The following is a 72,089-nucleotide window of genomic DNA, read 5'->3' as shown; positions in this document are numbered from 1 at the left end:
TTGACTTGAGCCCAAGTCACGATTTGCAAGTCCCCACCTCTGATTCTTCTTATTAACAGACTTGCCTTTCCACAGATCTGACCACTAACTCACTTGTCTCCATGGAGATGTTTTAGCTTTGCTCAGAATGCTCCACAGTTTTGCCATTAAACTTAACTGTCTCACTTTTATTCAATTACAGGTGTTTTTATTGCTAAAAAAAATACCCTCTCCACAGATCTGACTTGGCCCGGTGATACCACATCTTTAGGGAAGATATATAAGTTCCATTTAATTTATTTTTCAACAGGACAATGCAGAGTCAGAGTCAGAGATGCTACAAGTTTGTTATAGTGTGGAACATTCCACCGAGACAAACAAGTGGCTTTAACCCCAGAAAAGTTACACAGTGCCCCTTTAATCTTTTATCTTGAGTCTTAGATTAAAATGACAGTCCTTGTTGGGCCGCCCCATCATTTTTCAGCTAATAAAAAGCTTTAGAAAGAAATACAATTTAACCTTAGCTTTTACTTGGCCTCTGGGTTACTATTCCATAAATCAATAGAATGACATTGTAACAGTGCATACAGTGGCATAGATCTGAAATCACACTGACAGCCTCCAGTCTTTTCTATTGGATTTTCCTCCAGTCTTTTCTATTGGATTTCACTGCTCCCTGAGACACTGAGCGGACTTCATCATGTGTCTGATGTATGGTTGGACTCACACAGATAAATGGTGCTGCTGGCATCGGGCAGTGCTCTCGTTCATATGAAGAGATCTATCAAGGGAGTTTGTAAACCACTGGATATCGTGAGGCTCAAGTAAGATGATTAGAATGTGAAAGGAGTCAAAGAAAACATGTGAAGAGGTTACAGAGAAAGACGCCGTGTCAGAAATATGTCTAGTAAACAAACTGCATTTATTATTATTTTTAGTTTTTGCATATTTGACTTTTTTTGTATCATTCTATTCTCCTTACCTTCCTGCAATTTAAAAGACTTTTACAGCAAAAAATTTAATAAATAAATAAATAAATACACCCCGTAAGTAGCGATGTAACGATATCCAAGTCTCTCGATATGATATTTTCACAATATGCATCTCACGGTACGATATTTATTGCGATATTTTGTTGTGAAAATGCTACTTTTCTGTCATAATCCAAATAATTAAGATTTAAAAGTGCTTAATGACAGTTGTTTCATTGTGTAGAATGGACTAAAACAGAGCAAAGGATCATGGTCTATGTAGTTCTGTCTGTTTTTTTTTAGCTGTTGCTGCACCATAACAATGAATTTAAGCAAAGAAACTTGTAATTCAATATATTGTGATGGTCCACGATAATATTGTGAGACTTTTGACGATACAATATCATGATATTTCAGTAATTGTTACATCCCTACCCCTAAGGCAACTTCTTGATTGTTCTATTACACTGACAACCTTGACTTATGCTAGGAGAATAACAAAATGACAATATGTTAATGTATAAGACATGTAAGACACTCTGCACAAGTAATTGCATCATCTTTACCTTGAGCAGTAAGCGTTAGGTCACTGTGCATGTCTGTACTGTAATTCTAAAAGGGAACGGTAACTTAAAGCAGACCTATTACGCCAAAATCAACTTCTCAGAGCTTTTAACCATGTTATAGTTGTTCTCATTTATCCTGTTGAAGTTGTATTTGGACAGATTTTTGCATGTTTAACCACTTATTTTCAATATGCCATATTGCCGATCAACCCTCGTTTTCACTGCCACACCCATACACCCACTGCTCTGTACTTACTTCATTCTCCAATTTCATTTTCTTAATCTGCGATACACGTAGGATTCGGCAGCATCACATTGTTATTGTGGTACAAATGAAAATAATCCATGACTCTTTAGCATAATCTGCCTGCCTGCCTGGCACCACCTACTGCCGCCGGTCATTTTCATTTCTCTCCACTAGGTCGAGGACTAGGTCAGGATACACTAGAAGTTGTGATGCCATGTCCCTTTTTGTGGTACAGCACAACAGTACACAAAGCGGTCAAGATGGACATGGATGAAGCCAAACATTTCACAAATTACACAACAATTCCTGAGATCGAGGATTTAAAGCCAGAACAAAGAAAATGTTTAGTGAATTTTACCAAGGAGAAAGATGCCCTTCTTCCTACGGGATTTGGGAAAAGCTTAATATACTAGTTAGCCCCCTTAGCGGTGCATTACATACATCACGATCAAATAGCAGTGACTGGTTAAATTTTAAAAAAGTATCCGCCTACTGTCGAGCGAATGAATTTTAATGCTGCGAGGTCAGACAGTTTCCACGAAGTGAAACCAGCTGATGAATCAGGCTAGTGTTCTGCAGCAATCCATCGGAGATGCTGACTCTTTGTCTTTGAGATGACGTCAACATCAGCTCCCACTGGGCACTGCAGTTTTCTAACAGTGGGCCTGTTTCTTTAATTAAGTCATTTTAGATGAATACTGCAATTTAAAATGTCCAAATTATAACATAATGATCCATGGGTGGCTCATGGGTGTCATAGATTGGCAGACACAAGCACTAAATATCTTCTGGACATTGTTGAATAGAGATGTTCATATGTATCACTTTTTCCAGTTCAGAAAACCTCCTGGAGTGAGTTGTAGAACATGGAACCCACCAGGTTTCATCATCAAAGTCACTTATGACATTCTGCCTTCACCAGCAAACCTCCATCTCAGGCTTAGAGAGGACCCAGGATGTTTTCTGTACTCACTCCCAGACTCAAACACTTCCTGGTGAGCTGCAAGACCTCCAGGACTCGAGGCAGACGCACCTGGAGCTGTGATGTCTGGTTTCATCCTCAAAAGGACAGCCAAATGCCACATCACTTAAAGCCACAGCACAGGATTTTTATAGTCTTAAAAATGTGAGGGAAAAAAAGTCTGCAGTGGTCCAGAGTTCTTCCTCACTTCCCTTTATGCATTCCAAGCATCCTCATTATTCACTGTGATGAGTTTATAAGCACCTTTCACAACTCTCGGAGACTAATGCAGAGTTTGGCTGCGATGGTCAAGCCAACAACAACTAGAATGCTAACACACACTTCCAGATTATCGGACAATGAGAAACTTCACAATTAAATGCAGACAGCACGCAGCAGACATATTTTGACCTTAAGAGATGCTTAAAATATTGGGAAAAATTGGGTGCAGGAACTTTAATTCTGAAGGTCATTGTGTTGTTGCCTCATAAAAATATGCCTAGACTTGTGTTTTGTTTCATTCACACATGTTTAACTCACAAACCCTGTATATTTAAGCTGAGTTTTTCTTTCAAACTGAAAAAAAAACTCTGCTCCACATTGTGATGTCATGTGGTAATATAGGAAGTGCTCCACCGTGTTTTTAAACTGTACTAGAATATTTATTTATTTTTATTTTCTGCCCTGGAATTGCTAATCTTTACTGAACTGAGGTAAAAGGAGCTGTTAACTTGAAAATGACCACTACATGACATCACAAGGTGGAACAGAGCATTTTGAGCTTTGGTAGACAGACTAAAAATAAAGGAGTACTTAAACATGTGTGATTGAAACAAAACACAACTGTGGGATGAGGGGGCTTTTTTTACTCTCACACATCTGGAATACTGTTCTGAGAAAGTTGGACTGCAGATGGCGCTGTCGTCCTGCCTCCACCGGTAGGAAGACAGTGCCAAACCTTGTTTAAATCAGCTGACCGGACATGTCACAGCAACATCACATGACCACTCTGAGGAAGACGCAAGTGAGCAGTCGAAACTGTCAAGTATGAAAACAAACTCTTGGTCTGAAAAAAGAACCTAATAACATAAAATATCGGAAGACCAAATGAACCTCATAGGACTAAAACACAACTCCGGGTGTGTTTTTGATGAGGTAAAAACACTATTGACTCTTGTGACTTGAAGCTCACAAGAGTCAATTTAGTGTAATATAGGACATTTTAATGATGTGCCAAAGGCTTTCGAGAGCTTCAAACATATTAGGCAGAATTAAACACCTAATTCCTCCTTTCATGGTGTAAAAATCAGGTAGCCCTGTTTTAACACGCAACCAAATCTTCAAAATACAACAGCCTTCATTTAAGAGAGTGGAAAACAGTTGATCAGCTGAACCCCAGTCATTGTCTCAGGTCTGATAGACGCAGCTAAAAAATGCGAGCTGTTGTGAAATCTTGTCATGGAGCTTTCACTGGTGAGCTCACTGTTTCCTGGGAAGAAGTCATCAATGAAGCATGAGTGAAAGAAGCTGAGGAGAATCTGTGCTGGTGCATCCTGGGGAAGTTTGGCTGCAGGGGTTTTGTTGTTAAAGGGACAGTCCGGAATTTTGGACATAAGACCTCATTTCCTAGTGAGCCAGAGTGTTGGAGACGTGTGGAGACACTTTTTTAAATATTCCGTCCAGTCCTTGTATTTGCAGAGGTCGCTGGTGCTAGGCATAGTTAGCCTGCCATTAAAAACTTCTTACCCACTCCACAAAACACCTGAAGCAAAACTATTATAATGCCAGACTGTCAATGTAAATGTCTGTGTCGATAGAATAATTTTAGTAAAACCAACCTTGCATTTGAAGGATTTATATACAGATTTGCTTCGGGTAGCGATGGGCGAATGGAGCCTCGTGAAGCATTGACACCTCAGTTGTAATATGGTCTCAAATGGTTCGACGTGTCTGAGGCCTTGGAGAAACACTGACCTCTAGTGGACAAATTTAACCATTGGCACGCAGATGTCTCAGCATCAATTAAGTATTAAAGGGCCGTTCACACCAAAGCGTCAAAAAACGCCTTGACGCCTCTATTTGGACACCTTTGCATTTGACTTTAGACGCCCCCGACGCGCATCTTTGACGTCGTGGACGAACGGGACAAAAATACTTGACCCGCGTCCGTTGCCCTGGAAACAAGAGCCCAGTCCCGCTCTTTTCCCGAAACAATGTCACACCAGACTGAGAGAGTATTTTTATGACATAAAACATCAACGGAGGAGATCGGGTCAACGACTGGGGCGTATATATATTTATACTCCGCTAATGACACTGGATCAGTCCCGGTCTAGTCCTGGTCTAATACCGGTCTGGTCCTGGTCTAATCACGGTCTAGTCCCGGTCTAGTCCTGGTCTAATCACGGTCTAGTCCCGGTCTAGTCCTGGTCTAATACCGGTCTGGTCCTGGTCTAATCACGGTCTAATCACGGTCTAGTCCCGGTCTAGTCCTTGTTTAGTCTCGGTCTAGTCTCGGTCTAGTCCTTGTTTAGTCCCGGTCTAGTCCTGGTTTGGTCCTGGCCCGGTCCTGGTTTAGTCCTGGTCCGTTCCTGGTGTATTCCTCGCGATCGACTCGGTGATTGTGGCGTATATATTTATTCTCCGCTCATGTTTGTGGCTCTCGCTCTGGTTCTCGGGTCCTGCTTCCTGATAATAAAGGGCCGTTCACACCAAAACGCCTTGACGCCTCTATTTGGACGCCTTTGCATTTGAGTTTAGACGCCCCCGCCGCGCGTCTTTGACGCCGTGGAAGAACGGGACAAAAATACTTGACGCGCGTCCACTGCCCTGGAAACAAGAGCCCGGTTCCGGTCTTTTCCCGAAACAATGTTAAAGACTATACTTGTGTGCAGAGCATACACTGTGCCTAACAACAACAATAATAATGATGATTTAAAATAATATGTAAAGAGCAACATAAATAGCATGCTGTAAATAAGAAAATAGGTGACCTTGTTAGGTGGAATTACATCAAAGAGATCCAACATGGATTGCTTTTTTCCACTTGTAGATGCCATTGAAAATGAAACAAATGCCAAAAGTCACCAAAATCACCACTGACGTCACACAATACTCCTCATCACCCAACATTTTTAAGAAATATTGGTGCATCTTTTATACTGTAGCAGTTTAGCGCTTGTCAAACCACAGAAGTGCGCTGAACACTCTGAAGCACTCTGAACCAATCGCAGACCGGAACATTCGCTGAACCAGTGAAACGCTTCGATACACTGAAGCAATTGACACGCAGAGTGAAGCAGTAGGGGGAGGGACCGACACTTCGACACTTTGGTCACGTGAGCGGCTGCTGCGAGACAAGCTCCGAGGCAGTGCTTCGGAGCAATTTGTTTCAGAAAGAACGAGACGTGCTCCGGAGCTCCTTCTCATTTGCCCATCACTAGCTTCGGGTGTTTTGTGGAGTGGGTAAGACTGTTTTTAGTGGCAGGATAACTATGGCCATAGACATGCACTAGCCTAGCACCAGTGACCTCTGCAAATACAAGGACTGGATGGAATATTTTAAAAAGTGTCTCCACACACGTCTCCAACACTTCGGTGAACTAGGAAATGAGGTCCTATGTCCAAAATTCCAGACTATCCCTTTAAGGTCAAGATCAGATTTTTGGGGTATCAGAGGACAGGCCCATGGAAAGACAATCAAAGAGCTTGTCACAGCAGCAATGAGATTACCTGGCCAGCCAGAACCACACACTTTAACACAAACTTCACAAAGACGAGTGGGTCTGGACTCCTATCCTGTCTCCCTGATTTCAGAGGGTGTGATTGACAGGATTAACCAATCAGAGAGACACATGCTCAGTCACCCCAAACAAACAAAAAAGCAACATAAGGACCGAGAAACAACACAGATTTTCTCAGAATCAACAATCAAAGCACCAAACTATCCTTATCTCAGGTAAAAGAAGTGATACATTTTGTTCTGAATGTTAGGAGAATTTTAGAGAGGAGATGTCTTCTGCATTTGAGAGACAAGTGTTAGAAATTAGCAGCTGTGGTTGGAAAGTCTCAAGTTTGGATGGAGTTAAAATTACTTGAATTAAGAACATGTTATACTGAAGTAAAATTATCTACCAATGGAACAAGTCTTTTTGTGGTTGAAATAGGATCAAGTGCATCTAGTTACACTGAAGATAAGAAAAACAACTCTGTATTTAAAGTAAGAAACTATTGTATGTTGTTTAAATTAAGAAGAAAAAACTTATTAGTCATTTATTTTATTTGTCAAGTTAAAACAAATCAAGTTACTTCTTTTTTTTTTTTAGTAATTTGAACGGTCTTAGATATTGCTTTTTGCAGTCTTTGGTCCAATTCCAGGCTCTTCTGGATTCTAACACAATGATGCAGAAGGGACTGGCTGGTCAGACGAGCAGAGAAGGAGTAAATGGCTTTAGCTGAGAGTGAAAGAGAAAGGATGAAGAGTAAAGTGACCACTTTGTCCTGATGCAGGACAGGCACAGGTCTGGTTCAGTGAAGGAGGTTCTGTGATAAGGGGCCAAAACACCTGATAATGCTGACACACATGAAGATGTAACCTCACTGACGGGTCCAAAACAAGGGGCCATATTATCTAGGACTGAAACACATAGTTCGTCTCTTAAAGGTCCCATATTACACAAAATTGACTCTTGTGAGCTTTTAGGGTGCTTTTTGGCCCAATTGGAGGAGGTAGGCCAAGGCACGGCATGGTTGCTCACGTACGTGCACACATAACTTTACTATACGAGCCCTGTCAGGTGCACTGATGTTACTCATACGAGGAAAACAGTGAATAAAAGCTGCTCCAAAACACACTGCAAACCCGCGCTCACCTTCAGTAACGACTATGACAGAAGTTTAGCTGCCTCTCATCTCCTCACTCCTCCACGCTGTTTATATATCCATAAACTCATGCAGGAGCACGTATCATAAAAGGGCTCACATCAGCCTCTGTATTTAATAGAATCTCTGCTACTGGACTATTTTTCTTCTCTAAAAGTGATAGCACATGTAAACAAACCGTGATGACACCTCAACAAAAACTAACTTGGAGTTGTGTTTTGTTTCATTTACACATGTTTGAGTAATAATTCACACATGTTTGAGTGATAATTTGACATGAGTCTACATTTCCAATCCTCAAAATGCCTTCAATCACCTTGCGATGTCATGAAGCAGTAGTTTTCAAGTTAAGAGCTACCTTTTACCTTTTGTTAAGCAGAGATCAGCAATTCTAGGGCTGAAATGATCCAAATGATTCCAGTGAAAATGTATTTAATTATTAGTATTAAAATAAGCAAAAATATATTGTAGCATATCCCTCTGAATGAAGACTGACACTTAAACTGGCAATTTTTAGATGTGATGGCAATAAATCATTCAATCTGTCATAAGAGCTGAAAGGAACACAAAATACAATGTGTAAATACACATACGCAAAACTCGACGCAAGTTTATCTTATCATTTGCATTCAAGAGTTAAACAAAGGCATAGAAAAACAAAACAAACAAAAAAAATAAATAATAAAAATAAAATATAAATATATATATATATATATATATATATATATATATATATCCTCTATATAACATCTCTTGCCATTCTCGATGTTAACATTTTTATGCTAACCAAAAATAGACCCTTCAAAAAGCACTAAATGTAAAATTATTGGTTAATAGAGAGCAATAAAAAAATGTCAAAAGAGGTTTTAACAAAGGCAAATGATACTCTGGGTTATTTACATATATGATTATGTTTTAAATTACATCCATTTGTATAATATTGTGTTTTGTCATTTGGGAGAAACATCATCTGGTTCCACACTGTGTCTGCTTTTATTGATTCAAAAAATCTACCAAATTCTCCAGAGAAACAGGGATATTTTATGAGGATTTTCACAAACAATCTAAATGAGCTCAGCCCATGTGTCTAAGCATTAACAAAGCAATCAATTGAGGTCACACACGCTGACAAACACCTCCTCAGTGTGTGGGAGGAGGCTCCATGAACTGCTTATGAAACGGCGTCACGATGGCCACGCTGACGCCTATTCTCTGTCTATCTCCCAACAGCTCGCTACAGGAATAATATTATTGTTTAGCTGTGTTTTGTTTCACAGTACTGAACTACTGCATAATAATGTCTTAAACCGACATGGTATGTATTTCAACCATTTTTATTGTTGAGGTCTGTGGTGCTGTGTTTATATATGCAATAATTTTGTATTTATGTATTTATTTGGGGCAAGTAAAGATTTACATTCTTATACAATGGAACATACTGGAGTAAAATTTAAAAAGTAAAATTATAATAAAAATGAAAATAACCACAACAAAAAAATAACAAATTTAAAAAAGCTTTAAAGGGTGTATATTATGTTATTTTCATATCTGTTGTAATGTAGTTTCTTCATGAAAGCATAAATGGAGTTTTTTTTGTTTGTTTATTTTTTGTTTGTTTTTTTACATTCGAACATTTAACATAGAAATCTGACATTTTTAGTTCTTCTCACAAACTGAAAACACTCTGTTCCACCTTGTGATGTCATGTGGTAATACAGGAAGTGTTCCCCTGTGTTTTTAAACTCCATACACCTTCACTAGAATCATTTGGATAATTTCGACCCAAAAATTACATCTACTGAACAAAAGGTAAAAAGTAGCTGTTAACTTGAAAACATCATAAGGTGGAACAGAGCATTTTGAGCTTTGGAGAAGTAGACAGTAGACTAATATTAAAGGATTACTCAAACATGCTTGAATGAAACAAAACAGAACTCCAGGTATGTTTTTGACCACTATAACTTGGCTAAACCCTCACAATAGTCAACTTCACATAATACCTATGACATTTAAGTAATACCAGACTGACATGCTTCGACTTTAATACAATGACAAAATCAACAGCTCAACTCATGGCAACAGCTATAAAGAATCTGTGTATCATTCATTCATTCATTTTTCAAAATAAAACCAAAAATAAGCTAATGGAAAAACAATTATTTTTTTCATTATTTGTGTCCAAAACCAAAATGAAAAAATTTATAATTTTTTTTTTTTTTTTTTTTTCAGTTTTCAATTTTGTGTTTAAATGAATAATGGAAAAAATTGATAATCGCCGTTTCCAGTTTATGTGACTTAAACTGCGATGCCGGACTGAATCAGGATTGAACCAGGACTGAACCAGGACTAAACCAGGACTAAACCACGACTGAACCAGGAATAAACCAGGACAACACCAGGAGTACACCAGTAGTGTTGGGACAGGCCGGGACCAGGATCAGGACTGAGACTGGTAGTCCTGGTTTAGTCTTGTTTTAGTCCTGTTTTAATCCTGGATCACTGTTTTAGTCCTCTTTTAGTCCTGGTTCAGTCCTGGTTCATTCTTGGTTCAGCCTTGGTTTACTTCTGGTTTAGTCCTGTTTTAGTTCCAGTTCAATCTTGTTTTAGTCCTGTTTTAGTCCTGGTTCAGTCTTGTATTAGTCCTGTGTTAGTCCTGTTTTAGTTCCAGTTCAGTCTTGTTTTAGTCCTGTTTTAATCTTGGTTCAATCCTGTTTTAGTCCTGTTTTAGTCCTGGTTCAGTCTTGTTATAGTCCTGTTTTAGTCCTGGTTTAGTCCTGGTTCAGTCTTGTTATAGTCCTGATTTAGTCCTGGTTCAGTCTTGTTATAGTCCTGTTTTAGTCCTGTTTTAGTCCTGGTTTTAGTCCTGGTTTAGTCCTGGTTCAGTCTTGTTATAGTCCTGTTTTAGTCCTGTTTTAGTCCTGTTTAGTCCTGTTTTAGTCCTGGTTCAGTCTTGTTATAGTCCTGTTTTAGTCCTGGTTTAGTCCTGGTTCAGTCTTGTTATAGTCCTGTTTTAGTCCTGGTTTAGTCCTGGTTCAGTCTTGTTCTAGTCCTGTATTAGTCCTGGTTCAGTCCTGTTTTAGTCCTGTTTTAGTCCTGGTTTAGTCTTGTTTTAGTCCTGTTTTAGTCCTGGTTCAGTCTTATTTTAGTCCTGTTTTAGTCCTGTTTTAATCCTGTTTTAGTCCTGGTTCAGTCCTGGTTCAGTCCTGGTTCAGTCTTGGTTTAGTCTTGGTTCAGTTTTGTTTTAGTCCTGGTTCAGTCCTGGTTCAATCTGGCATCACAGTTTAAATCACGGAAATGGGAAACGGCCAAATCCATGTCGAATCCATCCGTTTTTTTCCATGATTCATTTAAACACAAAATTGAAAACAGAAAACACAAATCATTATCCGTTTTTTCATTTTGGTTTTGGAGGCAAATAATGAAGAAAACTGTTTTGTTTTCTTATTTTTGGTTTTATATTAAAAAACAAATGAACAAATGATACACGGATTATAAAGAGTTGCCTCCTCCCTTTTAATAGTATGTCCTCACTCGTACACTAATAGTCTGAAACCCTTTCGTCATCGCATGTCCTTGTGTTGTCCTGGAAAGCAACATTTAGAAAAAGCTACAAAATTATTTACAGCGATCAGTAAATACATCAGAAGATTTAGCCCTGTAGTTTTTTTGTGGAGGTGAGTGGTGCCGTATACAACATGGGGTGACAGAGCTGATGGAAAGGAAAACAGCATCCTATAAATAACTGCAGCCTATTCAGCGAGCCTTGTAAAAATGATGATGGAATACATTTGAACCCTGAATGCCTAGTAAAATACTGACAGATATATGCGCGTCGCTAACTGACAATAATTGGCCCGTCCTAAGCCTGTGCAGCCTTGTGAAGATGGGATGGAGGTTGTCTATAGGACGAGGGGAGGAGAGGCAATGACAACATGGAGGGATTGCACTGGATTACGTAATGGTGAGTTTATATTCCAGTAAAAGTGAAGTAAGAATAAATTGTGTCGGGGTCAAATGTGGTTCAACAAGGATCAGAACACGCGCTTTTTTATTAAATTAATCGTCTTGTTGTTGTCAGTCATCGTCGTTGGATTGAATCATGACAGTTTGCAGTCACATCACGCTGGGGGTGCTGTGGCTCTATGGTGGAATGTTCAGCAGTTACTGGTGGCGACGCAGTGACAATGACAAACACTGTTTATCGCTTCCTTGTCTCCGTGGAGATAGACAAGTTTAATACCGTGGAACATTCAATTCGATGTATTTTGGTAGCGCCAAAAATCACAACAGAAGTCAACCTCCCAGGGCTCCAGAAAAATGTTGATTTGACAGAAAGTTACAAGAATCAAACAATTAAACAGTCCAGGCAAGGAAGTGACAAAGTGAAAAGTTACACAGTGCACCTTTAGTGGGCTGATCTGATTTTCCCATGCAAAATTCACCTGGTGTAGACATATTGTATCAGCAATTTTTGAAGTCAAAATATGTTCACTACATGTTGTCTGCATCTAGTTAGAAAGCACTAATAATCCAGAAGTGTGCATTAGAATACTAGTTGTTATCTTAAAGGGACAGTCAGGAATTTTGGACATAGGACCTCATTTCCTAGTTAGCCAGAGTGCTGAAAACGTGTGGAGACACTTTTTTTTTAATATTCCATCCAGTCCTTGTATTTGCAGAGGTCGCTGGTGCTAGGCTAGTGCATGTCAATGGCCATAGTTAGCCTGCCACTAAAAAATGTCTTACCCACTGCACAAAGCACGTGAAGCAAAAAACTTATTACACCAGACTGTCGATGTAAATGTCTGTGTTGATAGAATAATTTTAGAAGTAAAACCAACCTTGCATTTGAAGGATTTATGTCTGAGCAGCAGCAGTGAATTGTACTTTCTCATAGAAAGTTTAGCAGCGGCAAGGTTAGTTTTATTTCAAATATTATTCTATCAACACAGACATTTACATCGACAGTCTGGTGTAATTGGTTTTTTGCTTCACGTGCTTTGTGGAGTGGGTAAGACGGTTTTTAGTGACAGGGTAACTATGGCCATTGACATGCACTAGCCTAGCACCAGCGACCTCTGCAAATACAAGGACTGGACGGAATATTTAAAACAGTGTCTCCTCACGTCTCCAACATTCTGGCTCACTAGGAAATGAGATCCTATGTCCAAAATTCCAGACTGTCCCTTTAACTGTGCGGGCAAAACTCCGCTTTTGTCTCTGAGAGCTGAGAAAAGTACTTACAAACCCATTGCAGCGAATAATTAGGAAGCTCAGAATGCTTCAAGTAACTGAGGAATAACTTTGGACCACCGCAAACTTTTTAAAATGTTAGTTATAGTTAGAGAAATCAGTTTCAGCTCCTTTAACAAACTACAAATTGTTTAGCGAAAAACCTCAAAGTACATTTATTCACTAGTATATAGTTCAAATTACATAAATCCAATCCAAAGACCAGTCTGTATTTGTAAGTGTGTACAGCCTGTGGTCTATATGCTGTCCACGGTGCATCACATGGACAACTGTTCTCTCCCTCCTGTATTGTACATGGTCAGGTTGAGAGGTGAATAAGACACACTGCACCCTGCTCCGTGGGGCTGTGTGTGTGTGTGTGTGTGTGGTGTGTCTGTGGTATGTGTGTGTGTGTGTGTGTGTGTGTGGGTACTGTCAGCCTTGCACTGCACTGAGCGACCTTGTTTAATTCAGCTACACATACATCGCCCTGGCTCTGGAGTACACTAGCTGTCCATAGACTACCATGTATTACACACACACACACATTCACGCTCACTCGGGCCAGAGGACACATTTTGTCATTGGTGCTTATCATGGATATAAACCACTGACAATGAATGGTCTGCTTATGCCGGTCGAGCGGACAGAAGCTCACAATACCACACTACGATAATGTCCTTGTGCTCGTGCATGGACCTACTGCGTACAGCATACATCATTGTGCACGAAGCAGTCTGTGGACCATCAGAAAATCAATACATATGATTATTTGCACATACATCGGTACAAAGATAAAGCTAAAATCTGTATGAACAGTGCTAGCCATGGCCATGTCTCATGCTCTTGCAGAATTATGTGCAGTGCGAGATCATAATGTAAACAACCACTGCACAATATTGAAGATATCTGCTATAACATGCTTACATAATGCTCACATAACCATCGTCACTTACTGGATATAATACTTCGGAAACCTTATATATCTTATAATTATCAGACTCCATTTTCAATTGAAGTTCCTAGATTACGCAAAATTCACGCTTGTGAGTTTTAAAGGGACAGTCCAGAATTTTGGACATAGGACCTCATTTCCTAGTTGGCCAGAGTGTTGGAGATGTGTGAAGACACTTTTTTAAATATTCCATCCAGTCCTTGTATTTGCAGAGGTCACTGGTGCTAGGTTAGTGCATGTCAATGGCCATCGTTAGCCTGCCACTGAAAACAGTCTGGAGGTAAAACAATTATAATGCCAGACTGTTTATGTGAATGTCTGTGTCGATAGAATAATTTTAGTAGTAAAACCAACCTTGTATTTGAAGGATTTATATTCTTCCTGATAGAAAGCTTGGCAGCGGCGGACTGATATCACCTAGCACCTATCTTAAGGCCAAACTAAATTCTGCTGCTGCTGAGAAAATAGTCCCTCAACATGCGACAATTCATGTGATGAAAGGTTTTATTTCAAACTTTATTCTATCCATACAAACATTTACATCGATAGTCTAGTGTAATAATAGATTTGCTTCAGGTGTTTTGTGGAGTAGGTGTTTTTAGTGTCAGGATAACTATGGCCATTGACATGCACTAGCCTAGCACCAACGACCTCTGCAAATACAAGGACTGAATGGAATATTTTAAAAAAGTGTCTCCACACATCTCCAACACTCTGACTCTGTAGGAAATGAGGTCCTATGTCCAAAATTCCAAACTGTACCTTTAAGCCATATTATAGTGTTGTTATCTCATCAAAAACATACCTGGAGTTGAGTTTTGTTTCATTCACACATGTTTGAATAATCCTGGTTTATTCGTCTGTCTACATCTCCAAAGCTCAAAATGCTCTGTTCCACCTTGTGATGTCAGGAACCAGTAGTTTTCAAGTTAACAGCTACCTTTTATATTTCGTTATATAGAGACTGGACATTTCAAGTTTGAAATTATCTTAATGATTCTAAAAACACAGTGAAGCACTTCTTATATTACCACATGACATTGCAAGGTGGAACAAAGTGTTTTCCATTGGAGAGAAGAACTCAGCCTAAATATGAATGATTTGTGTGTTAAACATGTGTGAATGATTAAAAAAAAAAAAAAACAGATGAGGAAACAACATTATAACATTATAACAAAAAATAGCTTAATATAGTTCCTTTAATATGCAATTTTGATCGCAATACTTGTAATTGAGTACATTTTAAACCATGTAACTGCACTTTAACATGAAGCTACATGCAGGTGTGAGGAAAAACAGTAGTATGCCCTAACTAATTAATAGTAAATGTGATAATGAGATACGAAGCGTTGTATATGTGAATGAAGCCGGGGGGGTGAAACATCTTGAAAAGCACCCTTCGTGGGAGCAGCCAATCAAAACAGTGGGTCCCTCCGGTGATCAGCCCAGTCAACCAATCACGTGCCTCAATCGGAGCCTTGGCAACAACCTCCTCGCACAGCGGTGTGAAGAGAGAAAGAGAGAGAGAGAGAAAGATGTGCACCGCGCCTCTGTCTGTGCATATGTGCGGAGAGCCCATGTGTAAACTCCCGTACTAGGACGAAGGGAGCCTGCAGTGTCCCGGTGTTGCGTTCAGGTACTGTGGGTTAATTGGATGTTGTGGATACTAATGTTAAAGAGATGCCAACCAATGACTCTGGAGGTTCACTGGTCTTCAACAACTCATACAGGTTAAATGAAATGTAAAAATGTTAAGATTGTGTATTTTTCTCACATTCTCACACTTTTCCTAAGCATCTTTTCTATGAAATATATCAGACACATATTATAGCGCACTTCATAGAGATAGAAATACATGAAAAGGACAAAATATTAAAGGGCCCATATTATGCAATTTTCTGATCTATGTTGTAGTGTTGTTTCCTCATCACAAACATACCTGGTGGTGTTTTGTTTCATTCACACGTTTAACACAGAAATCCTGGCGTATTAAAGGGACAGTCAGCATTTTTTTACATAGAACCTCATTTCCTAGTGAGTCAGAGTGTTGAAGACGTACAGACATCATACAGTCCTTGTATTTATGGTGCTAGGCTAGTGCATGTCAATGGCCATAGTTATCCTGCCACTAAAAACAGTCTTACCCACTCCACAAAACACCCGAAGCAAAACAATTATAACACCAGACTGTTGATGTGAATGTCTGTGTTGATAGAATGATTTTAGAAGTAAAAACAACCTTGCATTTGAAGGATTTATATCTGAGCAGCAGCAGCGATAGAAAGCTTCGTAGCGCCGATTATTAGACTGATATCACCTAGTACATATCTTACAGGCAAAGTAAAATTCCGCTGCTGCTGAGAAAATAGTCCCTAACAACAACATGCAACAATTCATGCGATGCAAGGTTATTTTTATTTCAAACATTATTCTATCAACACAGACATTTACATCGACAGTCTGGCATAATAATAGATTTGCTTCGGGTGCATTGTGGAGTGGGTAAGACTGTTTTTAGTGACAGGATATCTATGGCTATTGACATGCACTAGCCTAACACAATCGACCTCTGCAAATAAAAGAACTTCTTGGAATATTTTAAAAAGTGTTTCCACACGTCTCTAACATTCTGGCTAAATAGGAAATAAGGTCCTATGTCCAAAACTCCAGACTGTCCCTTTACGGGTTTGAGTTCTTCTCTCAAACAGAAAACACTGTTCCACCATGTGATGTCAAGCGGTAACATAGGAAGAGTCAAATCAAAAAGTTCAAATGAATTCAGTTAAGAAAATGTGTTAATTTCAGTTGATCTACCAAGACGTTTTGCGTTTATTATGCTATGTTCTGATCTGTTATAAAGTTGTTTTTCTCATCAAAGACATACCTGGAGTTATTTTGTTTCATTTACAAATCCTACATATTTATGCTGAATTCTTCCCTCAAACAGAAAACACTCTCTTCCACCTTGTGATGTCATGCAGTAATGCAACAAGAGCTCCACTGTGTTTTTAAACTCCAAATAGCTTCACTAAAATCATGATGATAGGATGGTTTCAGCCTGGGAAATGCCAAACTCTACTCAAAAAAAAGGTAAGGTTTAGGTTTTTAACTTTAAAACTACCGCCTCATGACATCATAAGTTGAACAGAACATTTTGAGCTTTGGAGATGTAAAGACATTAATAATAAATACATTACTCAAACATGTGTGATTAAAACAAAACACAACGCCGGTTATATTTTTGATGCAGTAACAACATTCTAACATGGCAAAAACCTCACAAGAGTCAATTTTTGCGTAATATAGGACCTTTAAACATTTTCCATCCGCACACAAGACAAAAAATGCTTGACAATCCAGGTCATATAATGTCATTGGGTTACATCAGGTCCCATTGAGTATTTGCAGAGCTTGTAACCCGTGATGGGCAGATTAATTGATGACTTCATAAATTCAGGATTGCGTTCTCCTCCTCTGAGCCAACGCAGGCAGGTGTGCTTGTGCATAAGTAGGATTGAAAATTCATTGGGGCTGGTTCAGGCTGACATTGATTGTACCGAGCCAGAGAAAACCCAGGTCTCAAAAAAACAAGGCTCTTCAGTATACAGTAAAAAGATGATGAAACAGCCAGGAAACAAGGGCAAGAGTTCTACTACCAAGATCAATGTCGCCAGTCAGCAGAGACAGCTCAAATAATTATGTATAGTTGGATCAAGTCAGCCATACTGATTACCCTATGGGGCAGTGTTTCCATGTTCAAAGGTAGAAAGTAAAATCTATACTTAAAGGTCCATCAGTTAAGAATGAAAAACAATAAAATGTGAAAAGAGTTTGTTATATAATTTTTCCGTTTTAATGTCAAACTAAAGAACAGATTTCAACCTCTATTTCCAATATTTAATTTAAAGTTTATTTCAAATAACACCAATCAAAAATAAGTCATCATGCCTATTTCAATTTTGATATTTTATTCTCTTTGGTTTATTTGCCCAGGAAGTTATGCTGCTAGAAGGACTTAATTGAAAATTCGTTGCAGTTTTATTGACAAACATGCCCTCTTCTTTTATAGCATCGTGTTTAATTTCACGTCTTAGAAAGTAATTGTTGAACTCCATGACGAGAAACAGGAAGCAGCAATAAACTCTCCTTTGTTCAGTTGACACCACAAAACTAGTAGTAAAATAGTTTTTATTATAGATCCATGGTTGACTCTGAGTTCACACGTGGGACACTAAGCCGTATGTATGTTTTTAGTTTGACACGAAAATGGGAAAATTAAATAACAAACTGTTTTCCCATTTTATTGTTTTTCATTCTTAATTGAAATTCAAAAGAACAAATGGTACACAGAACTTAAAGGTCCTATATTACACAAAATTGACTCTTGTGAGCTTTAAGTCATGTTATAATGTTACCCCCTCCAAAACATACCTGGAGTTGTGCTTTGTTTCATTCACACATGTTTGAGTGACCCATTATTATCTCAGAACTTTCACCAGTCCAGTTCTGTGGCGGTGCTACTGTCATTGCTGCGCTGTCACTGCACTGCCATCTCATTGTCGCGCTCTGTGGTCTGTGCTGTTAGATGTGAAGGGGCAGATGTGCATTTGGTTTGCTTTCATAATACATTTTGGGGTTTAATGATCCAATATTATGCAAAACTGACTCTTGTGAGCTTTTATTCATGTTATAATGCTGTTACCTCATCAAAAACATACCTGGAGTTGTGTTTTGTTTCAGTCACACATGTTTGACTAACCCTTTATTATTATTTTGTACATGTCCAAAGCTCAAAATGCTCTGTTCCACCTTGTGATGTCATGAAGCAGTAACTGTACCTTTTGTTCAGCAGAGATGAGCAGTTCTCAGGCTGAAATGATCCAAATGACTCTAGTGAACATGTATGAAGCACTTCCTGTATTACCACATGACATCACAAGGTGGAACAGAGTGTTTTTTCTTTGAGGGAAGAACTCAGCCTAAATAATTATGATTTGTGAATGAAAGAAAATAACTCCAGGTATGTCTTCGATGGGAAAAACAACATAACATAGATAAGAGGATAGAATAATACGTGCAAAACTTCTTGGTCCATTGGCAGATCAATGGAAATGAACTGAAATAAAGATAACATTTTCTTAACTGAATTAATTTTAACTTAACCAGATTTGACTTTCTGCAGAGTATTGCATGCTGTGTTATAAGCCATTATACAAGGACCATAAAATCAGCATTTACTTTAAACCATTTTAGACTTGAGTGAGCAGCTGCTGAGGGGTGAACAAAGCGACGCCGTGGCAGCTGAGGCGCAGAGTTCAGCTTTATGTCATATCCATCCTCTGCATGTAAAAATATACTTGTACTTTAATATGGCTTATAGGTTAGAATTAACTATTAAAAGATCTGATAAAATTATTATGGTGAATAAGTACACAAAAATATTCAGTGATTTTCGTCATTCAACCCAACCACGGTGAGAGGTTTTGGACCTTGTTTTGAAAATCCTTATATTTATATTCATATTTATCAACATTGAATCAGCAGAACACAAGTTATAGGACTAATCGGAGTGTGAGACAAAAATTATGGGTACTTAATAATAATGCATCAGTTTTATATAGTGCTTTTTTGGACACTCAAAGACGCTTTACAGAGCATTATTCTTTCATTCCATATCCGGTGGTGGTAAGCTACTGTTGTAGCCACAGCTGCCCTGGAGCAGACTGACAGCTGCCAATCTGCGCCATCAGCCCCTCTGACCACCACCATCACTCACGCACACACCACGTTCATTGTAGGCAAAGTGGGTGAAGTGTCTTGCTTAAGGAGACAACAACAATTTTTATGACTGGCGCCCCCCTGTGGCACCTGATATTCCCAGCGGTCTCCCACCCAAGTATTAACCAAGCCTGGCCTTGCTTAGCTTCTGAGATCTGACAGGATCAGGCTTTGACAATTTGGTATGGCCACAGTTTCCACAGGCGTTATTCATTTAAAAAGTAGAGTTCTGAACATTAAAATATTTACAAAAAGAACTGCAGAAAAATGTGTTAGTAAACAGTGTAGATGCTAACAAGAATCGCCAGTACCCAAGTTAATGATACTGTTCTACATGCATCTCTATAGGCTGAAAGTTGAGCAGTTACAATGGAGATGCACACACATTTGCAAAAAAAAAAAAAAAAAAAAAAACTCAAGAAACAATGCAAAATGGATTTTAAAAACACATTTTCAGGAGCCTGTGGTCAATACGAGTGGTCATGGTCCTGTTTGGGTGTTTGAATTTCAACAAAAAGGTGAAAGTGACTCACTGAAAAACTGTTGTTAGTTTGTGAATGTAATTTTATATGAGAGAGACGGTTGTAGTTCCAACCAAAATCATCTCTTTCTGCTCAGATTGTCTTAAAACAAAGATCAAATTACGTCTAACTTGAGTAACAGATCTTAAGACAGAGTAGAGCTTCAATTAGCATCACACCCCCCCAGAGTTTACTCACAACAAAAAGTTTATATACCACTGCGTGATCTGTTCTTAAGTGGCCTCACACATTTCCATAGACGGAGCTGCCAAAGGAAACCTGCTATCTGCTCCTGTCGACAGCACAAGTCTGAGTCCTGCTCTTCGCGACAGATAAAACCAGACAGGTCCCTCACACGTGCAGACAGCTGTGAGAGGCAACGAACAAGGTAAGGTAAGGTTATTATATTGATTTATATGCATACCTATTAGGCATGCAAACAGCTCTTATTATTACTGGTAAAGGTCCTATATTATGTGAAACTGACTATATAACATGAGCATTTAGCCATGTTATATGTTGTTACATTGTTTAGATTTTAATGTGCAGTACTTGATAATGTTGTTACCTCATCATTCACACATTTTGTTTCATTCACACTCGTTTGAGTAACCCTTTATCATTAGTCTGTCTACATCTCCAAAGCTCAAAATGCTCTTTTCCAACTTGTGATGCCATAAAATAAAGTTAATTAATCCCAGGGCTGCAATAATCCAAACGATTCTAGTGAAGGTGTATGTAGAGCAGTAGAGCAATACCTTTATTACCACATGACATCACAAGGTGTAACAGAGTGCTAAGCATGTGTGAAGAAAACAAAACACAACTCCAGGTATGAGCTTAATGAGGAAACAACATTATAACAGATCAGATCAGAAAATAGCATAATATTGGCCCTTTAGAAAGAGGTGGGAGACAATGATAAGGTGCTTGGTGTTTATGGGTGGACGGCAATTTTTCTGGTTGTTTCCATAGTTTTTTTTTGTTTGTTTGTTTGTTTTTGGCCAAGAATGTTTCGCAGTATGGCATTAAACATACCTTTCTCTACGGATGCAGGGAAATAATGCCACCAGGCCAAAATGCATTTCATGTCAGGAGAGTAAGAATAAGAATGTTTTTGAATGTATTTTTGTTTCAGAATACACTGGATGGTTTGCAAGAACCCCGGAAGTGCAAGTCCTCAAAGAGCCACACATTCTGAGTTGGCAACGATTTCCAAGATCGAGGATTTAAACTCGGATCAAAGAGAATGTTTGGTCAATTTCATCAAGGGGAAAGACGTTATTGCCCATCTTCCTAGGGGATTTGAGAAAAGCTTAATATACATGTTAGCCCCATTAGCGATGCATTACATATGTCACGACCAAATAGCAGCGATTGGTAAATAAAAAAAAGCAACCTGCCTACCGTCGAGTGAATGAATCCTAACACTGTGAGGTCATACAGTTTCCACGAAGTGAAACCAGCTGATGAATCAAGCTACAATAAAACACCAGCAATTGAAAAAAGCAAGATAGAGGTTTGAAGATGTAAAATTGTAACTTCAATATTTAATGGGTTTCAGACTAAGGAAAAAGTGAAGACTGTTGCCATAGAAAATAACAATCCTAAGAATAGGAAACTGAAACCCGTGATTTATTTCTCTCAGGTTTTTGTCTCAAGATCGCCATGACTTTTAACCTCCTTTAAGGCCATCGTCCGGGCAACAGTTGGCAGGGGTGACGGGAGTTCATGCCCATAAATGTCTTGGATCACGCGGTGGCAGAGACAAGGGCAGATATTCGGAGATCAGTCGGCCATAGAGAAAAGAATAGGACTGAGAAAGGAGTGGGAGAGCTTTTTGAACTGCAGTCTACACACATGCACTGCTCCCGTGTGTGTAACTGTGTGTGTAACCGTGTGTGTAACCGTGTGTGTAACCATGTGTGTAACCGTGTGTGTATGTGTGTGATTGTACAGTATATGAGTCACAGTGAGGGGGCCTGTACATCTGCGCCCAGCACGACAAATGTGGACTACTCTTGACTCGGTTTCAAGTCGACAACCACAATCCATATGGTCCCAGGTTCAGGGAGTACTCTTTTCAGCTTTCTCAATCACAGTACACAGAGAAAACCTAAAATACTACTTTCACAATACAATCATTTGACGTTTTTTTTTGTGGTTGTGTATTGTACCATAATCTATAGAGGTACGTAGCCTATAACAGGTTGCAATGGTAGTGATACTAATACTTAGCCGTATAGCAGTATTAGTAGCCTAAGTTTATTTTAAATATGTATCTTTAACATATAATAAAAATTAAATGTCCTATATTATGGAAGCTTTAATGCATGTTAGAATGCTGCTGTCAAAAACTGGATTTGTGTTTTGTTTCATTCACACATGTTTGAGTAACCCCCTATTACTGTTACATAGTCAAATCCCAAAATGCTCTGTTGCACCTTGTGATGTCATGAAGCAGTCATTTTTAAGTTAACATCTCCCTTTTACCTTTAGTTTAATAGAGATCGTCAGTTCCAGGGCTGAAATGATCTAAATCAGACAAGTCAAACTCAGGCCCAGGAACCAAATTTGGCCCACGATTTAATTATGTTTGGCCCGTGAGATCATATCAAATATGTATTAGAGCTGGCCCGCCGGCTACAGACAGGCTTATAGGGACATTATTTATTTAAAATTTGTTATTATTTTATATTGTGCCTGTTCTGGATTCAATGTTGAAGCAAAACTATTGTTAATTTTTTATTTTAATAAGAAAAGGTTTAACACGACATATCTCAAAAGAAGAGAAAACATGTAGATGTAAATATTTAGTTTGGCCCATGACTTAGTCCCAGTTTTAAATTTTAGTCCTCTATAATTCTGAGTTTGACACCCCTGATCTAAATGATTAGTGGAGATCTATGGAGTTTAAAAACACAGTGGAGCACTTCCTGTATTTCAGCATCATAAGGTGGAATGGACTGTTTTCTATTTGACAGCCTAAATATGCAAGATTTGTGTGTTAAACAAGTGTGAATGAAACGAAACACAACTCCAGGTATGTTTGTGATGAGGAAGATCTGAAAATTGTGTAACATTGTGTGCAACAGTGAAACAATGAAAAATCTATATTTACATACATACGTCCAAAACAGCAAAGTACAAATTCATCTCTAAGTATGAACAGATGTATGATGACCATATAAGCTCCTACCCTCTCTGTAACACACGTAATAAACAATCAATAAATAACTTCTTATATTGAGTGTAGAAGCAGCTCAACCTCTGACTGAAAATCAATTATATTAGTAGAAAAATCCTTAGTACTGCTAGCCAAGAATCTAAAGCTGGTTATTTGGAGATGGGTCTCATGCGCTGCATTTTTCTATAGCGCTTTTCCACCTTCAAGGCACTCAAAGCGCTTTACAACAAGGAACCACTCACCCATTCTCACACACACATTCACACACCAGTGTACGCAGACACTGTGGGCGAGGTGGGGTAAGTGTCTTGCCCAAGGACACAACAGCAGCATTCATCTGTGGGAGCTGGAATCACACCAGCCAACCTGTGGGTCAGTGGGTCTGACCGCTCAACCTGTGATGTTTATGTTGAGAGCGGGATTCGAACCGCCGACCTTGGGCTACTGAGCTACTGCCGCCCTCTGCCCCAGTGGTACTGAAAGATGGGTCATACTCAGGGGACTCACAAAAACATATACAACAATAAATAGTACTGTTTTAATATTGTACATCACGTCAACTCCCTGTAGCTCATTTTTATGTATTTTCTTTCCTTAAAGGTGCATTGAAAGGATGTAACGATATCCAAATCTCTCTGTACAATATTATCACGATATAAATCTCACGGTACGATATTTATTGTGATATTTTAGAGAGGCTGATATAATTGTAGATAGGATGCTTTTTTGCTTTTAAAATACCCTGACAAGATTTTGGTGTGAATTTTTAATGTCGTAATCTCAAGAATTCAATTAAAAAACATATAACTTCATGTTGTCTGTGCTGAAATGAATCATGGGATATGTAGTTCCTGATGTTTATTAGCTATTTCTACTATAAAACCATGCATTTAAGCAAAGAAACTTGTAATTCAATATACTGTGAGAGCCCACGGTATTATTGTGAGACTTTTGACGATACAATATCACAATATTTCGGTTATTGTTACAGCTCTAGTGCATTCTGTAACTTTTTCTGGTGGAGAGCGCGTCAAATGCATTTTTTCGCAGAGATGTTATTGCTTTGTTTGGAATGTTTCACAGTATGGCATTAAATCTAGACCAAACCAGATCAAGTTACTGGTCAGATCTGTAGAGAGGCAACCCCACTCACACTCAAAATGCATGCTTTTGTGAGTATTTTTCAGCTATAAAACCACCAGAAATTTAATAAACATAAGGTAGATCTGTTTAATATCATACTGTGGAACATTCCAGGCAGATCAATGACATATCCATGGTAAAAAGCAGGTGATGGACCCTCAACCAAAAAGTTACATAATTTTTTTACATAATTCTTTTAACAGTCATCATAATTTCCTCTCACAGTCAATTGAATACAGTACATTATTGCATTACTTCACATTTCTTATATCTCATAATTTCATTTTGTTAATATTTTTGAATAAATGTTGCCTGTATGTTTCACCTTTTTTTTTTTTCATTTCATTGACAGACTGTTCCATAATCTTATTCCACACACTGAAGCACAAGCATATTTTAAAATACATACATCCGCTCTGGGATTTTAGGTCAAGGATACCCCTGTAAATCTGTCCATTGCTGCTCACATGAGAAAATATACGGGCTATTTTTATGTAATGGAAAACTGCTGCTATATAAAGACAGTCAGGTTTGAAGTAACAATAACATTTGAGAGTGTGATGTAACCCACTCTGCAGAAGTCTGACATAATCACATCAGTTCTGACAGATCTGCCCGGTGTCACGAGAGAGCCGCAGAGTGGTGAACAACTGCCCCCTCCTGGTGACAGAGAGAACTACAGACATAGACGCAAATCATTATTAGGAGATTAGATGCAAAAACTATGTTGGCATGTTAGTAGTAAAGGAAGTAGTACTTAATTTTGTTACTTAAGTTAAACTACAGATACTGGAGTAAAAAAAGATACTCAAGTAAAGGTAAATATATGACAAAAAAAATCAGTTTAAGTACTTATTTAAAAATATGCTTAAAGAGTAAAAAGAAAAGGTATTTCATACATATTTTGAGGTCTTGTAAGGCTTTATATTTAGTGATTTTGATAAAGATTTGTGCTGAGTTCTGTTGAGCAGAAACAGATGATTTTCCTAGCTATTTTTATTTGTATATTTTTGTTGCTCAAACTGCGAACATGTTTTTCAAAAAAGGAAAAAAAAATACCCCTTTAGCCTTTTCAGCAGGTCCCAGACAATAATAAATATATTTTTACTTAGTATTTTTACTTGTAGTGAAGTAGAGCATACAGATACGTTCTTAGTTTTACATTTGAAAGGAAAGATTTCATGCATACCATATATAGGCCTAACTAAGAATGTATTAGTTGGTACAAAACACTAATGTAAACAGATGGTTATTGTTTAATTGGCTAATCTTTGCCACAGAACTTTTGTGGAATGCAATGCTCCAATGCTAATTATTTTACCTAAATTATTCAACTTGTAAAAAGCATTGTAGTTAATATTAGAAAAAGAAATTACATATGAATTATTTCCAAAAAAGATGGCTACTGCAGCAGCTACGGCAGAATATTATCAAGAAAGACAAAGAAAGACAAAGAACAAAAAGATCAAAAATAAGGATATGCACTGGATGGAGTCTTCTAATGTACAAGAGGATTTGTTCAGCTGCTTTAAATACACAAACAAAGAGGCAGAGGAAGGAAACAAAACAAATGGAAACGGAAGTTACTGCGAATACAGTTGTCCAAAACGTTGGAGGATTAAATCTAGGATTCAACAAGAAGAAAGACCAAAAAGAGCGAAAATGATAGGGGTAGATGGGATGGAGTCTCCCAATGTACCACAGGATTGGTTCACCTGCTTAAACGAAGAGCCAGAGGAGACAACGCAGGCACAAGCTGAAGTTTCCCCAAACAGCATGGTCCAAGAATCCAGGATCCAACTATTACCACCACAAGAAGAAAGAAAAAGAACACAAATAAGAAGACAGATGGGAATGAGTTTTCATACGAGGTCCAGTACCAACCAGAACAATTTGACCGATACTCTGATTACGAAGATGGCTTTCTGCAACGGAGAAAGGTGCGGACTAGGATCAAGAACATGACAACAGTGTCCTCCAGGTATTCAGAGGACTATGGAGACAACTGCAGGAGGAAGAGGAACAACAAGAGGCATTACGCCAAAACAGCTCCATCCAGTCTGATCTGCTGAAATGCAAATAAACAAATAAGCATCATATGAGATTCATGTTGAGTTATTGAAGTGTTTAACAGAAAGCAAAACAATCTATTTTTCATTATTTATACTGAGTAAACTTAACGAGTAGTCTGGCCACAGCCAAATCACTGTTTTATATCACTGTTTATATCACTGCTCTGTGGCCATCACCATGACACAGCAATGGGTAAACAAATGCTCAACTGCTGTGAGTAAAATGGAGGGACTCGCTTCAGACATTTAAGACATTTAAACAGGCTTTTCACGTTCACAGATGAGACATTTGAGTTTCTAGCCGTGGTAAAAGCACATTAAATAAATCCTCATTTGTTAAACACAGGTGCAGTTATTCTGTTTTAGTGCTACTTCCTTTATTTTTGTACTTTTCTTTTCAACCTTTTAACCCCAAACTGCAACTTAATTGGTGTTGAACTATGATGAATATTTACCACATGTACTAGCCCATAAAACCAAGTAGAAAAACAAGAAAACCTGTCATATCCACTTTAAGCATATTCTTTTAGTAGCACTCTACCTTGAAATGCTCATCGAAATATTAATGGACATATACTTGTGTCTGTATTTTCTGAAAGTGTGAATGTGATGATGAGAGATTCAACCATATTTTAAAAGTCACAAACCTCCGCGACCCAAGTCAATAGACATTACTAAATTGCAAAATAAAGGTGGATTTGACCATTACTGAACATTAATGAGGATGTTTATAATTTTTTTTCTTAACTGTATTATTATTATTATTATTATTATTATTATTATTATTATTTATTTTATTTATTTTATTTTAAATTATATATATATTATATATATATATATTTATATATTATTATATATTATATATTATATATATTATATATATATATTTTTTTTTCAGCGTCTGTTAAGGGTGGGTGTGGGGAGGGTAAATCGAGGTTTGGGAATGGGGAGGAGTGGGTTTAAATGTGGCGTTTGTGTATTTGTACATCTTGTGGCATTATTGTGTGGCCGTAAGACCACAATATAGTGAAAAAAAACTAAAACTAAATAAAATATATATGACAAAAGTCACAAATCTCCACGACCCAAGTCATTAGACATTATTCCTAAATTGCGAAATAAAGTTGGATTTGATCATTATTGAACATTAATGAGGATATTTTGACTGAGTGATCGTGCCTCTCTGAACAATTAGTATTAATAGTCAACAAAATTATTACAAAAAGATTAGAAATTATACAAATATGTCTTAACATTTCAATATTTCTAGTGAGATAGGTGGAGCAGTCTGTGTTTTTGTAGCGAGTTCCAGTCCAGGGTGCAGGAGGAGAGCGCAGCAGTAGATCAGGCACAGCATTCAGTCTGTTTCTGTGCTCTGGCTTCATTTTTGTGAGCACAGAAAATCCAAATTCACACATACATGCAGTAGTGAAAGGAATAAGCATAGAAATACTGGCTCTACTGAGGACAGGATGTTCTGACCAAATGCTGATCCAGAATGATGATAAAGCCACAGATCCATGTATATAACTCTATATTGCAGACCGACATTCAGATCGTGACAAGGCGACCCAAAAAACAGCTCTTGCGACCCAGTCTTTGGGAAACAATGTACTACTACTTCAAATGGATGCTGGAGTCTTGGTGGGTATTGCACAAACTTACAAAGTACAAACATTAAACAGAGCCAAGTTTCTCAGCGGGCCTGGACAGAGATAAGATGCAGACACAGGCTGAGCTAATGTCCAAACATATATAGAATGTTTAGAAATATTGCAATAGAAAAAAGTTTGATATGTTACAAACAAAACTAACTAAAAAATACAAGACATGTTTTTTTAAGGAAATAACATTATAACATAGATCACAAAATAGCAATAAAATAGTAATATGGGATCTTTAAGTCTAAATGAATAAAACAAATAACAGATGACAACATTTATTCAGTCAAAAAATAACTTCAAACCATGTGGAGAGGAATATGGTTACCTATATACCACAAAAAGCAAATATTTGACTCATTATAGTAGCCTAAAGACATGACTTATGATCTGTGCTGGAGGCTATCCATTGTTCTTGTGTCTACAATAACTAGTCACGCCATAAAATCTGTGAAAACCTTCTTTCAAAAGGTCAGCCATGTTTTGGAAATCAAGTTATCCATGGGGGCTCCTTCTCCTGTCATTAGAGTATAGGGGCCACAGCACTGCCTCCTGGTCATGTATGTCACATTACACTGAAAGCAGAATATCACCAAGTGACCAGTGATTTATGAGTCAATATTCTGCTCAGATTCTCCACCTGGGACAACAACTCCTCAACCCCCAGTCCTGGACATAAACTATGGACAATGAACGATCTCAGCACTGTCTGGTTGGCTCATGCTCTTAATAATCCTGTTTGTTTTTCAAGGTTAATGTTCCTTGAAATTCAAAACTCATATATTTGATCATGCTTTTTTGTCCAAGACTTTTAACCTTCATTCACCTTTGGCCTGACAGAAGAAAACCAGAGAGCACAGATGAGACTGAACAAAGGCCAAGGCTACGTTTACTCTTAGCCAGGTATGTGGAAAAACAAATATTTCCCTCCCTCCATTTTCCAAAATAACATCGTGCCACAGCATCGTTTTCAAAAAAGTTTTCATTTACATCAACCCGCATAAATACAGCATCGAGCGCCATCGTAACTACACCATGCCTCTGGGTGGCACATGTATTAGAGTCAAACCTGTAGCATTTATTTCATTATAGTTGTAAGTATTACTCACAAATACCTTGAAAAACGTGCATTACTGAGCTGGCTCGCCTTTCCACAGATCTGTTAAAGCCCTCATTTGTCTCTGGTCATGGATATGATACATCAGCTGTGTGTGAAAAAGCAAACACATGACAAGTGTTTGTACCAGAAGAAATGCAACTGCTGCTCTGAATGCTCCATGATCATCATCACAGCAAAAGGTAAACACTGGTCGCACTTTTAGCATGTCAACTCCTAAAACTCTGTTTATCTCACGTCAAACTGAAGTTTTCCAGAATCTCCACTCTAGCCAGAGTTTTTAGAAAGATTAGTTTTCAGAGGTGAATATTCCATTTGCATGTAAAACATGGGTACAAACAAAGGGAATGTCTCAGTTTTTAAAAATACCTGTGTACGTGTAAACAGTGTCCAAGTGATGGGCCAAGTGAGGATGGAGGGGGAACAAGTTTCACATCTGCCATCTACGGGGGGGGGGGGGGGGGACACCATTCTATCATAACATAGAAGGTGCTCAGTGGATCTTTGTCCGGTCAAGATCTAAATGTTGATCGAAAGGATCACTGATCGAAACGTTGTCATTCATTAAAAGCAGTTTGGGAGTAAGTGTGCAGGCTTTGTCTCACTTTCCAAAGGAACAACATTCCCATGGAAACAACCAGTGTGACACTCTACTCCAGGCCAAGTAAGACTCAGATTCATGGAGATGCAGGCCTAATCAGACTAAGTACACATGTTTTTCTGATTATAATTTTTTTCAGTGCACAACCAAAATAAAAAATACATTCTTTAATTTCGGTCTTTGCCAAAAAGCTACCTACTATGGCTTTAATGGTTCTGTAATTAATTACTGAACTTGAAAATGTCTTAGAGGGGTGACAGTAGGTTTGCAGCCGGCCCGGAAAATATCTGAACCAGGATAACCAGGACATGTGGAGCCTAACTGCAGTATTTGAGCCACAACAAGCCCCTGTGTGTCTGTGGACCTCATTTGGTGACAAAGTACTGCTAATGTCCCCTTTCATTTTTCACTGTCAAAGCTTAAGAACACGCCCTGCTCTGTTGGGACGAGTGGAGGCCCTGTGTAAGCTAAGGAGGAGAGAGAGAGCGGGTGGGTGGCTCTGTTCTGTCACCATAGATGCTTGTTTGAGAAATGGGCTGATCTATAGGATGTGCCACACTAACAGCTGTCTGGATGCTACGAGCTAAAGAGGGGAATAAACATTAGCCTGGTTAGCGATTGAAGAGCATCTTTGGAGCGTCTGTGCCCGCTAGCGTCGCACATGCTAAACACTATGTCTCTGGGCTCTCTCTGCTGCCAGTGTGCTGCTCAATGAATGGAAAATGAAGAGGCAATAGAGATGCCTCATAAGTTAGAATACAGCAATAAGCAGCTGGAGCTAATCACACACAAGACATGCAAGGAACCAAATAATGTGCAGAGTTAAAGGTCTTATATTACACGAAACTGACTCTTGTGAGCTTTAAGCCAACTTATAATGTTGTTACCTCATCGGAAACATGCCTGGAGTTGTGTTTTGTTTCATTCACACATGTCTGAGTAACCTGTTATTACTAGTCTGTCTACATCCCCAGAGCTCAAAATGCTCTGTTCAACCTTGTGATTTCATGAAGAGGTCATTTTCAAGGTAACAGCTACTTTTTTTAATTCAATAGAGATGGGCAATCCCAGGGCTGAAATGGTCAATGTCATGTATTACTACATCATATCACAAGGTGGAACAGAGTGTTTTCTGTTTGAGAGACTCAACTCAACCTAAATATGCTGAGTTTGTGTGTTAAACATGTGTGAATGAAACAAAACACAACTCTAGGTATGCTTGTGGTGAGGAAACAACATATAGCATAGATTAGAACAGAGGAGGCACTACCATTAGACAAAAGTAGGTCACAGCCTAGGACCCCCGGACCTGGAGGGGCCCTCAACCAATTGCCCTCAGTGCCACAAATGACCTCAGAGCAATTTGTTTCTCTTAAAATGACATAAAATGAGAGTAGTTTATTTTTAAACAAGAAAACACCATCAAAACAATATCTGATTATGAAATCAATTTTAACTGTAAAAGCATTCTTCCCATTCCATATGTAATGGATGTAAACAAAAATGTTATTGTACTAGAAAAAAAATAAAACCTTTCATCTCTGGTTTTCTAGTAGGCAACCAAACTAATAAGACAATTTTCCAATCCACCCTAATTCAAATAATGATGTGTGTGTCTCAAGAACAATGGGGAAAAACAGACAATAAATATTAAAATATACAAACAAAAAACCAAACAACAAAACGGTGCATTATAGTGAGGGGCCCAAACTCAAGTTCGCCGAGAGACCCCAAATTGTTAACTCCTCCACTGGATTAGAAAACAGGATAAAAGCAAGAAGAGGTTTCATTTCTGTTCTACTTTGGGAGTTACCAAAGTCACTGATGTGCCTTAAAGATGCACTGTGTAACTTTTCTGGAGGAGGGTCCGCTATCTGCTTGTCTCCATGGAAATGTTATTTTTTTGCCTGTAAAGCTCCACAGTATGGCATTAATGTTTTCAGTCTCTGTGGTGAAAAGTATGTGATTCCACCAGGCCAAGTTACAAGTCAGATTGGTGGAGACCAGTAAGAATGCATGACTTTTAAAATCATTTTATTGATTCATTGACTGATTAGTTTGTTTGTTGTAGTTTTAGGCAATAGCAACACCTGCAATTGACTGAAAGGCAGAGTAATGTTATATTTCAAGGTCAAGGTTCTTTATTTGTCATTCAAACATGCGAGAGAAACACATGAGAGAACGAAATGTGCTCCCCAAGGCCCAGTGATCCAGAAAGAGATAAAAAACAATAATAAAAAAGCAATGTTAAAAAGTAAATACATCAAAAAAACAAGATTTAGCAGTTCCAATGAACAAGTACAAGTAAAAAATGTGGCAAGATAGAGAGGCAGCCCAAGCAGGAAGTCACTGTTCAAAAGTCTGACAAAGAAGCTGAACTTCAGCCAAGATGTTCTGGCTTTCATGCTCCTTTCTGGGCAATAACATAATTTAAAAGGTAGTATGTACTGTATGCATACTAACAAAGCCACATTTGCTATGGACAATCAGGTCATGACTGACATTACTGATGTGACCTGATTGTCAGTAGGTATTGAACCACTGGTCTTTCGTTTAGTGGGCAAGAATCTCTGAATGTTTATGTTGCACTCCCAAACACTTGAGACAGGAAGATAACTCCCAAAACACACCTGAGACATCCTCTGAAACTTGTAATAAAATAAACCAGAAAAATACAAAATGACTGTATATAATTGACTTTTGTAGTTGATGTGTCACTGCCCCAAGTGCGAGTCCCATTTTCAGTTTTAAATGCAAACAAAACACATAGATTATGCAATGTTTATTATTTATTCATTCTTATCACCACTGTCCTGCGTCTTACCTTCCAGTCTGGCTCCACTCGCCTCCTCAAAACACCTAATGTTAAAACTCATTTCCATATGAATCTTATCTGAGCATCTGGGGCTGTTTAGGTGTTCTGCATGAAAAAGAAAGTTTGCTTTTTAAAACACTTTTCTGTTTATCTCCTCCGCATACACCCACATGTCAAAATGTTGGCACCAACTCGCTGAGATAAACAACAAAAGGCTGTTGACTTTCCAGTTTTAATTGCATGTCACTGAAACTGTTGTGTAATTGTTTTGAGCGCACAAATGAAACTAATTATTGATTAAAGAAAGCTCATCAGATTTGTGAGATTCTTATCTAGCCTGGGTAATTAGCGTGCACTGCTATCCTCTGCTACTGTAATGAAATGTGAATAATTTGATAAAAGGGTTTCTTGTTTTAAAGGTGTACTGTGTATTTTTTCTCGTGGAGGTTATTTCTTTTCAGTCAAAGTCTGTTTTTTATTTTGCATGTGTTTTATTGTGGTTAAAAAATTGATGTTAGAATGTGTTTTGTTTCATTCACATATTTGAGTAACTGTTTGTTATTAGTCTGTATGCACCTCCAAAACTCAGAATGCTCTGTTCCACCTTGTGATGTCATGTAGTGGTAGTTTTCAAGTTAACAGCTACCTTTTACCTTTAGTTCAGTCAAGATTGGCAATTCCAGCACTGAAATTATCCAAACGATTCTAATGAATGGTGTATTGAGTTTAAAAACACAGTGGAGCACTTCCTGTATCACCACATGACATCACAAGGTAGAACTGAGTGTTTTCTCAGCCTAAATATGCAGGGTTTTTGTGTTATAAATGTGTGAATGAAACAAAACAAAACTCTGGGTATGTTTTTGATGAGGAAACAACATGTCAATATGATAACACAGATCAGAATAGAGTCATATGGGCCCTTTAGTATCTCACAATTATACAATGGCAGTAAGAACGCATGTTTTTCAATCATGCTAGGTAAGTTAATTCCATATTATGGAAAACAACAACAACAGCATCTCCATAGTATCCATTTTACACTATACAGACATGTTTCACTATATCATATTTTCAGGACTATAAGTCGCTCCAGAGTATAAGTCGCACCAGCCAAAAAATGTGTAATGAAGAAGAAAAAATCATATATGAGTCGCACTGGACTATAAGTCACACTTTTTGGAGGAAATGTATTTTATAAAATCAGACCAGGGACCCCGACATTTCATCTTGAAAGACAAGTCATAGTAAAAACAATAGAACAGAGAACATCAGGCTGAATAGGTGTAAATATGTAAACATAACATATTAACAATTATTCAGATAATTATAGCATAAACAACAGAACATAAGTTTACCAAACTCTCCATCTCACTCCAAATCACAAAATCCATTGAATTTTTCATCCTCAGTGTCACTTCTGAGCAACTCCACAACCTCCAGAGGGAAACAGAGCGTTGCTTCTGTGTAGCTGTCATCAGACTCAGCATCAGTTCCAGTTACAATTATTCTGGCCTTTCTGAATCCCAACAGGATGGTTTTAGTTGTCACTGAAGTCCAGGCTTTATCGACCCATCCAGTGACTTCCAGGAAAGTTGCATGGTCCACCCTCCCGGTTACAGTCAAGCTGTGTTCTCTATCCCTGCTTTCCACCAGTCCCTCACAAGTTTCTCGCTCATTCCAAACTTTCTTTCTGCTGCTCCATCACCGTTTTCAGCTGCATATTTCACGACTTGCAGCAGGACAATGGCTTTTCTGCAGTAGACATGCGCAGTAGAGCGAAGTGACAAGTCGCACCGGAGTATAAGTTGCAGAACCACCCACACCATGAAAAAAGTGCGACTTATAGTCAGAAAAATACAGTATTCAAAAACTTTCAGGTCAAAATATTGCTGTCCATCTGCTGCAGTGGTGTTTTATAAGAATGAGACGTGCATGTCCCCTCTGAATGCAGTTCTTATGACTCAGCCTGTTTCTCTGCTCAAACAGAAGAGGCACATTTAGTTTTATAGGAAACAGAAGCTATTCAGAGAAAAGCAGTAGAAGGAAATTATGTCTGAAGTAAAGTCAGTGCGTAATTTCTCCAGGAACAGATGACAAAGCAAATACATAAAAACTTAATACAGCCATTTCAATTTAAAGGGTGTTTTCTTATAGTGGTCATTAATTTATCCTTATTGCTTTGGCTGGAATATTTCGCAGTATGGCATTAAATCTATCTATCTCCATGGACACCAAACCAGACCAAGTTACAGGTCAGATCCATGGAGAATCACAGCTATAAAACTACCTGTAATTGAATAAATGTAAGGTAGAGCTCTTTAATGTCATATTGTGGAACATTTCCAGGCAGAGAAAAGTCATATCCATAGAAACAAGCAGGTGACGGGACCCCCAACCAAAAAGTTACATAGTGCACCTTTAAGTTAGACTTTCTCCATAATCTGAATTGGACACAGGCTCTGAGCTCAGTGGACTGAAAAGCAATATGTGATTTACTCAATAAACTGTTCTCACCATCTGTTTTGTTATCAGCACCATGGAATTAAATCAGGTTTTACTTGAGCCGATTAATCTCGTTATTTTTTATTGATACTTATTTAGAAGTTTATAAGCATTTTTATATTTTTTACTCTTTGTTACTGTGCTATAATGCAATGTGTGAGCTACTGTGTCCAAGTAATTTCCCTTGTGGATCAATAAAGTCGGTCTAAGTCTAAGTCTAGTCTTGTCACAATTGTTAAACTTCAAACTTGATTTCAGTACTAAGGAACAGAGCATTGTTTCAGAAAAGACTGGTTCGGGACCCTCAGGTGGGTCACAAGAGATTTTTTTTGGGTCGCTTGATCTGCATGTTGCCCTTCTCCTCATGCACCCCAGACTGGAATTCGCTAAATAAACCCAGACAGGCCCACCTATCTCACTAGAAATGTTGAAATGTTAAGACATTTTTGGTGTAATTTCTAATCTTTTTGTAATTATTTTATTGACTGTTTTGTTCCAATATTGCTGGTTCAATTGAATGTTGAAAAGAAAAAGAAATGGGCTACCTTTAATGTCCAAATAGGCGACTTATGGATCCATTTATTTCTGGTTCAATTACTGCTTTTCATTGCTTAAAACTTGAGTAATAATTGTTCAGAGAGACACGATCACTCAGTTAACAATAAAATATCACCATTAATGTTCAATAATGGTCAAATCCACCTTTATTTTGTGATTTACGAATGAGGTTTATGACTTTTAAAATATGGGTCCCCAGAAAAAAAGTTTGGGAAACACTGGAATAGAATCTATACTTAATACTGATTCCAATATATTAAATAGTGTTAGATCGTAGTACTTTTTTTTTATATATATATATATTACTGTGTGATCTCATATCTGTGTATCCTCAGTGGTCCAGGGAGGTTCCATAGTGTCGTATACTAGTTTATGTGCTCTTATACTTGTTCTGATTCAGTTCAAGATCATTCTAAAGCAATTCAGGAAAGGTTCTTTTTTGTTCTGTAAATACAACTTTTTTAGTATTGATACTAGTTCAACTGAATATCTAGTGTCAATGCTAGTGTTAATATCGACTGGGATCTGATTTTTGATACTTTTGACAACCCTAGTGCCTACTGTACTGTACTGTACTGTGTGTGCACAGAAGAGTTAAAATACTGTTACTTCACTTTCTCTGTTGTACTTATGAATCAATGAGTGTAGATAGACATTAGGTCAGGGGTCTCCAACTTGTAGCCCAGGAGCTCCCAGTAGCTCTCCACTCCCTTCCAAGCAACTCGCCAAAGGATTTCTGAATTATACATATTGTGCTTAATAACTAAAATCTGATTATTTACCATTGTAAATGTTGTAAATGTATCATTTTGATGCCTAACTTGTGCACTAATAAATGGATAATGGTTTATGTTTCATAAGCATCTAAGATTTGCCATGGGTCCTGTGTTTTCTCAGTTTCTGAAAACCGCTAAAATAAGTAGCTCTCTTGCATTTTTGATTTGTAAATGAGCTCACCAGAGGAAAAAGGTTGACCCCTGGAGTAAATAAATACTACTACAATTTTAAGCATAATCTTATGTTCTCTTATAAAATTCCAAATGTACTTATAATTTGCATCTAAAGTTAAAAGATGTTTAATCTTTCATATTTGTTAATGCTGCAGCCCAGTGTTACAAATACCAGAAAAAAAAATACTCAAATGAAAAAATCTAGTTAAGTAAAAGTGTTATAGTACCAATTATAAATATACTTAAGAGTAAAAAGTAGAAGTATGTTGTGCTCCAAATGTAGTGATTACACATACCTAAAATGTATACTTCAGTACAGTATTTTACAACTTTTACTTTGTTACGTTCCACCACTGCTATAGCCTATGATTTTGATCAGTGTACTAATATATAATACCAGTTTCTCCATATCCATAAATTTAAATTGTTGGTGTAAAACATTAGGATTTCATAGCTGCTCCCTCTTCTCATCTGTCACATCATAAAAACTTCTCTTGGTCAAACTCTTTAGCTTTTAGTCATACCTCGGTCTTGGTCTGTGTGGTCTTCATGACTGGTTTTAACCAGAACGAACGACACTATAAAAAGACTCACCCACGAGCTCAAACGGGTAGCAAGGTTAGAAATAATTAGGTCAGGAGGACAAAAGACACTAGAGTTTCCTTCTCAAAGTGACAGCCATGAAAAATGTATGAAGTCTGGATTGAAGGGAGCAGCGATTCACCTGTGGTACTGTAGATCGATTACAGCCTGCTGCGAAACACAAAACCACACCGGGGCTATTGAGAAAAACTATCTGTTGCTCTATACAAAAAAAAAGATTCATGTTGGTAGTCAAATTTAAACATACAGGGAGCATTTAAAGGGCCTATGCTACTTTCTGATCTGTTTTAATGTTGTTTCTTCATCAAAAACATACCTGCAGTTGTGTTTTGTTTCATTCACACATGCATATTTAAACTTTTCTCAAGCAAAAACACTCTATTAAACCTTATTGTGTATCATGTGGTTATACAGGAAGTGCTCCACTGTGTTTTTTAACTCCATACACCTTCATTAGACTTATTTGGATAATTGTGTGAATGAAACAAAACAACTCCAGGTATGTTCTTAAGGAGATAATATTCTAACATGGCTAAAAGCTCACAAAAGTTAATGTTGTGTAATATAGGACTTTTAAAGATGCGTTATAACTTTGCAGGTGGAGGGTAGTGTACTGATATTGATCTACAATATGGCCAAATGTGCAAGATATTACATGTTTTCTTTATATTACTTATGTCCATAATATGATTTTCTAACTCAAAGCATTTAGTTTACCTATAATTTCGCAGCCCCTTTTTCTTCTCTTGATAGAGCATGCATTGAGTCTTGCATCGTTTGTTAGGATAAATAACTAGGCTTAGCTATTTTCTATAATCACTTTTATAGTTCATTATTGTACCGGTCATTTGAAGATAAGGGCTCTGATCACATACTCATAGAGACTCATAGATATGTCAAGACAAATGCATGATATTCCAATTTATCTAATAGCGAACAAACTAAATAGGACAAGAACTACTGATAGGGATGATGTCATGACTTGTTAGCCAGATAACACCCCAGATGGAGACTGATTGGACTGTACAACATGCTAAGAGGCTCCAAGTCTAAACCATAGTAGCCTCCCACTATAGTTTTCATATATGTCATTGCATAGGTGTAAACACTGAGTCTCTGCATGGGAAAGTCAGCAGAGAGTCCTTTATGGAGTAAGAAAGATTTCGGAAATATTTGTCTGCATAAGATAGAAATCTGTGCATATTTGGCTGTAGTTGAGCATAAAATAAATATTTGTAAACTCTTGAATGAGTCCAGTCGTACATAGAATGTACTGTGTCTATTTTATCCATCAGAATACAAATTGAAAAGTTACGACATCAAGAATTACAATCACGAAATGAAAATTTACGATTACGCTTTCTTCAGTACGAAAACAAATTCACAGACGTGACTTTATTGTCAAAAATACATCACTTCACAGGTATTTTTTTGAGCAGAAGAAACAGATCGTGGTGCTGGACTTTTGCGCCGCATAGGGACTGAACCAGGACAACAAAATTCGTATTCATCCTGAAGAAAACGTAATCATAAATTTTCATTTCGTGTTTGTAATTCTTGATGTCGTAACTTTTCAATTCTTATTCTGATGGATAAAATAGACACAATACATTTTAGGTACGACTGGACGCATTCGAGTTGTCAAATATTTTATGCTCAACTAAAGTCAAATATGCACACGAATATTTCTGAAAGCTTTCTTACTCCATACTGCTTGTACAAGTATGGCTTTCTTATATTGGAATAAGTAAATTATCTGGACTTTATTTGTTTCAAGTGTATTTTTTATCTAAGCAGACACAAACACGAGAGGAAATGGTTGTTTTCCTCAACACCTTCCTTCTTTTTTGTTATATATGTTCACTTAACGACCTTCCCACCATTTGCTGAGGTTTTATCGGTGGTGATTTAGAGTCTGTTTTAGTGATCAAGACTTTTCGCCTCCCGTCCCACTACACTGAATTATGTCTGGACAAATGAAGGATTACACCATCTTATTGCCAACCACCATTAGGAGAAAACTTTGGAACCAAGAAAGAGAACTGGGAGGTAAATTCTAGAAAAGTTGAATGACGCCTGGATGTATGAAGGATTAGTCTCCCCACCATTTCCACTTTATAAAAATGTATTACCGAGACAGCTCATCAGTGTTTATTACTACATATTAACTTTCCACACAATACAGTTTAGCCCATAGTACTTTGCAAAACAATATAGATCAAGGTTGTACAGGAATAAGCAGCTTATACTCCACCTAGTGCAACTGGTGTGTATTCGTCTTAGCTTTGTGGTCTTCGAACATGAATATAATAGTCAATATGTTTAAGTCAAGTGCTGCCAAACTAGAAGCAAATATACAATGTTAAAACTTATAACATGGAAAAAAAAAAAAAAAAAAACGTGCATTATTTACATCACCACTTGTTTTGCGGTTCCATTTAAAATAACCACCCAAACTACTTCCTGGTTGCCAAACACCGAGATTTCACCCAAACAACTATTGTTTAGCAACCAAAGTACTCAGTTTAAGGCAGATCTAAATATGAAGCTGCGACAGTTCATGTTAGCTTTATAAATACATTACTAGACATTTAAAAAAAAAAAAAAAAAAAAAAGAAAGAAAAATACATTAAAATTCTCCCACATCAACCCTCTTGTCCCTGAACTTGCTTCTAGCCTTGGTCCGAGCTTTGAATGCAGCAGAGTTGTGGAGATGCTAGTGAACATATGATGAACAGCATTAGACACATTAAACACACACGTGAATAACATTAGTCAGGTCTGTTCAAAGTGACAGAACACGACAGCACAGGTCCACTCACCCTTTCGAAGCGAGAGATTTTCATTGCCTTCATTGTAGCCGAATCGACTAACATGGGTGGTCCCAATTCAAAAACATCGCGGATGAATTCATTTGCCTGGAAACAAAACGTTATATTAGTTGGTCTGAACACTTTAAAAAAAAAAACTGAAAGTGACATACATACATTTATTCACAATTTGATACAAGATCCCTTTGATTTAAAATCCAAATCACTGACTTATTTCATTGTGTATTTGGTTGTAGTCCAATCATACAATATGTACACACACGTACTTCAATTGCTCAAAGGTTAGGGCTTATTCGGTCATTTCTAGGGATGTCACAATAACGGAAATACTGTGATATCACATTGTCAAAAGTCTCACAATAACATCATGGACTGTCACAATATATCGAATTACAAGTTCCTTTGCTTAAATGCATTGTTTTACAGCGGCAACAGCTTATGATCATCAAAAACTACATATCCCATGATTCATTTCAGTGCAGACAACATGAAGATCTACGTTTTTTTTACTTGAATTCTTGGGATTATGACGGAAATAATTCACAGCAAAATCTTGTCAAGGTATTTTAAAAAGCAAAAAAAGTGTCCCATCTACAATTATATTACCCTCTTCAAAATATCGCAATAAATATCGTACTGTGGGATTTGGAAATCGTTACATCCCTAGGCATTTCTAATAGTCAATAAGCTTGGGTCTTTTTAAAAACAAGATGTACAGCCAACCCCGAGTCAATAAAAACATGTGATTTAGGGCAGAGTTCAGACTTGAGAAATGCGACTGTTACGAGGCAAGGAAAAGTGAGATTCATTTCAGCCCAGCCCTATTTGAAGTATTTCAGTTATTACAAGTATAACCAGAATGTCTTTAAGTGGCCAGTCTCTCATTGTGTCCAATAAATCTAAAGTAGACTGAGACATTTTCAGCATCGATAACAAACCTGTAGATGGTAGTTCATTCCGGAGCCCACGAACTCCCTGAAGGCGTCATAGGTCCTCTTCCTCACCCAGCCGTCAATGGTCATGCGCTCGTTCCCAAAACGAATGGTCTCTGTCTGGAAGTCCCCTTCCTGAAATGAGACAAAAAGACTTTAGCGCACCTTAAGCCTTACATTCTTCATGCGTCATAAATTAAACTATTCAACTGTTTTGTGAGGGTTGTCTCCATGAAATAAACAAATCTATTTAGCATTTTAATTTTGCTGTGGAACATCCCAGGCAAAGACATTTTAAATACAGGTGCTTTTATTACTCAGAAATATATCTTTTATTCTAGTTTAAAGCCATGCTGTGAACCATTCTAGGTAAATAACTAACACCTCGATGAGAACACCCAGGCAACAAACCCTTTACCAGAAAAGGTCACACGGTGCATTAGTAAGTGAAACCAGGTCTCACCTCCACAGCCTTTAGCACATCCCTGAATACCGAACGTTGCTTCCTCTTGTCATTTTTGGCCCTGTGTTTGTTGCAGTCTGTAGCCAGTGCAGACAATTTATCGCACAGATCAGTGTAGTTATCAATTTCAAAATCCTGCAAGAAAAAGGAAAGTACATTCAAACATGAAAGCTGTTCTTGCGATAAGCCAACTGTGGCACATAAGCGGTATAAGCATGCAATTTTGAGGAAGCAAAAACTAACATTACAACTATAAATAGACCATTTAAATACAACTTACAGCGTCCATGTCTCTGGCCAATTCAAACAGCAAAGCAATGGTCTCTCCAGCAGCTATCCTCATGTTGACGTCCTCACTCTCCAATAGACCAGGAAGTTTGGGCATGTGTCTGCAAAATACATGTGTGTCTGGTAAGTATTTGGTGCTTATTCAAGAGTTTGGGAAATATAGGTTGCATTCATACCACTTTAAAAGAACCTAGATTTTAAAATTGAGCTACAGGGCTGTGGTAGGGTTGTCTTTTTAACTTCAAGTGTAGATATTTTGGCTACTCTGACAGTTTTGATTTGTGGCAGCTTTATTCAAAAATACAGATATGATGCTTGTATACCCACTTCCCAACAAAAATATAAAAGGCTCAACAAGTGTGGATTTCTTTCAAAAATGTGAATTGGCTAGATTTATAAAGCCCCTGCTCTCCATCTGAAATCATGTCACTATAAATGTCACAAACGCAACATATTGAGGATAAAAGGTCTTGTGGTCTTACTTGCGGAGGACTTCTTTGAGCTGGCTGCCTGAGCAGATGGTGAGTAGAAGGGCCCAGGACAGCAGAGCGTTGGTGTGGAGTTGGCTCATCTGAGGATTCAGTGAGGGAAAGGTACCATCGCCTTTAGCGTACGAGCGGGTGAAGAGGCTCTCGAAGCACTCCATGGTAGAAAACACATCCTAAAAGCAAAATAAGAAACAAAAGGGTGTAAATATGCGGGAATTGTAAACATTTCATATCTGTGTTTAAAAATAAGACAAACACATTCCAGCAAAATCTTGTTTTCTGATAACTTGACTCAACTGCAAAGCTACTGTACATATTGTTAAAGTTGTTTGTGATTACATTTAGTTTTATAGGTGGTTCTCAAGCAGATTAGGCAGAATTGACTCCTCACTTTGGATTGACAGATCCTATGTCTAAAACTAGATTGCCTTTAACAGTTAATGGCATTCAATTCTGGTTATATTGTCCTTTTTAAATGTTGTGTTACAGCCATTAAGTGTAAAACTTACATTCTTTCAGTTCTTCAAACCTCCTCTGTACTTACAATAAACGATACTAGAGCCATCACAAATAATTGCTAGTGGCACGAAGGGACTTTTATTGTAACTTTATCTGCCAGTGTTGTTGCAATCACAAATGTTGACATTGGGAAAGACTGTGTCACAGCTGATAATGAGGACAACCATCCGACGAACAGGGAATACAAAACACCAACTCGCCCTGAAGCCCAGAAGTGTCAACTGTAAATTATACACAGAGAGGAGGCACTTACCACAATGTCATCTTCTGCCACCAAAGTACAGAGACCCAAGCTTGTCGCCACCTATAACATAAAAGTGATTTGAATATTATATGACAGAAGTATTAAGTAGAGTGTTATCTCTTCTTCAACAACTATCAGGTACTCACAGCCTGTCTGGCCTGGATGTTGGCTGATCCATCTGCCAAAATGTTCTTAAAGATGGGTTTAAGGGTTTTCAGCACCTCCTCGCTCTCGATACCGGAGCCCAGCTGGATACAGAGCAGGCATGCTAAAGAAGCCGCTGCCCGCTGCTCCTCGCCTTTGCCTAAGACCAAAAAGAAAGGCATTTTCAAAAAAGGGAATATGTGAAATACTTGAAACTGCTGTATGCTTAAAGGTAAACTGTGTAACGTTTCTTATGGATGGTCTGCAGATTTTATTGATTTGCCTGGATGTTCTACAGAAGAGCATCAAAATAACACCCTTTTGCATTTTATTTTGTTTTAGGTGAGGGGTTTTGCTGCACAAAAATACCTTGAAAAACATTCTTGCATCATTTGGGCTTGCCTTTCCATAGTTCTGACTTGTAACTTCACCTGTTTGGGCCATCTTCTCAACCAGTTTGCTCAAGATTAATATTACTGCGGAATATTATAGGCAAAATAACGCTGTTTCCATGGAGATCAGCAGGTGACTTATCCTCCATCGGAAAAATTACACAGTGCACTTTTAAGGCTAGGTTAACAGTGAACCATAAAATGTACAATTACCAAAGAAAATAAAGCAATAAGGATTTACATAAGTGCACAGATCAACCTTCCCAATGTGCTACAGTATAGTCAGTATTCATTCACTCTGGTAAATTGTAAAGTACAAGTGTTTCCCACTAATGGAGGAGACTGTGGTCAAAAGGGGAAATAACTGCATAGACTGATTTGTATACAATTATTTAAACATTAATTGCTTGTGTCACCATAGCCTTAGTAAAAACCTGGGGGGAAAAGCTGAACTACTGAAGCCAATCTGTGTCTTCATCCTCCCCCAGCCACCATCCATAGGCAAGGTGGGCAAGACTCCCAAACACAATGGGAGTATAAACAAACACAATGGTGGTATGCATTGGTTCAAGCTGAGTCTTTAGTTTGGTGGGGAGTGAATGCTCCAACCCCAGCCACCCTATTAGACTTAAAATAAAAAAATAAAAAAAACATACTGTAATAACTTGAGGTGTACCTTTCTTGAGACATCGCTCAATACTGTCTGTGATGGTCATCCTCCTCTCTGAGATAAACTCGTACAGGATCCGGTTGGCCATAGCCGTCTTCAGCCCGTCCAGCGCCCCCTGTCTGGTCTTGGCACTAAAGCAACAACAAAATTTAAAAGGAGTCATCCTTAAGTTCATTACTGTCCTGTATACCAGTGCGGACTGACAATTTTTATCTATGCCTAAATGCTAAGAACCTTTATATACAGTCATTATATTAATTACTGACATCTAAAATAATAGTTTAAACATACTGTAAACTGAGAATACTGTGGAACTTTAAACCACTGCCATTTTTACCTCTTGTCCACAGTGCTGTCAATGAACCCTTTCAACTTGTACTGGAAGTCTTCCTGGGCTGTGTCCTCACTGACCTCCCCACCTGGCAACACAACAAAATCTTTAAAAAAAAAAAATACTGCAGAGAGCACCTTGACAAAGGAAAACATGCCCAAGGAGAAAAACTGCAGTTTTTTTTAGACTGATCGTAAAACATACCTTCATCTGCTACACTGGCGGCGTCACTAAAGCTGCTGCAATGACTGAGCGTCTCTATGGAAACGTCCTCATCGCTGAAAGGCTGCACATGTCCATGCTGCCCCCCTGCACAGAAAGTTAAAATCTAATTTAACACAAAAACAAAAATTAAAAAGGTGCACTTCTGCGCATTATGTAAGCACAGCCTGACAGGTGCTGCAAAAAGCAGAAGATTAGATAAACCACAACCTTTACAAGCAGCTGGTACCTTTATTATCTGATGTGAATGATGCCACGTTTCTAGTCAAACACGTGGGATATGCAAACATCAGGTTGGCGAGACATGGTCAGATAAGTCAACGTGACAAACACTGTTATCAGCCAAAATTACTGCTTACCCTCTTAGTTGTACATTTTGTATTTAGATTTTAAATACAAAATCATTTTTTATCTATATACCCAATTCTGTTAAGCATGGCTATTATACTTTCATCACATACATTTTATTTCTTACATGTTGAGTCGAATCACCACAGCACTTTGGAGTTGTCACCTAAAATGGTCATCATGACTCTTCTGTCTCTGATTATTAATAATACCAGGATCATAAGACAGCAACATGTGTATAAAGATTTCCCTAACCACTGGCTGATAGCTCAATATTAGAAACAAACTTTCAAACTAACAGTAGCTATAGACGTTTATTACTAAATTAATAAAATTGTATAGGATTTTGGCTAATATTCACCATACAAGTCTATTCTTTTGCTGGTAGAATGAAACAGCTCAATAAATATTTTAGAACACTGGAAACTATGAATGTGTTTTCCCAAGTACTTACAAATGTAATGAATAACCATATTGTTACACAAATAGTAACCAGCACGTGCGCATAAAAACTAACGAGAAATGTAGTAGTAAAACACTAGCTAGAGAAGCATGGCTCCAAGTCCACAATAAGATGGGGGTTGGGTAAGGTCTTTTGTTTCGATAGTTACAGCTCAAACACGTTGTATAACCCCTGAACAATTTCCCACAAGAGTCTGTGCCTCGTAAAACTGGTGCTCATATCCTAAAATGATCTTGTCCTCATATAGCTTTTGGAGTGCGAATGGGGTGACAGTCGCTCCAAAACTTTAAAAATACAGTTAAAATGAGATCCGCTGTTAAATGACACACAATAGACCAATTTATACACCACATAAGGTTATTTACAGTCAGCTGGTGGACAAAGAAGTTCCCTATCTCTGTATCATGTGTTGACGTGGACTATTTTTTTCTTCCGCCAGCTGATTTCGAAGAAGCACCAGGGCGCCGCCTTTTTCCTCATTTTATCGCACTCCGATGGCCTAAATATCGATTTTTAGAGACACAACTATACTGCAATTGCCCACAGCAACATAACTAATAACAAAAGTCAGTTATCTAACCAACTTGGTCACCAGTTTGACGTCAGCACTGGGTTAATGCTGGATGTCATGCGTAAAAGGAAAAACACTACATCGATCGATCAAATGAAAGCATAAACTTGTTCATTTTTGTCCCGGTTTAGCTATAATCCAGTATGTAAAGTAGATAAATGTAAATAAGATGTAAATGTAGCTCTAAAATTGTTTGATAGCAACAACGTGGCAATTTTGCGTCAATGTTATGATCACATTTGCATCGCGCTTCATAATTAACATTAGCGATACTGTTATAATCCGTTTACAACTATAAATCAATGTATCATAACGTTAAATGACAAATATCTCGTAACGTGTTTTCCCACACACTGCAATGCTTTGTGTAATAGCAGCTAGCTAGGTTTGTTTTTTTTCGCCCGCCAAGCTCACACGTTTGTAGTCCACGTTGCACGCATTTTCAACGTCACGCAATGGCAGAACGACTCCAAAAGAACTACAACTCCCATTAGCCGCGACAACAGGCTAAACTAGGCCACAAGCGTTGTAGCCGCTCACACTCACCCTTGCCGTTCTTCTTCTTGGTCCGTGGCATTTTTGCGCAGTTTAGAAGTACAAAGTTGATCCAAAATCAGCCAATACACGACCAGCCTTTATTGTATTGTCTCGTAAAATGAAAATAATCCCGTGGCACAGCAGGCAAAAAGGAAATGAGAGCGATCTTGGAGAAAGACTGTGGGCCGAGACGATACATTTTCCCTCAGAAACCAGGGCTGCTTAGGAACAGCGCGGCTCGCAGTATTTATACCGCCGGCTTGTCACGAGGAGGTTTCCCGGTAAACGTGGCCAATCCGGGAACAGGAACACACGTCGCATGTCTCCGCTCGTGCCGCAGTTATCGGAAACGTGAGATTTTACCACAATAAATAATATGTAGCCGGTTTTATTTCACATGTACGCTGCTATTCTAAGGTCTACAGTGCTCTGGAAGCTCAATGGATGATGCTTTCTATTCATTCTAGTGTCTGCTTATTTTCCCAGAAGCGGATGGGATCTGACCCAATATGGGCATTTCAATGAAGGATTCCTACTACTCCTACTACATCTGGTCAATGGCCGCCGGTCAGTAGGCTATACGTGACCAGCGTCACCACAGAACAATGACAAAGAAAAACATCCAATGCACACTCCACACTAACACAAATGCAACAGGTGTAGTGTTTTATTACATAAGGCCTTACTCACCACTAGTCCTTGCTTTTACAATACTGTTCAAAAATATTTGAGTTTCTAGGCCAGGGGTCTCCAAACTTTTTCCTACGATGAGCTACTTTTACATAACGATAATGCCAGAGAGCTACTAGTTTTAGCGTTATAAGAAATTAAGTATATAAAAGAGCCAAAGCGAGCCTTAGATGAGGTACAGTTAGATGCCTATAAAACATAAACCATTATTCATTTATTGGTGCACAAAGTTTGCCATCAATATGATACATGTACAATTGCAAAAGCCGTTTAATTAATCAAATGTTACTTATTCAGCACTATACTTGTAATTCAGAAATCCCTTGGCGTGCTACTTGGAAGGGGGTGGAGAGCTACTGGTAGTTCCCGAGCTACAGGTTGGACCCCTGATCTAGGCCTTATTCAACAAAGAACTGCTCCAGAAAGTAGCATGTATGGGGTAGTTTTCAGGAAATGCATGTAATTTAGAATGTTATGGCTGCATGATCTGTCTAAGCCTATTTATTATTTTAATTATTTTATTTTAATATTTTTATAGATCCATGGTCTAAGCACTGTCATCCATCTTGAGTATGTAGTATTATTACAACATTGCCTCTGGCTCTTGTAATGATTTTTGAAAGAGACAATCAAATGTCCTAACCATTGTGGATGAGCTGAACAATGTGCATGGCTTAGTCTAAAGCTTCAGAAACATTCCTTGTTTTTACACAGTGGATGTATGTATGTAATTTCAACAGTTGCAGGGGTTCCCATGAGCCAACTTAAGTACCAGACAAAGTAACAAAATATGTTCAGAATTTTTAGCTCTGTATGGTTAAAAAATCTAGCTGCTTCACACTTTACAAATGTTTATGTAGCCTCTTTATGTCCTACTTTGTCTATTATGCAGCTAAAACACTATTACATTTGTTTTGTAAAAGAATAAAGTCTTGTGTATTTTTCCTGTAAACTGTTGCCTTTGTAGAAGACCCAAGAAACATTTTGTCTTGGACAAAGACATTACCAAACCCTATTAGCACAAAGAGCCGGCAGCTGTTAGTTTTGCATACTAAATAAAATTGAGTTTGAACTGAGCCTTGAGTCATGAATTAGGAGGCGCACTCAGAGATTGTTTTTCAGTCTGAAAATGAATTACATCTCTGCTCCAGCACAACTTGCTGAATCCCTTTGAATTTGAAATGTATTTCTATCATGCATTTTGACTTACAAAGCAGCACTGTTTGGGTATTTGTGTTTCAATTTGAATACACTAAAGGTTCATTTGCATATACATGGTCTTTTAGACTCATACCAGCCTGTCAAAGCCTGATCTCATCAGATCTTAGAGGTTAAGCAAGGCCGGGCTTGGTTTCGGAAGCCCGCTGGGATTCTAAGTGCCACAGTGGGGCACCAGTGGCACCTCATTGTGCCCTTAGGCAAAGCACTTCACCTACTTTTCCTAGTAAGAATGTGGTCAGTGTTGGTGGCGGTCAGAGGGGCCGATGGCGCACAATGGCAGCCTCACTTTTGTCAGTCTGCCCCAGGGCAGCTGTGGCTACAATAGTAGCTTATGGTCACTGAGTGTGGAATGAATGAATAATGCACTGTAAAGCTCTTTGGGTAAACTGAAAGGTGCTATATAAATTCAGTGGTTAAATAACTGATTCATTATAATCTTTTTTTTTCTTGTTGTTTTCATGTGAAAACAATCTTTTTGGATTGGATTATTTGTCTTATCAAAAAACAAATCATCTTTCAATGTTAATTCCGTGAACAAAAACAAGGCAGGCTTTTAATCAGTGCCATTTAAAACAAAAACAGTTCTTTCTCTAAAAGTTTGAACTCTGTCCAATGCTTTTACTGTGTATTGACCATAGACTTCTTGATTAAAAAGACCCACGCTGAGCACTGACAGTTAGAAATGACTGAATCTCAGTGTTGATTAAAATTTGATTAATTGCACCAAATGAATATCACAAATTATTTATCCAGATCTGTCCACTGCGAGCATCCAGTGTGCTTTAATTGTTGTAAAACAGACATGAGCACTAGGGGGAGCCATTCTGTTTAAAATTCTGAGAGCACTCTCCAAATGAAATTCTCGCTCATGTTTTGATGCATTATTTATTGAACCCGTGAACTGTGCTCACCGCTGGACTGCACCTTGAATGAAGCCTTTAATGGTCTGGAGAGTAAAATGCAAATATCAAATAACTTAACTGGAGCGATTACTGTTGTAGATGTAGCTTTATTAAACAATGTATTAAGTCCAGGGAGATGGATCTTACAAGTGCATGAGAACATCATCAGCCAAACCTGTGCAAAATAGAGCAGCCTAGTCACAAGTTGCTCTAAATGCATGACGCGTTACCAATGGTCTCCGACCCTGACCAAACTAGAGGAATACAGATTATTCATTATGACAAATAGGAGAGACAGGGAGGGCTGACAGCACATAATAAAACATTTCTGAATATTAATTCCTCATGCATCGCCACTGTTTCTAAATAATTCATACACTACATTGCCTGGAGCGAAATAGTGGAGGCTTCATGGAGAGGAGTAAGGTAGCCCTCTGTTAAGGTTCAAGCACATAGCATCAAAGAGCAAAGGCAGGTGAGCAGTCAAAGAAACCTCTGTGTATACACCTGCAGATAGAACGCTTGTGCACGTTTAACTCCTGAGCGATACGATATAGTCTTCATTCATAGGAGTGCGTCAAAATGGCAAAAATTTAAAAGGCCTATTTTCTGGGAATTCACTGTTTAACTGCCACATATGTTGCAAGTCTCAAAAATCCATTTAAGTATCTATAAGCGAAAGAATTAATGAAAAATGCAGAATTGAAAATTCCATTTGAATAATGTGAGTCAGTACAAATGTAATCTATTTTTGATGCAACTGTGATAAAATAATCAAGATTAATACACATTTTAGCTTGCTTTTTTTCAGACATCTATGCTAGGAACTTGACTGTATTTTCTACATTTTAAAGGCACACCATGCAACTTTTCTTTTCCATGGTCTTTATGGGGGTGCTATTGTGTTCAATCTTGCATTTATTAAGTTGCAGACCGATTGATAATGGATTGAAAAACACAAGTTTAATGGCGAATATTCTGGGCAAAGCAATAACATCATGGAGACAAACAGGTGATAGGCCCACTACAAGTCACATAATGCTTCTCCTACATTACACAAAATGACTCATGTGAGCTTTAAGACGTGTTAAAATGTTGTTATCTCCTCAAAAACATGCTTGGGGTTGTGTTTTCTTTCATTTACACATGACTGAGTAATCCTTAATCAGTCTGTCTTCAACTCCACAGGTCAAAACACTCTGTTCCACCTGTACCAAAGTATGTTTTTGATGAGGAAACAACATTATAACACAGATCAGAAAAAAGCGTAATATGGGCCCTTTAACTTGTGTTGTTTTGATGGGTTGTTATTGCAATTATACAATAGCAACCTGCAAGAATGTAAATGTTAAAGCGACAGTCTGGAATTTTGGACATAGGACTTCATTTCCTCGTGAGCCAGAGTGTTGGAGACGTGTGGAGACACTTTTTTAAATATTCCATCCAGTCCTTGTATTTGCAGAGGTCGCTGGTGCTAGACTAGTGCATGTCAATGGCCATAGTTATCCTGCCATTAAAAACAGTCTTACCCAATCCATAAAGCCCCCAAAGCAAATCTATTATTACGTCAGACTGTCGATGTAAATGTCTGCGTCAATAGAATAATTTTAGAAGTTCTAACTACTAACCTTGCTAACTTTGCATTTGAAGGATTTATGTCTGAGCAGCAGCAGAGAGTTGTACTTCCTGATAGAAAGTTTGGCAGCGGCGGACTGATATCACCTAGCACCTATTTTGCCGGCAAAGTAAAATTACGCTGAAAATAGTCCCTCAACATGTGACGATTCAAGAGATGCAAGGTTTGTTTTATTTCAAACATTATTCTATGAACACAGACATTCACATCGACAGTCTGACGTAATAATAGTTTTGCTTCGGGTGTTTTGTGGAGTGGGTAAGACTGTTTTTAGTGTCAGGCTAACTATGGCCATTGACATGCACTAGCCTAGCACTAGCAACCTCTGCAAATACAAGGACTGGATGGAATATTTTAAAAAGTGTCTCCGCACGTCTTTAACACTTTGGCTAACTAGGAAATGAGCTCCTATGTCCAAAATTCTGAACTGTCCCTTTAAAACATTGTAATGGCGTGGTTACAGCCGACAGTAACCAGTTCAGTTCTCGCAAAAAAGCAACATCTTCTGAACTATTTTTGTCCTTTCATTACCTACAGTAAGACACTACAGTACTTTTGTTTTGCTGCCTTATCCTGCTACCCAGTGCTTTTAAAATCTTTGTCATAAAATATTAGAAAACATGCCATTATTTTGAATATGTCTCTGCTATGATTGCCTTTCATAATAATATGGTATTTATCAAAAAGCCAGTCCTGCTTGACAATATAAATAACTGATGACAGATGCAGAAATTGGAGCATGTCCCTCTTAATTACAGTCTGTTCGTCTCTGGCTGAAGCTGCATCATTTCCACTCATTTGTCAGTTTAGCAGGGTTTAGCAGTTTATCTGGGAGCTCAGTGACAGACAGCCTAGGCTTCTGTCAGGGTAATTACCTCATCTTCCCTCTGTCTTTGTGGCTCATATTTTACTACTTCAATCTCAATCCATTAACCTTTTTAAGAGGCCCCTGAGAGCCCAATCTGAAAGCGGGCCTTTGTTCTGGTGTTTGTGGTGCTGTGGTGCCCTGACAGAGAGGTCTACAACATGGCGGCTAATTGATCAAAGAACCAAAGGGAAAATAAGTGAGGGAAGGTCAGTGCTTTTATCTCAACTTCAAACCTGATCATGAACACTGAGGCTTAAGTTAGTCTGGCTTGAACTTTGAAGGGTTGTCAGTCAAATCAAACTGTTTGGTAACATGTATGTGGTATATAGGAAGAGGAAATACTGAGGTGGTAGTATCCAGTAGTAGTTTTTAGACACAGTACTTTAACTCATACTTGAGAGACTCGATTTCAGTACTCAGGAATAGACTCAATACCAAGATCATAATAATTAAAAAAAAAACTCTTTATTTAGGCAGTGGAATGACATTTTCAGCATTAAATAATAGTACTTTCTTCTTTACTACCGTGTCGTCTTATATTTGTGTAATCCCTCAGTTATCCAGGTATTTGTGCTCTTATATTTATGCTCTTATACTTGTTCTGATACAGCTCAAGATCATATTCGGGAAAGATGAATTTCTGTCCTGTGAATGTGTTTTTTTAGTATCATTGCCTGCTCAAATGAGTATCTAGTTTGAATACTGGTTTTAATGTTGATAAGTATCTAATTTTCTATACTTTTATATACTATACATACAAGTTATGTGAGTAAGTCTACATGACGAAGCTTTATGTTGATAATTTTAAATGATTTGTGCACTTGTTTTATACGAATCCGTGTATCATTCGTTCATTCGTTTTTCAATATAAAACCAAAAATAAGAAAACAAAAAAACAAAAACAATTTTCTTCATTATTTGTCTCCAAAACCAAAATGAAAAAACTGATAATGATACATTTTTTCAGTTTTTGATTTTGTATTTAAATGAAAAATGGAAAAAAAAACAATAACGGCTGTTTCCCGTTTACGTGACTTAAACTGCGATGCTGGACCAGGACTAAACTAGGACTGAACCAGGACTAAACTGTTTTTAGTCCTGGTCTGGTCCCGGTCTCAGTCTCGGTCTCGTCCCGGTCTCAATCACATTCTGATCCTGGTCTGGTCCCAGCCTCAGTCCTGGTCTCAGTCCTGCTCTCAGTCCTGGTCCTGGTCCCAGTCTGGTCCCATACTCAGTCCTGGTCTGGTCCTGGTCTAAGTCCTAGTCTCTGTCCCGGTCTGGTTCTGGTTTGGTCCTGGACCTGTTTTAGTCCTGGTTCAGTCCTTGTTCAGTTCAGCACCGCAGTTTAAGTCACGAAAACGGGAAACGGCCATCATCTGTTTTTTTTTTCATTATTCACTTAAACACAAAATCAAAAACTGAAAAAAACAAACCGTTATCCATTTTTCCATTTTGGTTTTAGAGACAAATAGTGAAGAAAATAGTTGTTTTTTTCGTTTTCTTATTTTTGGTTTTATTTTGAAACACAAATGAACGAATGATACACGGATTTACATGCACCTCATCCTTCAGATATGATTTAGCTTTTCTCATTTTGTGGAGTATTTAAAAATACCAGATTTTGTGCATTATTTCATGTTTTATCCTCTCAGTAAGATTAATCAAATTATAAATGGCACGATTCAGTGAGGGAGCTACTGAGATAAGAACAGCCAGAGGAAAAAGATTAATTCATTCCACCAAATCAAAAGTCACAGCTGCCCTGGGGCTGGGAGACCGAGACGTGGCTGACTGTCTGAATCTTCAACAACCAAGAATCACACTTAAATTATTCAACCCAGTAAGATTAGCTGGCCCTCGGGTACAGCTAATGAGGATTCAAATAAATAAACAATGATTAAGACAGGCAAATTAGATGAAATGTCTTGCTCCAGGACACAACCAGAAAATGGGGAATTTGGGATTTGAACCATATCCCTTATTTACACGATTCACTCAGGGATTTCAACTTCCCAACACATGCAATTCTATTTTGTTTGAAAATGTTAATCGCTATAGAAACAATCCTAATTTTTCATCATCTTGAAACCCATTAATTGCACTTATCTCATACTTGAGCACATTTCTTCTTCCATCTCCTCTTTGCACTTCAGAACTAATAACTTGTTTACTTGTGAAGGTTGTGCTGACCCAAACTCACTCAGAGACGTCATCATCAATTTTGAGCTCCATCTGAATAACAATCTGCAGAGACCGCATTTTGTACGTCACGTTTACAGGCTTATCTGAGTCAGGCTAAAACCCATTATGCCATACACACGCACACACATACTCAGTCACACATGGAAGCGCACATACACCGAGCGATAAGGTAATGTCATTGTCATGTGCTCACCTCATGAAGTGGAATAAAAATACGTAACAAAAAGGTACCATCGTAGGCACTGTAAACTATTCTCACAATTGTAATGAATTAAAAGATACCATCTTTCGTGCACAGCTTTTGTTTAGATTGATGTTTTGTGTACTTTTCACACCAATTTATGTTTAATGCCATAATGCAGCATATTTCAGGCAAGGCAATTACATCTCTATTAAGACAAGCATGGCTGAAGTTATAGACCTAAATCTTAACTTAAATCTACACAATACCAAATTGAAAATAATAATCTTCTTAAAGTGCAAGTGAATATCTCATATATTTTTCAAATTAAAACAAAGCACAACTCCAGGTATGTTTTTGATGAGGAAACTACATTATAACATGGATCAGAAAATAGCTTACCGTATTTTCCACACTATTAGGCGCTCTGGATTATAAGGCGCACTGTCATAAAAAGGTCTATTTTCAAACTTTTTTCACAAATAAACCGCACTGGTCTTTAAACGAAACACAACAGTTGGATGGGTCAGTGGGACTTTGTTTGGCGCGTTCACGGTAACTCTCGGCTTTGTTCAGTTGTGGCGTGTAGGGAGGGTGCTGTCTGGGACCGCTGGATTTTTGGCATGTTCGCAGTGACTCAGTTGTTCAGTTGTGGCTAGAAGTGGCACATCGCTTTTTCGGTTCGTTCCTCCGTTCCATTCCTCGTCGGAGTGGAGTGATGAGTGTGGCTGCGGGTGTTTTTCGCCGCATGGTCGCTGTCTGCTACGTGCATGTTTGCGTGCGCTGTGGGTGGTGTGGCTTTGTAGTTTACTGAAGTCTTGCTGGGACACCCAAGTGGATTCGTGTATAGGGCGCTCTGGATTGCGGGGCGCGCAGTCATTTTTTGATGGTGCTGGAGGCTTATGAGCGCGTCCTATGGTGCGGAAAATACGGTAATATGGGACCTTTAAAAGTAGCATTTGCTGTAGACTTCGCTTCAACATTTGTGAATATATCTGTCCATAAGTTTTGACTCAGCTACTTCAAACAGCCCCCTGCTTTGGTGTGTGTTTGTGTGGCTGCACTCGCCCATTTACTCTCATTTAGAGAACAGGCGGCAGCAGGAAGTGGATCTATTTTTCAGTTTACCATTGTCAGGTGTGGAGCCAACACGAGGATCAATACAGCGCTGTGCTGCTCCACGACTTGGTCAATTCCATTTCCTCTGAAAAGCCCCATTCCTACAGCAGGAATCTCTCTATTCTCTGCCTTCCTCTGCTCTAGTGCACTGCGGAAAATGTCACAATGCAATTACCCGAATAGGCCCAGACATCCTGTTAATTGGAAAAAAGGCATAAAATGAACTGAACAACTATTACAGTGTTAAAATCCAGTAATAACTATGTGTTAACCTTTGCTTAAGGTACTTTTTTTTTACTCATTACAGCAGCATGACATGACGCCAGATGAACAGATCATGTTGCCTGTTTTAAGGTCCCATATTATGCTATTTTCTGATCTCTGTAAGTAAAGTTTATTTATATAGCGCTTTTCAGAGACAAAGCTCACAAAGTGCTTCACATATAAAGATAAAAATGGCAGAAGATACATTCATAATAAAATAAAATCATTCATAGCAGCTCTAAACCTGAGGGGGAGATCGCTTGTTCAAAGAGAAAAGTTTTTAGTTGTTTCTTAAAAGTATCTACACTATCAAGAGAGGTAAGGAGGCAGTTCATTCCAGAGTTTAGGGAATACGGCTTCAAAGGAACTGTCGCCTTGTGTTTTAAAACTTGCCCAAGGGACCATTAAATAGTTTTGGCTGGGAGACCTCAGGCTACGGGCAAAGGTGTACAGCTTTATCAGATATGTGATGTAACTAGGAATCTGACCATGTACGGCCCTAAAGGTCAGCACCAGGATCTCAGAGTGGACACGAAAAAGAACAGGGAGCCAATGTAAGGATTTTACGATCGGAGTGACCCACTGGTGTTTGTCAGGAGCCTTGTGGCAGATTTTTGGACCATTTGGAGCCGGGTAAGTTCCTTCTTGCTCAGACAGGTAAAGAGACTGTTACTGTTATCTCTGTTATAACATTGTTTCTTCATCAAAAACAGACCTGGAGTTGTTTTTAGTTTCATTCACACATGTTTAACACACAAACCCTGCATATTTAGGCTTTTAGAATTCTACTCTTTAAAGGAAAACACTGTTCTACCTAAATTGCTCCACTGCTATGTTTTTATCAGTTTTTAATTGATAAACCAAAGCACGTAGTAGTCTAGTCTCAATAGATTTGCTCCAAAATAATATACTACAACTTTTATTTCAATTTACTGTGGTGAGTTCTAGCATAATTCTCTGACTATAACATTGGCTATATGAGCACATTTTACCATAACTCTGCACTTAACTGAAAATGGCGTCTGGATGGGAGCTGAAATGTCTTGAGTGTTAAAACATTGTCCAGATGATCACAGCTTCTTTACCTTGAACCGCTCCTGGACAAATGAGGGATTACAGCGGTTCATTTAACTGTGCACTCAGTCTGGCAGCTACAGTTTTACCGAGCTGAAAATGTTATTAGAGAATATCGTTTCCTTGTTCTCGACGATCATACATGTTGCCACGCTCTGTTGCCAGGGGCCACAGACACAATAGTTTTTCATCTGAACAGGACATTACACCCATGGGCTACTCAAGATGGCCGACACTCTGTTACAAGAATCTTCATCTTTTTTTCCCATTCGCACCACAGTTTCTTTTTCTTTTTTCTTTTTTTTTTTTTAAGGCTCTGTACCTATTTTTTTTCTCATGAATTTGAGCAAAATGTGTCTTTCCCCAGTACAGATATATTGAATAAGCAGCTCTGGAGATTAAATAAGTCAGTTGTGCATTCAATTTGAAAGTGTTTTATTTTCAGAGATTCAGGAAGTGCACTTTAGCATGCTGGTTGTTGTCAGCTTTACTGTAACTTCCTCTGGACTACTGCCCTTATTACTCTGTGTTGTGTTTTGTTTCATTCACACATGTTTAACACACAAACTTTGCATATTTAGGCTGACACTCTGTTCCACCTTGTGATGTCATGTGGTAATACGGGAAATGCTCCACTGTGTTTTTAAAATCCAGACACCTTCACTACAATTATTTGGATAATTTCAGCCCTGGAACTGCTACTGAAACAAATGTAAAAGGTAGCTGTTAAAAGGGCAGTCGGGAATTTTGGACATAGAACCTCATTTCCTAGTGAGCCAGAGTGTTGGAGACGTGTGGAGACACTTTTTTAAATATTACGTCCAGTCCTTGTATTTGCAGAGGTCACTGGTGCTAGACTCGTGCATGTCAATGGCCACAGTTATCCTGCCACTAAAAACCTCTTACCCACTCCACAAAACACCCAAAGCAAATTTATTATCACGCCAGACTGTCCATGTAATAATTTTAGAAGTAAAACCAACCTTGCATTTGAAGGATTTAAGTCTTGAGCAGCAGCACTGAGTTGTACTTCCTGACAGAAAGCTTTGCAGCAGCAGACTGATGTCACCTAGCACCTATCTTACTGGAAAAGCAAAATTCCGCTGCTGCTGAGAAAATAGTCCCTCAACATGCGATGATTCATGTGATGCAAGGTTAGTTTTATTTCAGACATTATTCTATCAACACAGACATTTACACTGACAGTCTGGTGTAATGATAGATTTGCCCCGGGTGTTTTGTGGAGTGGGGTGTGTAAGCCTGTTTTTAGTGGCACCAACCTCTGCAAATACAAGGACAGGATGGAATATTTTAAAAAGTGTCTCCACATGTCTCCAACACTCTGGCTCACTAGGAAATGAGGTCCAAAATTCCAGACTGTCCCTTTAACTTGAAAACTAGCACCAGATGACATCACAAGGTGGAACAGAGCATTTTGAGCTTTGGAGATGTAAACAAACTACTAAAGGATTACTCAAACGTGTATGAATGAAACAAAACACAACTCCAGGTCTGTTTTTGAAGAGGTAACAACATTCTAACATGGCTTAAAGCTCACAAGAGTCAAGTTTGTGTAAGTACAGTGCCTTTAAACCAGATTTAAATTTTTCTCCACTCGTTTCTTTCTGATTTCATGAATGCGTATTTACTTGTTTGTTCAACTTTATCTTATGCGCTTCCAGCCATAGTAAGTGCCCCAAGCAAGTATAAAACTGAGCATCATTGTATCTATTGACCTAGTCTTATCAGCTTCTAAGCTAGAAAATGTCAGTCGCATTAGTGTTGCAGGGGAACTATTGATGTAGATCTCTGTTTAAACCCTCGAGCTAAAGTGTCAGCAAAAGCAAATATATAGGTTAGAAAAAATGCTGTTTGAAAAGCATGCACAGCTGGAGCCAAGAGGCAGACATCTGTTTTTATCTAAGTTATTGTCCATTGCTGTTTATGGTTTATGACGTATATTAAGTATGCAGTATACAGGCTATAATGTGAGAGAAGAAATCTACCATTCTGGTCTACTGGGGGGGAAATGCAATCCATTATATAAAAGATATCAAGATTAAATTATAGTTTGTTTTTTTCAGGACACACTGTGCTTTTTTAATGCAGCAGTATTTTGTTACATTACATACATTTTATTTTCTTATTTCAGGTTTGAAAGCTTGCCTCTTCTGATCAAGCCTCTTCTGTTGGAGTATTTTAAATGTAGTAGTAGTAGTAGTAGTAGTAGTAGTAGTTTTATTCAGTCATTTGGCAGCACTACAAAATAAAACAAAACATAACATCGACTACAACCCCATGGATTATGACAGAAAGGGTTTTGGCAAAAGTAAAAAGTACAAAAGTAAAAAAGTAGCCAAACCCTATTAAACAATGAGAGAATTTCAAGAAAGAAAATCAGTGTATGAACAGCAAGTTTACATTTACAGTTTCATTTACAACATTATATAAGAGACAAAATATAAATTAAAACAAACAAAATTTAAAGCATAAAAGGTCTTATATTACACATGTAATATGAATTCATTCACATGTGTGACTAATTCTGCATTATTAGTCTGTCTCCGAAGCTCAGAATGCTCTTTTACACATTGTGATGTCATGTAGTTTTCAAGTTTACCTTTAGTTCAGCAGAGATTGGCAATTTTAGGGCTGAAATTATCCAAGTGATTCTATTGAAGGAGTATGGAGCACTTCCTGTATTGTCACATCACAAGGTACAACAGATACAAATGCAGCGTTTGTGTGTTACACATGTGCGAATGAAACAAAACTCAACTCCAGGTCTGTTTATGATGTGGAAACATGATAACACGAAAGAAAATATCATCATTATATAGAACCTTAAAATCCACTTCTGCGTCAGTGTTATTTAACCAAGGCAGGTATGTACATTTTAACTTACATTTACGTTATTTAAAGTTCGTTTGTCTTTTTGTGTAGTATAATATTGCACTCATATCACTTGTTTACTCTCATAATGATTTGTAGAGCACATTGAACCACATAAGTTATAATTGGACTTGCTCTCTCTCTGACCTTCCTCTGCTCCAAAGACAAGCACCGGTGCATAAAACTTGCTCTTCAACCTTGAGTGGTGCTTATAAATATTATTATTAAATCAAACTATGTTCTTATTCATGAAATCATTGGAGACTAAAATAATTCTGTCAATGAAAGTTGAGGAACTCCTTGGACCGGTGCAGCCCTGTGGTTATCTGTAGCTCCCATAACTGGAAAATGCAGAGTCAAAGCAAAAACAGAAGGTGTGAGTTTAACTTGAGGAAGAGGACTCGTCTATAATTACTTAAGTCACATTTCTATGAGTCAAAGTTACCAGACGCTGAATCAAAACTTCCGGCAAATCTGCACACTCCACAAGTAGTTAAAAGCAGCCAGACAGTCATAGTTAAGTTATAAGAAGTCTCAAATTGTAGGTGTAGCATAAACAGGCAACTGATAGAAAATGCAAACATTCAAATGTGCAAATGGTACTCAATACTTAAATTAAAATGTATTTTGCAACATATTTTGATACATGGGCCAATCAAAGTACTGTATTCTGAATACTTACAATACTTTCACACATTAAACTATAGTGTAAAAACATGTCATGTAATTAGAAACAGCTTTATGTTTGTTGCACTGTTTGTTATAGAAACGGAAATCACACATGCACACATTGCAAAAGCTTTTTTCCCTCACTACTGCAGTACAAAGCCAAAATTGCATGATGGAGAACTGCCATGTACTCCTTTTCATTTATCAAAGTAACTCTACTCTGAATACCACCCAATGAAAAGGAACTGGACCAGAATACAGGTACTGAAAATAAAGGTTCAGGATACGTATTTTCGGCACATGTATTCAGTTCCCAACACTGGCTACACTACAAATAATGGTTATCTTAAATTCCCTGCACCTCTTTTTTTCCATGCATTTGAATTAAAATGCAGTTTTGTCTGACATTTAGTCTTTATTTACTTTGAATGTATGATGAATGAGACATGAAGCTCATAAAAACAGAGATGTTCCACCCCATTATCGTTAAAAAAGGGATAGTTCAGGTTTTTGACATGAGTCTGTATAGCATCCCCGTGAGCAGTGTCGTGCATCCACACTGACTTACCCCCAACAGTGTCCGGTGAGCCGCGATCCTGGCCGGTTTTGGTGCTGACAAAAGTAATTGGCAAGTTGGCTGGGGTCACGAAACTAAAGCGTTTTTCTTCTTAAAACAATATGTGTTCAAAAGAGTGAAATATTTACATCACAAAACCTTTGTCCTCGAAAAAGTCAGACCTCATAATCTCTTGGTGCCATTTTTTCTCCATTCATATTACTGCATGCTGCTGGCAGGTGACAGATGCGCCTGTTTCACTTTGTTTACTGCTCAGACAGTTAGCAATGATGATGATGATGAAGAAATTGCCTTTAGCACAGAGCCAATGGGATATCTTTATGAACCTGAATATACTGATGCCGAAATTCACCAGAGGGATTTAGAACGGGCAGAGAGAGAGACGAGGGACAGAGAAGTGGCACAAGTTGAAGCTGGAGCCACAGCTGGAGCCTTGAGAGACCGGGAGACCTACAAATGGTGGTGCACTTGTTTTAAGTGTAAATAATGCCGACAGAGGTGGAGTTGGAGTCCATCTGCTTGTCACAGTACAGATATATTGTATAAGCAGCTCTTGGGGTTAAAATATGTCAACTCTGTGCTGTCTGCATCTAATTATGAAGTGTTTTAATGTTGAATAATCAGAAAATGCTACCATGATGTTAACCGTGACTGCAAAACTCCGCTCTGATCTCCGAGAATTTTGAAAAGCACTTATAAACTTTGTGAATTGTGGTGAATAATTAGGATGCTTGGAATTCAATAGTTAAAGCTGCAATGCGTCACTTTTCTGGTAGAGATACCTGCTTGTCTCCATGGAGTTGTTATTGCTTTGCCTGGAATGTTCCACGGTATGACATTAAACATATATAAGTCATGGTTCCTGTTCTGTAGTGGTTGTTTTTGCTTATTTTGGTGTATCTTTTTCCTTTAGTGTTGTGTGCCCTTTTATTTTGATATTTTCCTGTCTGCTTGTAGTTTTGAGTTTTACTTCCTGTCTTGATTGTTTGTCCCGCTCTGATGTGTTTCATCAGCCGGTTTTACTTTGTTTCACTTCATCTGGCCTCGCAGCCTTAGATTTTGTTCGCTCAGCAGTAGGTGGGTAGTTTTTATCATTTAACCAATCCCTGCTATTTGGTCATAATGTATGTAATGCGCCATTAACGGGACTAACTGGTATATTAAGCTTTTCCCAAATCCCGTAGGAAGAAGGGCAATAACGACTTTCCCCTTGATAAAATTCAGTGAACATTGTCTTTATTCCAGCTTTAAATCCTCGATCTCAGGAATCATTGACAACACTGAATATAGGGCTCTTCACTGATTGGCTGGTGCCTGAACTCGCACTTCCAGGATTTTTGCGAACTGTCTGTTGTATGTTGATTCCTGACCTAGTTGCTGGAGAGAAATGAAATTTAATGGAGGAACTAGGTGACGCCAGCCTGGCTAGTGTTTCACCTGTGTCTGTGTGCATTTATACCCTCTGTTCTCCTCTACCCTTTGCTGGTTTTTGTCATTGTTTGTGTCTTTGTCAGTGTCTTGTCCTGTCATGGCAGTTTAGTTAAAATTTTTTGGATTTATGGATTTTTAGGATCTTTTTTGTATGTTATGAAAGAACTCTACAGCAGTCCTGCATTTTGGATCCTCCCTTTGTTTCCACGCGACAATATATCTAACAATTATTCATTACGTGTGTTTTTATTGCTCAACTACACAATACTTCTGTGAAAAGGGGCGACTCTCCACAGATCTGAACTGTAATGTAGTGCAGTGCTATAACCTGCTTGTCTCCCTCATGACAGAGGTTTAATCTATACTGTGGAACATTATAGATAAAGCAATAACATCTCCATGGAGACAAGTAGGCAGCGAACATCCCGCCAGAAAATATCTCTTCTGAAAATAACTCTTAAAATGAAGTATTCCTGTTTCTCGCATTTAGTACAAATTAGGTACAGCGTCTTTAAATGTGATTTTCTTTTTCGTTTTCTTTTTTTCTTTTTTTTTCTTTTTTTGTTGGCCCTATTTGTGGTCATTGGTCAGGAAGTTGGTTGGGGAACTCCACTTGGCTCATCTGATGTCCACTGAAGTATCTGTTCTCTTTTTTGTAGTTCCTTTTTCGGTGGCATCAATAACTCTGAAAAACATGTATAACAACTTAACACAGTGTACTCAGATGTGTCATGTATCTCACTATAGCTTTGTACAGTCTATATATAAATATTGTATAGTGTTGCCGGAGTTGCCTGCACCTTCTGCTCAGTCTGAGGAAGTGTGGTGTGATGTCTGTTCTGACCATAAGCATCAATGTGAAAAAAGATACTCATTAATATGCTGCAATGACTTCTCTTTTTTAATTACACGGATTTAAAACTGAAAGAAATCATAAAGTTGCATTTCTATCTCTGGGAAATTGTCGTCATCAGTGTACCGTATGAGGGCTGTTCAGTGATGTCGCTGGTTTATTTTTATGTTGGTTAGCTGGAAAATTAAGAGGTGAAAATGTGGTTCAGTATCTCAGTTATTTGATTTTGCTCAGTCTGTTGCATTAATGTTAATAACAGAATTCAAAGTCAAGACATTTTTACTTAAAACCTTTCTATTAAACTCTAAACTACCCAAAATGATTTTAATCCTCTTCAAATTTTGCAGTGTATTTTGTAACCCACTGTAACGCTATTGAGTTAAGCTGGGTTTGTTCACATTTTAAGTTTAATCTAGATTCAAACATACTGGTGAGGTTCTGCCTTGTGTGTCTCCATGGAGATCATATTGCTTGCCTGAAATGTTGCACAGTATGGCATAAAACTTATCTATTTCCACGGAGACGTCATGAGGCCAAGTTACATTTCAGATGTGGAGACGTGATCCCTCTTGTGATAAGAATACATGTTTATCGAGGTACTTTTGAGCAATAAAAATACCTGTAATAAGATAAATGCTACTGATATATTTCATTGTACATTTCAGGTAATATAATGAAATCTCCATGGAGACCACAAGCAGGTGGGGGGGGGGTCCCTACCAGAGAAGTTTCATAGTGCACCTTTAACGAGGATATATTGATATTGAGCCTGCTATATGCCGTATTTTTCAGACTATAAGTCGCTCTGGACTATAAGTCACACCAGCCAAAAAACACGTAATGAAAAAGAAGAAAAAATATATAAGTTGCACTTTTTTGGGAAAATTAATTTTATAAAATCAGAGAGCAGGAACTGAGATTTCATCTTAAAAGGGAAGTTATAGTATTAACAATTGAACAGAGAACAACAAACTGTTAACATCAGATATGCACAGTTATTCAGATAACTACAGCATAAACAACAGAACAAAACAAGTTTACTAAACTCTCAATCTCACTCCAGATCGCTAAATCCATTATTCATCCTCTGTGTCACTTCTGAGCAACTCTGCAACCTCCAGAGGTAAACAGAGCACCGCTTCCTCTTCTGTGTAGCTGTCATCAGACTCAGCATCACTTACAGTTAGAATTATTATAAGTCGCAGAACCAGTGCGACTTATAGTCCGAAAAATACAGTACGTACTTATAAGCTACAACACTCATGGATCATTACGTTTTAATTTGCACATTTTAAATTGCATTATTTATTAAAAAATTACATTCAGTCCTCTGACTTCCATGTTAGAGAAAAGCGGTGTTCAATGGGAGCTGACGTGGCCTTAAACATCATTACAACAAAGAGTCATGAAGTTGTCTGCACCTCCTTTGGATAAATGCAAATCATGGTAGCGAGTAGTGGATTTTAAAAAAATGTGTACCAAAATGACTATGCATATCATCGCTTAGGAAAATAAAATTGGACAACGAGGTAAGTAGAGAGCAGTGGGCGTGTACCAGTGGCGGTGAAAACGGGAGTTGATTGACAAAATGTCATCTTAAAATAAGTGATTGCTCAAAAATGCTCGAATCACTCCGTATGCAACTTCAAGAGGGTTCATGAGAAAGAGGGACCACTATAGCGTTTTGATTTTGCATAATAGATCTGCTTTAAGAGTGCATCCAGTTATATTAATGTCTCCACTTTCTTGTTCATATTGCTGTTAGAATAATTAAGTGCAGCCTTACCACCAAAATCTTACCAACCCCATTCTATCATGGTGATAAATACCAACTTTAAGTCCACGTTCACAGTTTAAATGATTACAATGGGAGTTAATGCTTTCCTTTCCGTGGGTCACCCCTTGCTGTGCTTAAGCCCCCAGAACCTTCCATGAACCCAAATCTAGATCCACATCTCCATTGTAGCCTCTCCCACCCCTCTCTACCGGGATAAACACCTGCCCAGGGGTATTCTGGGTAAACTCGCGAGCTGCATCTGTGGGGAGGATTACAGTAGGGGTCCACGCAGAAGATGGATGAAAAAAAAGGAGGGAGTGGAGTGGGAACGGAGGAGAAAGAGATAAAATGGAGGAAGGTGGCGGTGGGCAGGCAGCAGCTGGGTGATTATGACTCCCAGGTTACATCTCTGTATGCTCCAATTCTCCTGTGAGCGGAGAAAGAGAGGGAGAGATGAAAAAAGAAATGGAAGAAGAAAGAGAGAGGGTGGGAGGGGATATATGGGAAAACAAGAGGAAAAGTCAGAGATGGAGAGACAAAAGAGTAAGAGAAAAAGATATAGAGAGAAACAGGGATTCTCACTCATGGATATTGCACCACAGATCTACTCCGCTCCTGCCATTAAGATGATATAATATTTATGAAGCAGGACAGAGTGGCCATACATACACCTGCTCCATGCATTTGTGCCGTGTTTTTCTCGTGTTGTCTTCTTCTGCGGTAATAGAAGAGAGATTATTTCTGTTCAAAAAACGAAAAAACAGACAGAAAATGTGTGCTTCCAAAAGGTCATGCTATACTTTCTAACACTTTTTATTTATTTATTTATTTTGCACATATATAGAGCTTATATTTAAAGAATGCATTAATATGTTAAAAATTGAACATTATCGTTGTGCTTAAAAAAAAAAAAAAACTTTTACACAACTTGGATTAAATTATTTTCATTCAAACATGGATTAAAATATAATGAAACACCCACAACTGAATGATTATCAAACATTATCATGAAATATCAAACATTTCCTCAAACTCTTTTTAAACAGCGCCTCTGATCTGCCGTCACTAAGCAGATGTGAAAACTGGCTCGATAAGTCACAGCCTCGGCATCGTAGGCAAAACTGAGCTCTTGATGTGACACATTTTGGAACATGAAAATTACGATTTTGACGAGTGTCGTATGTCATAGTACACTTCAGCTTTTCTGTTTCTCCCCGTTATCCCTCCCCCACACTCAATACTTACTCTGCTTCTGATTATCCTTCCGAGTCAGTTTTCCGAGTAAGTTGAGAGTAAGATGGCGCGAATCGGAACTCGGTGACAGAAAAAGTAGACCGAGCAAGGATTCCGAGTCAGAAGCCAAGATGGCTCCGCCCACTGTGACATGTAAATATGAAATTTTTCCATTGTGTTTGGACACTTTGATGGTTTAAATGACAATTTCAGTCACTTGTATTACTGCAATGCCTTACCCTGTCCAGATCACTGTCTATGGGTGTGGTAGTCGGTGTTGTTGTGAGGCTACACACTACTCTCCGAATCCAACACGCGAAACATAATAATACGCTTCAAGCTTGGACATGACGTCAAATCCAAGATCTAAGTGCGAGTCAGAAGATAATTGAACACAGGGTTACTTGCCTCACCTGGAGCTGCTGGGTGTGACCATGGCTCCTCCTCCTGTTCGTGGGCTAGCCTGCACACTTGTCTCTCATCATCAACATCATCACCTCCAGTCTAAAAGCCTGAGTTCTTCACACCATCTCTGCCAGATCCTCAGTTACCTTCGTAGTGAAGATTTGCGCCGGCAATTTATGGCCAAGTGTATTTTTGCAATTTACTTACCTTCTCCATTTGTCTCTTCTCCAGCTCCTCCGACAGCCTGCTGGGTCCTGTTTCTGCTCCACCGCCAGCTCCAAATATTCCAACCCTGTCTTCCACACCTACCTGCTGCTCCCGGACTTGCCTCCAGTCCCTGCAATATTCCTCATTTCCTGTAAATAAATCATTGTTAAACCTTTCTTGGATTTTTGTCTGCTACAAAATACCTACAAAAATGAGCATTCTGGCTGTGAGCTTGGTTGTCTCTCCACAGATCTGACCTGTGATTTGATCTGGAAGACACAAAGGTTGAATGCCATACTGTGAAACCTTCCAGACAAAGCAAAGACATCTCCATGAAGAAAAGCATTTGACAGACCCTCCACCAGAAAAATTACACAATGCACCTTTAAATAAAAAACAAAGGCAGTTCAAAAATGTAGCACAAAATTATGAATCACCCTACTTTCCCCTTACTTTCACCTGCCTGTTGATGGTCATATACTGTACAATTCGTTGGAGTATTTGTACAGTCCTTTGCTGTAAAAATGCTTAGATCTCCCAAAGTAAGGAGCAGAGAGGCCAGAGGCAGAAGCAGGGCAGTGGGCCTCTTCACACAGCTCCACATGCTCAGCACCTTAGGGACCCTGCAAGGATAAAAATAAGACTCATGAATTTAGTTATCTACTCTCACGTCCGGGGCTCTACTGGGAGTGTGATAAAAAACCAATGCAATTTTCCCAAAACATGCTGTGAAAAAAGGTGAATAGTCATACAATAGTCATAAAAAGGGCTTGAGAGGAGCAGAGAAAAGCCCAGGGACATTTTATAGCAGCATTAATCAGCCCAATTACAGTGGCTTGGCTTCAACATGGAGTCATAGGGGAAAAAAGATTATTACAATTTAAGTTCTTTTGTGAACTATAGTAGAAATAAGAGTGAGGCAAATACTCAGCTCTTCTTCATCGTCACAGTTTAATACAGCGTTTAACACAGCCACCACATCCCTACAGACACTGCACTGATTCGTCTGTCAATCTCACTCTCCATCCTTCCCTCATTCATGAACAAGACCCCGAGATAGTTAAACTCCTCCTCTAGAGGCAGGGACTCTCCACCATAGACTGTGCATAGTGGACACAAGCCCCGGGGTTTCAAAATAGTCGCCCATGCAAGTCAATGGGCCGAGCTCAAGGGCGCATCTCTCCAGATTAGTCAAACCCGGCGAGGTACTTCGGGTGGCTGTGGGCCAATTGAGCATGCGCAGTAGTGCTCTTTTCTAGTGTTTTTTTTTTTTTTTTTAAGACAACTGAAGGGTTTTGAGCTGAGAAAAAGTTTATGATCTAAAAACAGGTAAAAATGAATACAAAATCCAACATTTTTTTGAAAGTTGTAGGTGCCTTGTCAGCCGAACACGAGCAGTTTATGATTACAGTGTGCTCTATAAAAAAAATCTCTCTCTCAGCCCATGGGATTTTTTCCTGAACTAACATTGAGTGTCCATTACATCAACTGGAAGCAGCTACAAGCAGCAATACCCTATCCTTTTATTTTAATAGAGTGAGTCATGTGTGGACATAGCTAACCTGCTAGCTGGAAGTGAGCATGGGAGCGCTTCTGGCTCCATCGACTCCTTGTGTTTTTATTTCGCTATTTTGTCCGTGAATAAATTCCTATTCCTAATATGGAACCCGGCTTCGAATTCACCCCATAACTGCTAGTCTCATGTAGCCTGATTCAACAGCTGGTTTCACTTCGTGGAAACCGTCTGACCTCGCAGCATTAGAATTCGTTTGCTCGACGGTCAGCAGGTACTTCTTTATTTAACCAGTCACTGCTATTTGGTCGTGACATATGTAATGTGCTGCTAACGGGGCTAACTGGTATATTAAGCTTTTCCTAAATCTTGTAGGAAGAAGCACAATAACGTCTTTCCCCTTGATAAAATTCAACAAACATTCTCTTTGTTCTGGCTTTAAATCCTCAATCTCGGGAATCGTCGCCAACACAGAATGTATGACTCTTCGTTGGTTGGCTGATGCCCAGACTCCCACTTCCGGGGTTCTTGCAAACTGTCTAGTGTATTCCGATTCCTGAGAGAGAAATAGAGAGAAAAGAAATTGAACGAAGGCACTAGGTGGCACCAGCCTGGCTAAGTCTCGTGAGCTTCATTTGACTGCCCAGAATGTAAACAAATAATTAAAAACACATAATTTTACAGTGTTAAAACATGAAAAACAGATCTAGTGCATTTTAAACTGTTTGCAGTTGTCCAAAGTTATTCTTCTTTTACTTTATGCATTCTGAGCATCTTAATTATATAATCAGACTTTAAAACAGTTTGTAATCAGATGCAGACAGCATGCACAGCAGACATATTTTGACCTGAAGTGGTGCTTATATAATATATACAGGGTCTTTAAGTAAGGACAGCTTCTGCAATTAGCATAAAAATGAAAGAATGTTTTTAACCCTGGCGTGTCATGATACTGTGACACTACACCATAATGTTAGTCTTCTCTCTGTGCATTGTGATAATGCTTTGAGGTCTCGGGCGTATAAGTTCTGCTCTGTTTATTTATGTGTGTTTAAGCTGAATAATGTAGCTCGAATTTGCCGGAGCGTAAACAGCTGGCCGACCAATCTTTTCCCACCTGGACACACTGCACACTGCCTGCACTATAACTCTCCCCACTACAGAGACTAAAAGCTCTTAGCGCCAACTCAGCCGACCTCTGCAAACTATCTTGTATCTTGTGCGTATTGGATATTGCAAACTTGTCTACAATATACAACTGCTTACTAATTCAATACAGTATGTTCAGATCTTTCCTCTTGTTTCTTTCTCTCTCTGTTTTTCCTGCCTGCTTGTATCGATTGCGTTCTTGGCACTAACAGTGTTCAAGAGGAGAGCTGTTCCATGCTGAGGCCGCTGGCTGTTTGTTTGTGTGTTTTACTGCAGTAGGACCCCCGTCTATCTGGCTGGCAATAGAAGGGGAAAAATATATTGTTATTGGTTGTTACATTAGTTACCTCGCTGTGCAGTTAGGTCTGTCTGAGCATGTCAAAGCCCCACTGTGTAACATTATAGCCACTACATAGACTAAAATAAAAACAGATATTGATTTATTGGTGTGTTATTGCTCAATATTACTCGAAAAACTTGCTTTATTACCGTGAGAGGGCTTGTCTCTCGAGAAACAAGCTCTTTCACTATAATAAACTATTAAAATATGATGGTAACTTACTCTTTATTGTAAGAAATGTTACGCAGTTGAGGTTTAGGTAACTCAGAGACTATATTGCAGATATTAAGGTATTCTTTACTGTCTACAATGAGGAATATGAGCTTTGCAACCTCTGTACTGTAAGAGCCAAGCTTCAGTGTTAATTATTTTAATCTCTCATTGTCATCATTTGCATTGTGGCTGTGTGGATAATGTTGTTGCCCAAGATCCTGTATCTGAACCACTGTGGTTAGACAAAGAGTCAAATGGTCTAGAAGGCCAAATACTCCATTAATATGACAATGTTCTATATTTGCCATACATTATTTGCTTGTTTCTATGGATATGTCATTACATTTAGTCTATAGTATTACAGCTGCTTTTAAAGCTCAAAACAGGCATTCTGACTGTTAGCGACGTTGGCAGATCTGACCTGTAAGTTGGTCTGGTTTGGTCTCCATGAAGATAGAAATTTTGAATATCATACATAGAAGACAAAACAACAGAGGCTGCACTATCATTAGGCTAAAGTAGGGAGCTGCTTAGGGCCCCCAAACCTGGAGGGGCCCCCAACCAATTGCCCTCAGTTCCACTAATGGCTGAGGCCTCAGAGCAATTAGATTTTCTCTCAATATGACATTAAATGAGAGTGGTTTACTTTTAAACAATAATCAATAATCAAAATAATAATAATCTTATGTAATGGATGTAAACAAAAATGTAATTGTAGTAGCAAAAAAAATAAATAAAGTTACTTTCAGCTCTGGTTATCTAGTAGGCTACTAACTAATAAGACAAGTTTCCAATCCACCATAATTTAAATAAATAGAGATGTGCATGTGTCAAGAATAATGGGCAAAAACAGACAATAAATATATACAAAAACAAAACGGTGCATTATAGTGAGGGCCCCAAGCTCAAGTTCGCCTAGGGCCCCCAAATTGCTAACTCCACCACTGCAAAGCAATAACATTTCAATGAAGAAAAGCATTTGACAGACTCTCCACCAGAACAGTTACACAATGCACCTTTATTTGGGGGTATCTAACCAGACTGAACAACAACACCATACATAGGAGATGTACAGTATATGGCAGCTACAGTTAGCACCCTTGCCTCACACCAAGAAGGTCTGATTCCCAGGACGAACTGAGTATGTCTGTGTTTCGTGTTCTCCCTGTGTCTGGACAGAGCTCACTGTCCCTGTTAGGTTGCCCCGCCTCTTAGTGCCATGATGGATGAGACAAATTCACCTATATGGAGCAGTAAAGCGTATCTTAACCTATAACTATATAAGTCACGGGAGCTGCAAACATAAAGATCTGTGTATTGATCTAAGTGTATTTCTATTGTTCAACTCTAACTCTCTCTTGAGCTGGAGGTTCGAGAGAAGCTTGTTAATTTCATTTTATAGTCTCTCCATGGTCTGTTGTTATGGCTGGGGAGTGGGGGTTGCACCAGCAGCACAAAGCGCTATAAAAATGTCTGGTTGTCTGGATTTCAAATGTCTCACAAATATATTTTCTTCCCCTTGTTGCAAACCATTTTTTTTATCTATCTATATATATTTTAAGATTGTATAAAAAAAATCATGTTTCACTAGTTTTGGGGGATTTGGTTTAAATTACTAACATCAAAGTCTTATCATTTTGTTTTAAGTGAAAATATACGTATTTCACAGTGTAATGACAACCACAAATTGAATCTACGACGCACACCGCTCATGTATAATAAAGTCGCCTCTCGGGAGAATTGGTTTTGAATTCATAATTTCCCAGCTTTCTCCTCCTCCTTCAAGGTGCTTTTACCATCACCGAACCCCGCTAATGTATGCAGCCTGCACTAGATCAAAGATACACGCTTTATATTTTGGTGCGGGGTTTGCTACATGTATGTGCGCAGCTAACAGGCATGTAGCATATCTTCAAAAGCAGCAGCG

At 38.4% G+C, this 72,089-nt stretch overlaps 1 protein-coding gene and 2 long non-coding RNA genes across 4 annotated transcripts; 2 read left to right on the top strand and 1 right to left on the bottom strand.

Annotated features, from left to right (window-relative positions):
* Positions 1-39,438: 39,438 nt before the first annotated feature.
* On the bottom strand, positions 39,439-46,977 carry ifrd1 (interferon-related developmental regulator 1). The gene is made up of 12 exons (XM_020920026.2): positions 46,756-46,977; positions 44,810-44,914; positions 44,612-44,693; positions 44,281-44,405; positions 43,215-43,372; positions 43,078-43,128; positions 42,300-42,478; positions 41,810-41,918; positions 41,530-41,664; positions 41,073-41,201; positions 40,126-40,221; positions 39,439-40,019 (listed from the first exon to the last, which is right to left on the bottom strand). Exons 1-12 carry the CDS (start codon positions 46,784-46,786, stop codon positions 39,933-39,935), a joined length of 1,287 nt encoding a protein of 428 aa, XP_020775685.1. The 5' UTR covers positions 46,787-46,977; the 3' UTR covers positions 39,439-39,932.
* LOC129408968 (uncharacterized) lies at positions 46,968-48,512 on the top strand. Its single transcript, XR_008632206.1, has 2 exons — positions 46,968-47,097; positions 47,233-48,512. It is a non-coding gene; the product is annotated as an uncharacterized LOC129408968 (long non-coding RNA).
* An 11,193-nt stretch (positions 48,513-59,705) lies between these two features.
* On the top strand, positions 59,706-68,625 carry LOC129408986 (uncharacterized). 2 transcript variants are annotated; one of them, XR_008632216.1, is made up of 3 exons: positions 59,706-59,788; positions 66,972-67,098; positions 67,198-68,625. It is a non-coding gene; the product is annotated as an uncharacterized LOC129408986 (long non-coding RNA). The 2 variants fall into 2 exon arrangements; XR_008632217.1 differs by lacking the exon at positions 59,706-59,788 and adding an exon at positions 62,043-62,118.
* The last annotated feature ends 3,464 nt before the right edge of the window (positions 68,626-72,089 follow it).

This window comes from Boleophthalmus pectinirostris, unplaced genomic scaffold, assembly GCF_026225935.1.
Source record: "Boleophthalmus pectinirostris isolate CB_2022bp ecotype Guang Dong unplaced genomic scaffold, ASM2622593v1 HiC_scaffold_18, whole genome shotgun sequence".
In the NCBI taxonomy this organism is placed as follows: Eukaryota; Metazoa; Chordata; class Actinopteri; order Gobiiformes; family Gobiidae; genus Boleophthalmus; species Boleophthalmus pectinirostris.
This window is presented reverse-complemented; position numbering and strand designations above follow the sequence as displayed.

Bases quoted from the DNA above. Each gene is read 5' to 3' on its own strand.
- ifrd1 (XM_020920026.2), bottom strand. From the start codon at position 46,786: ATGCCACGGACCAAGAAGAAGAACGGCAAGG. The intron at 44,406-44,611 runs GTAAAAATGGCA...TTGTTGCTTTAG, and splicing joins GACAGCACTGTGGACAAGAG to TGCCAAGACCAGACAGGGGG. The intron at 42,479-43,077 runs GTAAGTGCCTCC...TTTTGCTTTTAG, and splicing joins TGGCAGAAGATGACATTGTG to GATGTGTTTTCTACCATGGA.